At 38.5% G+C, this 72,089-nt stretch overlaps 3 protein-coding genes, 1 non-coding gene and 1 pseudogene across 7 annotated transcripts; 4 read left to right on the top strand and 1 right to left on the bottom strand.

Annotated features, from left to right (window-relative positions):
- Positions 1 to 3,500: 3,500 nt before the first annotated feature.
- On the top strand, positions 3,501 to 3,582 carry TRNAS-CGA (transfer RNA serine (anticodon CGA)). Its single transcript has one exon. It is a non-coding gene; the product is annotated as a tRNA-Ser (tRNA).
- A 1,967-nt stretch (positions 3,583 to 5,549) lies between these two features.
- On the top strand, positions 5,550 to 6,848 carry LOC104609348 (uncharacterized; annotated as a pseudogene).
- A 4,200-nt stretch (positions 6,849 to 11,048) lies between these two features.
- Positions 11,049 to 13,816, bottom strand: LOC104609356 (uncharacterized). The gene is made up of 3 exons (XM_010275655.2): positions 13,753 to 13,816; positions 13,376 to 13,665; positions 11,049 to 13,253 (listed from the first exon to the last, which is right to left on the bottom strand). The coding sequence occupies exon 3, from the start codon at positions 13,226 to 13,228 to the stop codon at positions 11,174 to 11,176; it is 2,055 nt and encodes a 684-aa protein (XP_010273957.1). The 5' UTR covers positions 13,229 to 13,253; positions 13,376 to 13,665; positions 13,753 to 13,816; the 3' UTR covers positions 11,049 to 11,173.
- A 9,786-nt stretch (positions 13,817 to 23,602) lies between these two features.
- GCL1 (GCR2-like 1) lies at positions 23,603 to 36,280 on the top strand. 4 transcript variants are annotated; one of them, XR_016076365.1, is made up of 8 exons: positions 23,650 to 24,054; positions 24,204 to 24,394; positions 24,505 to 24,616; positions 26,228 to 26,695; positions 26,812 to 27,169; positions 34,274 to 34,320; positions 34,411 to 34,457; positions 36,066 to 36,280. XR_016076365.1 is itself a non-coding variant. In XM_088888110.1 (6 exons), exons 2-6 carry the CDS (start codon positions 23,902 to 23,904, stop codon positions 27,151 to 27,153), a joined length of 1,266 nt encoding a protein of 421 aa, XP_088744236.1. In that variant the 5' UTR covers positions 23,603 to 23,751; positions 23,846 to 23,901; the 3' UTR covers positions 27,154 to 27,252. The 4 variants fall into 4 exon arrangements, 2 of the variants coding, with proteins under 2 accessions (XP_088744236.1, XP_088744235.1); XR_016076364.1 differs by lacking the exon at positions 34,411 to 34,457 and having other exon boundaries at positions 23,651 to 24,054; XM_088888110.1 differs by lacking the exons at positions 34,274 to 34,320; positions 34,411 to 34,457; positions 36,066 to 36,280 and having other exon boundaries at positions 23,603 to 23,751; positions 23,846 to 24,054; positions 26,812 to 27,252.
- Positions 36,281 to 60,065: 23,785 nt separating this feature from the next.
- On the top strand, positions 60,066 to 61,799 carry LOC104604471 (plant cysteine oxidase 1-like). The gene is made up of 5 exons (XM_010268812.3): positions 60,066 to 60,251; positions 60,340 to 60,506; positions 60,613 to 60,757; positions 60,923 to 61,126; positions 61,260 to 61,799. Exons 1-5 carry the CDS (start codon positions 60,146 to 60,148, stop codon positions 61,361 to 61,363), a joined length of 726 nt encoding a protein of 241 aa, XP_010267114.1. The 5' UTR covers positions 60,066 to 60,145; the 3' UTR covers positions 61,364 to 61,799.
- Positions 61,800 to 72,089: the final 10,290 nt, after the last annotated feature.

Here is a 72,089-nt window from a genome sequence, read left to right as displayed (position 1 = left end):
GCAAATTTTATAGCTGCTTCTCTCTTAGCTTCAAAACAGCAACTGCGAATGGTCCCAGAAACCCCTTTTATCAGAAAAAAGAAATCATGAGCATGGAGAATGAAATTGTGACCTTAGACGATAATAGAAATAGGAGGCCATGTTCCTACAGAAAACGGAATTGCGTTCCGGTCTCCCTGCTTCTATCCTCCCCTCTTTCAACGATGGTTTCATTTTGAAAATTTGAAGAAGAATAATGGGTAAAATAGTCTTTTTCATCTTCCTGATAATGAACAATAATGGTAAAGAGGTTTTAGACAATTGTCAGAAAACTTAAGGGTATTCTAAGACATTATGTAAATAATAAGGTTAAAGTTAGTGAGTTAGGTAAACCATAAGGGTAGTTTAAGAAATTTGCCCTTATTTTTAAAATTTTCCTATCACATCAATTTCTTAAAACTAATATTACAACTTTAAATTCTCTTTTTTTTTTGTGGCTCATAATGTTTACATTATTTTTTTAGAAACTTAGACTCAATAATAGCTACATGGGTATTTTGGACATTTTTATGCCTCTTGTTAGAGGATTCTAATAGAGGGGGTTTGTGTCAAAAAGTTTAGGCACAAATTGCAATTACCAAACTTCAGGGGATATTTCAGCAATTTACCTTTTTTTTGGTAAAGAATGAACATTAATTATTTAGGCCATGTTTGGTAAAGAATGAACATTAATTGTGACTCCTTTGTCCTTCATTTTCTTTCAATTTTTTAAAATATCCAATCCAAAGTGAATGAATAAAAGTACTTTGATAGAAGTGATTTTATAAAAGTACTTTTATAAAAGTGCTTTCATAGAAGTACTTTGATAAAAGTACTTCTATAAAAGTACTTTTATAAAAGTGCTTTCATAAAAGTACTTTGATAAAAGTACTTCTATAAAAATACTTTTATAAAAGTGCTTTTGTTAAATTTCTTTTACGAAAATACTTTTTATAAAAGCACTTTTGTAAAAGTACTTTCATAAAAATACTTTTATAAAAGTGCTTTCATAAAAGTACTTTCATAAAAGTGTTTTAATGTAAAAGTACTTTTATAAAAGTTCTTTCATAAAAGTATTTTTCATAAAAACTTTTATAAAAGTGCGTTTGTAAAATAAGCACTTAAAAAAACTAATAATTTAAACTTAATAAATAAATGCTTATTTTTAAAATAAGTAGTTAAACACTTATTTCGAGCTTATTTCTCAAACACCAATAAATGTTTAATGGTATTTGATTGTGCGCGATCTGATCACTCCTAGTTGGAAAGTGGTTGTGCTCCTATTTGGCGACAGACAAGAGGTACCTGTGAGGAAGAAGATGAAGGAACCCGGGGGGCTCACCCACGGGAACACTTCGGTTAAGTTAATAACCGGATTGAAAGCTGGGAGAGAGAGAGAGAGAGAGTTGCAGAGAAATTAAAGAGCTAGAGGGATGATCACGCAATACCTTTGCCCCTGGGGGTCGGGGTCCTTATATACTAGTATCCTGACATGGCAGGTGCAACCGCCTCTAAATCTCGGCTGCGGCGATCTGCTGTCAAATAACGGCTTGGAGTGGCTGGCTGTTATTTGTCAGAGCTGAGCTGGCGGGCAAAGGTGATCGCTGCAGAGTACGGTCCTGCCAGACAAGAGACAACCTCCAGGGTTGGTAGGCACAATGCCGCCAGGCGAGAGACGTGAGCGCAGTTTCCAGGTTTGGTAGGTACGGTTGTCAGGTAGAAAACCCTCTGCGATATGCCAAACTGCTCTGCAGCGAGCTACCTTACACCGAGCTGTTGGTGATGCGTCGAGGTGCTTCTACCCGAGGCAGGTCTTCCGATGTAGTCTGCTTAGGTTTGGACAGGAGCGAGCTTATTCTAGTTAGGGAGCTGACGAGCTTAACCCGAAGTGTCTTCAGTTCGGGATGCTCCCTACTTGGGAGGGTCTTAGCTCGGGGTGCTCCCTATTTAGGAGAGTCTTAGCTCGGGATAACGGAGTATTATCTTGTAGCGAGCTGCCATTTGCGACGAATTGTCAGGCTTGGTTATAACGAGCTCGTTACACTTAGTTGTAGCGAGCTCGTTATGCTGAGTTATCACTTATGTCGAGTCACGTCCACGTATCCCCTTATTATGAGGTTGGGTCAAATCACCCTCCATCAGTATTGTTCCCACCCAAATAAGCACTTATTTTTAATAAACACTCCCAAACATGACCTTAATTACGTTAATTTATAATGAACGTCATTTGACCCGGTGATTAAAGAACATTAATCAATCACCTTTTATTACTTAACATTGTTTTTGTTTTAAGAATATCACTCAACATTGTTAATTGATATAGTAATACATGTGTTGCATTATCAAAAATCGGTAACCTTCGATGTGAAGTAAAAGCGGGTCTTGGAAGAGCCAATTTTATCTCCTACACGGCCGGTAACTCCATAATAACAGTTCATTTTACAGACATGATTTTGAAAACCGGACACGATGGACCTGTTAATCGATTAGGTTTTTTCAAACCACATCAATGGGTTGGATCCGACCTGATGGATCAGATTCTGGTTCCAAAATTGAAATTGATGGATCTGTTTTGGGTCTTGGTATAGTGTTCCGATTATTATTGGTTTGGAACCGGTTTCATCCAGTCTTGAACTGATTCAGACCTAACATGAGGTAAATACATATAATATATAATATATTAAACAAATTATATATAATATACATATATATATATATATATATATATATATTATAATTGAGTCTGTCGGGCCAAACCCCATTGTTCCAAGAATCGATCGGTTTGGTTATGGGCCTAAAAATTACATATGCTATTGGGTCCGATTCAGTTTTGGGTCATCAATATTTCATGTCGGGCTGGTTTCAGTTCTAATTGGTCCCTGCCCAGACCCGTCTCGTTGATGGCCTTAATTGAGAAGAAATTCTTTTGGATGATTATTTACTAAATTGGGGTTAGTTTCGTAGTATATCATGATTTAGAATATTAATTGATTTTGACTCTAGTTAAGAAGGGGAGAGATACATGCTGAGTTGGCAACTTATGAGACATAGGTTGTGTTTGGTTGCAATACAAATTTATTTGGATTAGTACAAATTCTTGTTTTTGGATGTTATTTTATTTTGCTTCATATCTTAATTTGCTTCATTTATATTACAATCAAACAAAACAAACAAAAATTTGTCAAAATTTACATTTAAATCATTTGCACTGCTATAGTTTTACATCAGTGTAAATTTATTTATATTGCAAAAATGAATAATGGAGACACTCTTACAAACATAAGGTTGTGGAGGAGAATGGAGAATTCATTTGACATTGTTAGTTTTGTTTTAATATATATGTTAATAGATGCTTCGACTAAAACTTATTAGATAAATAATTGATTTTGGAAAAATAATTAATGTAAATGTTTCAATTAAAATTTATTGCACGAGTGATGGACAATTGCTAAAGGAGATTTTCTTCTCCGCTTCGTATTCAGGTCGATATGTCCGAGTGGTTAAGGAGACAGACTCGAAATCTGTTGGGCTCTGCCTGCGCAGGTTCGAATCCTGCTGTCGACGAAGGATTTTTATCTTTTCACCGACAGAAGAATCTATTCGACTATTCCAGAACCTGCTTTCCGTTTATAAAAGTGAAACGGAAAGTAAGAACTACGTCTCCGTATTTAAAATAAAGGGTAAAATACAAAAATTAGTTTTAAGCGGCCGCCCAGCATAAAGCAACAGAAATGAGTAGTGAAGGAGAAAAAAAAAACCAACAATTGACAGCAATGGCAACAAGTCCGTCACTACTTTGCCCAAGGCCCTCCCAACTTCTTAGCAATATAAGAGTCCTCTTTCCCAAGACTCTGTTGCACTATGTCTCTGTAACCCTGGCCAACTCCGATGCCGCCGTATCTTATCCCTGTGTCCTCCATAAGGCGTGCAAGCTCCTCTTGTCATGACTTCGATGCTGTAACTTCTAACATTTATACAACATACACCCACAAACACCTAATTACAGGATCACAACTTCAAGTTCTTAGAATCCGCTTTCATGAATTTAACATAGAGATGACGCAAAGATGCCAAGTCGATCACTAGAACTCATTTTAAAGCAGAAATTGTACATCAATTCCATTAGCGTGATCCAAAAATACATATAGTAGAAACCCTAGCCGACCAGTAATTAATTAACGGACTAGATCTCTCCAAGTAAAATACAAAATGGCTAAAAGGCAAAAGTATCATCGACACTCTTTTTCTTCCCTTTAGACAGATAGACAGAGACATGGATGTTGAAATCGTTGCTGGCTTGCTGCAGGTCTATTTGTATCGAATATGGATACGAATGGGCACTTTAACCTTTTGGTTGCTTCGACTCAATCTGCTCGATGTAAGAGAGTGGAGGCAGTGGGGATGGAAGAGAGTGAAGATGATGATGAAATCAACGAGAAAAACCAAAGAGGGGAGATCGGGGGAAGGATTTCACGTCATTCTCTTCTATTGGGAGAGGAAGGGGAAGCAGGGGCAATTTCTACATTTTTAAATATTTTATTTATTCCCTAACAATTAATCAGGGGTAATTTTGTAATTTTATTGATTTTTTTGGAAGTTTTTGTCAAAATCTTTAATTATTTAAGGGAGGTTTTTATTAAAATAAAACTATAAGGGAGGTTTTTATGATTGTCAGAAAATTCAGGGGAGATTTTTATATTTTACCCTAAAATAAATGTTTATTTGGGCCATTAAGCACTTATTGCTATTTGGGAAATAAGTCCAAAATAAGTGTTTATTTTAAATATAAGGGCTTATTTTTTAAGCACAGATTTTCGGCTTTTTTAAAGTGTTTAATTGTTTATATAATAAGCACTTATTAAATTTTTTTCTTCCAAAATTGTCCCTATTTGAACTTTATAAAAATATTTTTATGAAAGCATTTTTACAAAAGCACTTTTACAAAAGTACTTTTAAAAAATTATTTTTATGAAAACACTTTTATGAAAGTACTTTTACAGAAGCACTTTTATAGAAGTACTTTTATGAAAGCACTTTTAAGAAAGTACCCTTAGAATTCATATAAAAGTGCTTTTGTAAGGATACTTTCTTAAAAGTGCTTTCGTAAAAGTATTTCTATAAAAGTACTTTCATAAGAATACTTTTACAAAAGTGCTTTTAAAGGATATATTTTGAAAATTTGAAAGAAAATGAAGAACCAAATCATCACAAATGCTTATATGTAAGTGCTTATTAGAGAAAAAAGACTACCACACCCAATATAAAATAAGTGTTTATTTTAAAAGATAAGCACTTGAAAAAGTTAGGTGTCAAATGCAGATAAGTATTTATTCAAATAAGCATTTGTAAGTTGGACTCGACTTCATACATCAGAAAATCCATCATCAGAGCGAAGGTGGTTCCTATGAAAACACTTCTACAGAAAAAAATTGATCTTCTGTAAAACTTCTACATTTCAGCTATTATTTTCAAACAACTTTGTAGTAAAAATTTTGCCCTTGGAATTTTCCTCGGTGTAAATGATCAAGGGAAATACAATTTCTAATGCAAAAGGAGATAAAATATAACCCAAAATTAAAAGGCCTATCCCCAATAATGAAGTTTATCTAATTTCCGCCCATAAATAAGATGAGCTGAAGCGCAACTGGCAACTACAGGAAGTCAACTCAAAGGCTAATACAAATAAAACAATCCTTGTCCCTTCTGTCCAAGTTTAGCAATCTTAATTGCCAATAAGCCATACAAATCAGGAATTTTAACCTTTCTCTGCCTTGAAGGACTTAGCAGCAGTGAAGATACAGGTTCTGGATTATTTTCTTGTGCCACTCGGTCTGCTTATAATGGTGACTTACCACACATCTGGCTCCTCTATCGGATCATCTAGCATCCCACAAAGACGGTCCTGGGCATTAATGCCATCTGCAGGCGTATCTGGGTTCGAACCATGATGGATGTATGTTTTGTCTGTTCTACTCCGTTCCGTTTCTCTCCTCTATGGATGAAATTAATAAACTTAGAAGGAAACATAAGTCCTGGATTAATTGGATTCTTTTTCTTTTTAAAAAAAAATTGTTTTATTGCACTGTTGCTGTATATTTATCAGGACATGTCCAAGAATGGAGTTGTCGCAGTACAGACGCTGCGAAACAACATAATGGCGTCTACGTTGTTGGCATCGACGGCGATCATGCTGAGTTCTCTCATCGCTGTGTTAATGAGCAAAAACTATGCTCGACCATCGGCGTTTGTATACGGTGACAAAAGTGAGCTTGGGTTTTCGATCAAGATTTTCTTCATCTTGGTCTGCTTCTTGCTGGCTTTCCTCTTGAACGTTCAGTCAATTCGGTACTACAGCCATGCAAGCATCCTAATCAACGTGCCCCTCAAGAAGAAAATCTCGTCACCGTCCCTCCCATCTAACACCGGAATACATCGCGAGGGCTGTGAACAGGTGTCACGGGGTGTCAGACCGTGACACAGGGGCAGCTATTTCTGGTCTCTTGGCCTGAGGGCCTTCTATGTCTCCATCCCTCTGTTTTTATGGATCTTTGGGCCTATACCCACGTTTCTGTGTTGCGTTATCCTGGTTTTCATGCTTTACTTTCTCGACGTCAGTTTTGAATTCGGTGATACTGAAAACAAAGATGAGGAAGAAGGGAAGGTAGACAATCGTGATATGAAAAACTGTAATGCTTAATTAGTTTTAGAGTAGAATATTGCCTTAAATAGAATAAATAATCGGTTCAAAATCAATCCAAGTTGAATTTGTGTTATCCTGATAACTGTAATGCTAGTTATCAGAATTCTTTTTTCCATGCTTTTCAAAACCGGACTCCGATGTGGTTGGTCAATACCCCTCACTTGTACTTATCCAAATTGCTCTTATAACAAAAGTGTCACTTTTATAAAATTTCCACTCAAATTTGAAAGTTTGCAATCAGATAAAAAATTTGCATCTGTTTATTTATAATTATGATTTGCATCTTACCAAATGAAAAATTGTACGACGCGCCCAAAAGAGACAAAAGAGAAAAACAGGAACTTAGTGAAAATAGGGCGTAGGCGATGCAAATAATGCGTCCTGGCTGACATCAGATAAGAGATAACCGTTTGATAACTTGTTTTGGGAAGTAATGGGGCACGGCATAAAAATATCAGCAAAAATAATATATCTTATAAAGTTAATTAAATAATTTATTACCAATAATAATATATCTTAAATTATTCTACTGTTAGAAAATTGACTACTGTTTCAGAAAAATATCGTTGTCCTTAAACATCGACGAGAAGGACTGAAATATCCATCTTACCCTTAAATCTCATTCATTTAAAGGTAAATGTCAATGGATATATTTTTTTTATTGACTAACTCTCCTGTATTCATTTTGTATTAAGTAATGGATTCCTAAAGTTATCTTTACTTTTTTGGGTAGATAAAAATATCATTTTATTATTTGTAAATGTTTCTAGGTAACATTTACTGGGATATATAAACTTATTCCGGAAGCTGTATTGTTACAAATGAACGGGGCCTGAAAGATAAAACCGTTTGGGTCAAGACCAAAAAGGTATAACCCTTTCCTTTCCGTAAGATTAGGTGGTTAGACAATCGTCAATACCAGAAGGGTTAACCTTGTAAATCGACCAACGTAAATCCACAACATCAAAAACGTTAGGGACTACAGCTGCCATGGATGTCCTTCAATCATCCTTCCCACCTTCGAACGGAACGTCCGATCCAAAATGGGTGAAGCCTTTGTTGCAGTTCTTGAACCGGACCAAATCCTCTTGGTCATGGTGAACTGAACAGCAGATACCCAAAAGAGATTACCAATTCCAGCTCTTTTGGGCGTTCGCGCCGGTGACTATCCTTGCTTCAATACAAGAAAAAGAGGACCGGATTGAAAGAGAGGGGAAGGAGAAGAAGAAGAGAGAAAGAGGAGGAAGGAGAGAGAGAGAGAGAGAGAGAGAGAGAGAGAGAGGAGATCAGAGCAAGCTCGCCGTTGGCTGTGATCGGCGAGCTTGAAGATGACATGATATTTCCCCCTTTTCTGCTGGGAAGAGTTACAGCCTGGCACCGAGTGGGTACGCTAGATAGGCGCCAGACTTAAGATTGAGAGATGTGGCAAGAGGGATCTCATTCAATAACATTTCAATCTCCTCTTCGCCGAGTTCTCACTACCGCTGCTGTCGCAAGGATGAGCCCGAGCTACGTCGTCGAACGCCGCCGCAACCCTTCTATGCTTCTCTCCCTCCGATCTCTTCGATCTCTTACCTCCCAATTCACCCTTTTGGTTCTCGTTGTACAATGCTGGTTATATGTAGCTGCGTTGAAGACGCTTGCTCCGATATGGTCGATGTCTCCGACATTGGACCACCCTGTTTTGACAATTACCAGCCGAACAACCTTATGATTCTCGTTGTACAATGCCAGTTATATGTAGCTGCGTTGAAGATGCTCACTCTGATCTGGTCGACGTCTCCAGCATTGGACCACCTTGTTTTGGCGATTGCCAGCCGAACACCCTTCTGGTTCTCGTTGTACAACGCCGATTATAAGTAGCTGCGTTGAAGATGTTCGCTCCGATCTGGTCGATGTCTCCGACATTGGGCCACCTGTTTTGGCATTACCAGCCGAACGTTCGGGAACCCAAGCTTGGTCATGGCAAACTGTAATCGAGGATTTGGTCATGGCGAATGTTTGAGAACCCAAGCTTGGTCGTGGAAAACTGTTAAAAAGATTTGCAGGCTCCTTCCCCTTCCTCTCACCGGTGTTACAGGGGAGAGAGGAGAGAGAATGAAGGGGAAGAAGGAGAGAGAGGAGCCGGAGGTGGAGGTGGAGGGTACTAACGCTCGCTGATGATGTCAATCAATTTTGGAACAGGTACACTTTGTTAATTAACTAAATAACAAGGGTAATCTAATAAATTTACCCTTTAAAATAAAAATGACACCGATGGATGCTATCTACACACAGCTCCCAAGCTCGCCGGAGGTGGAGGGTACTAACGGTCGCTGATAATGCAAGCAATCAAGCCCATCGTTGAAGTTTCAGAATTCTAATGAGAAAACAAAGGGATTCTCAAAAAGAAGAGGTTTTCTTTTCAAATTTCAATGGCAAGGAAATCCTCGACTAAGAGTGGAACATCCGGAAGGAGTACATGTAGAGTGTAAAACCTTGTATTTTATATTATTTTGTATGTATTTATAATGCACATGTTTGTATTTATATTCTTTTCAAATAGAGCATTAAAGCTCAATTTAGAAGAAGTATAAATATAAATATATACAGTATAAATACATACAAAATAATAAAAAATACAAAGTTCTGCACTCTACATATTTGTATTTGTACTCTTTCCAAATTGAGCCTTATCAACAAATATAATTTATTTGCAATTGTTTCAAACTTTCAACAATAAATCTTTCCCTTCTTGGATTATTATTGAAAGAGCTTTTAACTATTTGAGGGATATTAAGACTTTTTTAGAGAATGAGTAAAATGATAATATGAAAATTTGAAAGTCTATTTAGTGGATAAATCTCAAATCCGGGTCAATAAAGATAAATTTTGATGCCTCTTTTAATGCAAATGGATGGTGTTCTATAACATGTATCGCCATCAACCATTTTGGCTCAATTCTTGATCTCACAGCCTATTGTGTTGGTTTCATGTCTATCAACTTAGCTAAAGCTTAGGCTGTTTGGGAAGCAACCAACATTGTTGTCAATTTTAAGGACCCCCTGATAATTATTGAAGGTGATTCAAAACTCGCTGTGAAGCCAACGTAGAGATTGGAGAATATCATTTTAGAGTATCTTAGTGCTTGCTCCCTGCTTAATTCCAGTATTAGATTTCAACATGTGTATCAAAAAGCAAATCAAGCAATAAACTGGTTAGTTCATAATGCTTTAGCTGGAGGTTCATTCATTTTAGTGAGTATCCCTTGGTTTCTTAATTTTATTTGTTTTTGTGATTCCTGGAGACGTGCTATCCTCGGCTTGTATAGCACCTTCAGTTTCTTAAAAAAGAAATGTGAATTATGTATGTATGTATGTATGTATGTATGTTCGAATGTATTTACTATACATTACTACTAATCAATAGCAATTTCAATAATTTTTTGGAAATTATCATAAAATATTGTAATTTATTGTTATTTAATTTACTATTAGTTAATTAGTTATAGAAAATTATTAGAATTGTAGGGATAACAATTTTTTCTATAAAACTGTGGCGCTACCCTTCCCCATCCCGAATGGGGAAATTTTTTTCATATCTTAATTCTTAAATGGGGGACAGGGTAGAGATGAGGTGGGGACAAGGAAAATATTTTTTGCCCGAAATTAGGGATGGGGTTTGCATATAATTCCCTAAATTGATGGTAAATTAGTAAAATATTCATAGATTTAATATTGATTTTTAAAATATCTCTATGTTTTCCTCAAATTTTTATAATCCTAAGATCCCATAATTTCATTTATAAAATAGATCCAAATTGTCAGAATTCAATTCCTAAAATACCCCCAAATTCCCATAATCCTATTTGTAAAATATTTATAAATTAGGATTTTTCAAGTGATTGTTTCAAGGTAAGGAAAATTTGGCCCTGAACCCGCCCCACCACTAGGGCCGGCCCCCGCTATATATATATATATATATAAAATCTTTTTGCCACCAGAAACTCAAATTTGTAAAATCATTAGTTAACGCCTAAACCGAAGAAACTTAGCAATTACTCAGCCAGAAGACCTTCCCCTAATTAATGCAGAGTCATTTTATAGTGTCTTTGGTAAAAGAATCATTTTCTAGTTGAAAGATATAATTAGAAACACCATAAGCAAGAAAACATGGTTTATGGCGTCAAAAGATAATGTACATGAGGCTAGACTTCAGCATCTGCTAAAAAATAATTCAAAAAAAAGTTATATATACCAATCTATCCTTGGCATTTTTTACACATAGTGGTTACCTCCTGCCTATCAGCCCAAGAATATTTTACTTTAATTAAGGAATGGCCCCTAGTATGTGCTCAAGAATAGAAATTTGCAATCTACAAGCTTCATTGTAAAGAACAGAAGTAAAACGAACAAAACTATATCATCAACATAGTTTGTGAGTCGATATATGTCTTAACCAATTAATAAATCATGCTTAGCTAATTGATGTATCCCTTCTGTGGAAGCTTGTTTTTCTCAGAATATCTCCAACTCTTCGCAGCAATGCTTTCTTCTTTCGGTGCGATCTATCATTATCATCATCGGCGTGAGCACATTCTAGATGATCGAAATCATCTGAGTTGATAGCTTCCCCAATATCTGCAAATACCGAAAAGGTTGCTCTCCGGTGATGATGATGATGATGATTGTTATTGACCGGCTCCGGGGAGTCCAACGTATCAAATATTGAACCCTTGAGTGTTTCAGCCATTTCGGGATCCTCCTCAATATTCTTGCATGGGGTTGGCAATCTCAAATCCTCAAGATCGAGATGGAGAACCTTGGCTAGTTTCTTACCATCTTTATTCTCCTTTCCATCTCTGTTCTCCTTAACGATTGAGTTCTGTTTCGTAATTGGTAACCCCGTTTCCTTATCATCTGCTTTCGATTCTGTGGGTTTTGTTGATAGCAACTGCTCCTTCAAATCATGGATAGTCTTGAGAGCTTCGGCTTCGCTGTTCCTAAGGTGTTCATTTTCTTGCATAAGACTTTGCAAAGCTTTTTCCTTCTCATCTATGCTGTCCTTGAGCTGGGAATTCTCAGCCCTAGCAATCTCTGCGGCTTCCTTTGCAACGTTAGACTCATTCAGAGCTTGCTTCAGTATATCCCTTAACTTGCTATTTTCTTCCTTCGACGTTTTCGTCATGTTCTCAGCCATTTGGAGTGATTCAGCCAATCTACTGTTCTCTTCTTTTATCGCATTAGACTCTTCATCAGCCCTTTTTATACAATTAACAAACTCAATTTCCTTTCCAGTCCAAGCCAAGGTTGCTTCCTCAGCTTCAATTTTCAGTCTCTCGGATGTTTCTTTAAGCCGAACAATTTCCTTATTCTTTTCATCCAGGAGCCTTTCATATTTCTCCTTGGCACTCTTCATTATCAGCTTCAATTTTTCAGACTCCTCTTTTAATTTTTCAGACTCCTCTTTTACAGCATCCAGTTCTGCTTGCGTTGCGCTGAGATTCCCCTTAACCACGTTGGCCTCCGTCGAGACTTCTTTAAGGGCTAATGCTAGGTCATCCATGGCTTCCTTGTTCTTCTCTTCTGCATCTGTAGCTAATTTCAGTTCAGTTCTAAGCCGGTTCATTTCCTCGGCTAAACCTCGGGCCTTTGATGAAGAAAGTTCTTCCTTTTCTTGGGCACGGGCCGCGCAATCTTTTGCAACTTGAACCTCGGACTTGAGATTATCCATTTTCTCTTTTATGGAATGCGTATCATCCTTTGCCCTCTCCAGGCATACTTGGGATAAATCAATATCTCTACCACTTTGTACTGTTGAATTTTCCAAGCTCTCAATCTTCTCACGAAGAGAAGTGACCTCAAGCTTGGCTTCTTCAAGCAAAATCTTAGTTTCTTCAAACTGCTTTGTTTGAGTGATGAGTGACTCCAGCATTTTGGCTTCCGATTCTTTTGCATTAGACAATTCTTCCTCCACTAGTTTTGCCTTGTTAAGTTGGAGAAGTAGATCTTCGACATTTTTTCCTTTGCCCAAACCACTCGACTTAGCAACTACGTCCTTCAAAGCATTAAGCTCTGCAGTGAGGCTGGCGACCTTCTTCGCATTAGACTCAGCGACGTTCTTGGCAACCTCGGCTTCTTTGCAAGCTGCATTCTTTGATTCCAAGGCCAAGACAAGGCTTTTCTGAACGTCACTGAGCTCTGCTCGAACAGATAAGAGAGACTCCACATCCTTGGCGTGTTGTTTCTGAACTGCCTCAAGCTCGAGCTGCCACGCTTGGTCTCTCTTCTTGGCAGACACAATGCTTGCCTGCTCCAATTCGTCAAACGCAGTTTTATCCATCTCTGACAATTTGTTTGCCCAATTTTGAGCCGACAAAGCCTCACAGAGCCTCAAATTGGCATCCTCGGCGACTTTCTTCATTTCTGCGAGCTCATCGAGAAGTCGATCTCTTTCCTCCTCTACGTCATCTAATCTTTCCCTTGTCTTCTTCAGTTCTTCCTCCAGGGATGGTCTCATTTTCTGTTGCATTTATGTTCCTCCAATGTGTTTCTACCTGAAATTACACCAGTCCACCATAAATAAATACGTATATAAAGTAGAAGGAACCGCAATCCACAAAGAGAAGAAACTGGGTTCTAATAGCAAATTAAAGCAGAGGTAGGAAACGTGGTATACCTGAGGTGAATCAAGGAACTTGGTGTGTTTCGCTTCAAGAAATTTATGAGACTCGGAAGCAATTTCGGATGAAGCAGGAATCCCTTCTCTTTGTTTCCAAGTTGGTGCAATCCTAGATTTAACGGAGGAGAATTTCTTCCGTGCAACTTCAGAAGTGCCAGGTCTAGAACCCAGAAAATCTTAAGGGATTTAATTCCAAACAACCGCAACCAGAGACATACAGGCAATGCATGGAAACCACTCGACCAGAACCCGTCAAAGCTACAACATCCAACTCAACAACCAACAATCTGAAGAGAAAAGAATATAATTCAGTTAACATATATTTCGATTCCCATCGAACACAGAAGAGAAACAGAAAAAAAAAAATCTGAAACCTGGGTTTAATTGGAGGTTTGGAATGAATCATGTAAAAAAGAATCCTCCTCCTTTGTCTTCTATATTGAGTTAACCGTAAAAGGAAGACAAACCCAGAAATTTAGTGGGAGACGGGGTTCGTTAGAGCCCTACCCGTCATAGATGACAGTCCGATAAACGCGGGTCTCCCTCGGTTTAAACCTCGCGACTCGGGTTGGTGGCATGGATACCACAGGTGAAAGAGGAAAGAGAAGGGTATTGGACGGCAGTGGTGATTTTGGACTTCGGGTCGTAGCCATTTCACGCGAATGAAACCAAACCAGTAAGTTGGCCAAACAATGCCTCCTTCTTTTAAATATTGACAACATTGCCCTCCTTTCTTTTCATACTTGCATGGTTCTGATTTTGTTTAGGATAAATTACAAAGAGACCCCGTAATATGGGGTCGGTGACAATTACTCCCCTAAACTTTTATTTGCGGCAAATACCTCTCTTAACTTTCACTTTTTCGATAGATACCACCTTAGATGGCAGAATGCATTAAATTATCAAAATACTCAAAAATATCTCCATGAAACCATTAAGTAACAAGAATCATTTCACTAATATAGAAACACAAGTTTCTTTAGAATTTTGATTGCTATTATTTGAGTTTTGTGAGAAGGGATGGGACATGTAAAACTGTAATACTATTTCCTCGAGATGGAATATTTATTTTTCAAAAAGAAAATTTCTTTTTTTAGATCTATGGAGAAAATTATTAGAAGAATCTCACATTATAGGGAGAACAATGCACTTTAAATATGTAATCCACTAAAACCCTTAGAACTTCAAGTTCATTTCATGAAATTGCAATAGGAATTCCGGTCTGAAGTTCATCATAATTAAAAAATCCAGCGAAAACAATTATCTCAAACCTCAAACGAATATCTCTCTTCATCTTAAAATAATGAAATTATCCACTCATTTCTCTAATAAATGATGAAAATCAACCAAAACTTTAAATTTCTATCTACCCAGAAAGAAATCTCTACCATTTCATTCGAATATTAAATCTAGCCAGAAATCGGCAAGGATCTGGTAGAGCAATTGAGAAAGCTTTAATGTTACATTTATAATTTTAATCAAATCATAAATCAATCAAATAAATAAGAAAATGGTAGTTTAGGGATTTAGAAAACTTTAACAGCTGAATGAGAATCTTTTTTAAATTTAACTGACATACTCAAATGAAGGAGGGGCATTTGTTGCAAAGTGATAATTTAGGGGGGTCTTTATCGATCTAACCTTTAATTTACTCATTTTTTTTTCTCATTTAAGCTCCATCTGATCTAACCTTTCTACGTTAAAATCAAGGAAAGAAAACAATATTTGCTATAGACAGCAGCTTGCCAAAAGCATTTAAATAAGGTTTTATTTTTATGTTTATAGGTATGGCGGAAAACACTTCCCATAGCCCATTTGGAAGCACAATGGGAAAAATAACACATTAGACCGAATTCATTCGAAAAAATTGAGGGTGAACATTCATAAGTAAAATAGAACAGGACATAAGATGGATTAAACCCCAAGAACAAATTGTTAGACACTCTAATTATAATGAACTTAGAAATATCCATAAGTAGGTGTTCAGTATTAAAATGGAGCACAAATTAGAATATTGAGCAGGGTAAATCATCTAGGCGTCCATCCAAATTTTGCAACGAAGGCTCTTCGCTTGAGTTAGCAATCCCATGTGTGATTGAATGCCGTGCTCTCAGAGTGTTAGACTGTTAGTACATTCTTTGCTTTTAGGAAATCCCATCTCTAAAGAAGGCAAATATTATATAGTAATTACCTTTTTTCTGTTTTGTTTTTTTCTTTTCATGAGTGTTGAGATACATTTTGGGGAGAAGTGGAATATCAGTTAATCCTCCAAACAAGGAACCCATAATAGATCTGTCTTGGAATCTCTCGAGAGCTTATGCTTAATGGTAACCCCTGCATTTCAGCACCTAATATCACTGTGTTGCCCCAACCCTAAGCCACCAAACCAATAATAAAATTAGTCAGAAAACACATCCAAAAGCTAAAACTAAGAAAATAAAAGAGAATATTGTTTCCATCAACTTTCTCTTTTGTTTTCTAACAAAACAAACATAGCCTTGGGCCTCCTGTACTGTCAATCCAGATTCAATTTGTATTGGACCAAATTAACATTTTACACTGCCTTGGGGTTTGGGTCTTCAGGCCGGGCCCATTCAAATTTAGACAAAAACCAATACTTTCTAATAAAAGCAAAAATGGACCGAAATGGGCCTAAACCCCCTTCAGAGGGTACAATCAAAGTCAACTTTGATGACTTGAGCCAAAACAATGGCAACGTAGCAGAGTTGTGGGCTTGTGGCCTTATGGGTAGCAAGGGAATCACACATCCTAATGGAGATGCGAGTGAAACACTAGCGTTAACGGTTAATAAATCAATCCAATTCAAATGCTAATTTTGTACTTGGGACAATAATGTACATCCATCTGCTAATTATACAAGGTAGTGTCCTGGATAGATGATGGACTGAGAAGAATTGCCATCCTTAAGATGCTCACTTCGTTCTACCAAAAAAAAAGAAAAAGGAAAGATGCTCAGTGTCCATTATTTAAAACCCAAGCAGGTCGTCCATTTGGAATGATTCTTATCAAATCCCAGCAGGAAGTGAATTATCGGTTGATATTGAGGAATGGGTTTTGACATCGGAATGGAAAGCAAATGATATGATTAGGTTTATCCAAGAGCGGATTATTGGATCTTCTGAATAATTTACTTGATTAACTCTATAAAAAGTATCTATCTAACTGCATGTAATCCACTTTGAGAAGATTGTGGGTTCCATGAATATAGCATAATCTCTTTGGACCAATTTCAAAGAGTAAATTGTGTTAAAAGGGATTTTCTTTTTTTCAGTCGGGTTGGATTGGACAAGATCCATTTTGCGTTTCATTGGATTCAGATGTGATTGAATCCAGATTGTTCATATTAAATTCTTATTGGTCGGATTGTACCAAAATCCGCTTCATTCACAACATTAGACACAAAAGAGAGATAAAAATAGAATTGAAATTATACGGGGTTTTGCCCACCCAAGGTCCAACCAAAATTTTGTTCAATGGCCCAAACTTCACCAGGACAAAGATTAAGATGAGACAAATGGGATTAAGGATGGCAATTTTCCCTATCCCTGTCAGGTATTCTGCCTCCCTGACCTGATGATGGGGACGAGGAATAAAATCTCTATCGTGTTCTGACTCTGATTATATATATTAAATATATTTAAAATATTATTTATATTTTAAAATATTTTTTACTTTAAGGAAATCTATTTTCTAAAACATATTATAATTAAAAAATTTTAGAGATTCAAGTTCTCAAGAAAAATCCGTCTCCATCAAAGTTTGGGGGTGGAGGGTAATTTGTATAGACAGTGGGGATTGAGGTCAGGGTCAGAGATGGAGAATTTCATCCCCACCCCTGAACTCACCCTGTTGTCATTCTTAAAAGAGTTATCTGTAACAATATTGCCTGTTGGCATTAACAATGAAAATTCTTTTAATTTTTTATTTTGCCAAAAAAATACCATACACATATAGCATTAACAATAAATTTACTAATACAACCTGTTTACATTTTAGGCTTAATTTGGAAGGAATATGAACACAAATTTGTAGAATACAAAACCTTATATTTTGTATTATTTTGTACATATTTACATTTGTACTCCTTCCAAACTGAGCCTTAACAAAAATTTGTAGGCTCTTTAAATGTTAATCTTGTTAGAAGCAATTTATAATATCTGCATATAATCCTATCCTAGCCAATATGAATCTAATTAGTCGAATATGCTAAATATATAAATGGAAGTGGATCACTTGTTGATCCAACTGTATATGATCCTTCCACAGTGGCAAGTGGCAACCTTATTTCTATACTTGAAATGCTATAAGGTGAAGTCTTATCACTCTAATAATGTAAAACGTGGGTGGAACTCTGACTTTTCATACTGTTTTCCTTTTATTTGTTGATCTTGTATTTCACTTCTGTTTTTGTTTTCTTCCCACCAAATGCTACGTAACACCTCCTTCTAGACCACAACACCATGGTCCAATGGTAGAATGTGTCGGTTCCAGGTGGTCCGTGGTGAATTACTTTCATGTTGACATGTAGGACCAAAAGCCCATGATATGCTTCACACAAAAGGATATATATGACTAGAATCTAGAGATGCTTCAAGGACCAATCAATAAAGAAAAACAAAGGCTGTGTGAGACTTTATACAAAACTGATAATGTTTAAGGACCAATCAATAATAAGGTCGTGAGACTTTATGGTGGTGTTTGGTAGTATGTATTTATTGTGAGACTTTTGGTTCTGTTCATGGTAAGATATGGTGTATTATTATGTGTGGACGGTCCCCGTCTACAAAATAGCATGGATAGAGGCGGACCGTACCCCAATTTATTGTTCATAATATTTTCTCGTGGAGGGTCCATACTATGGTGTAGACAGTTTATGCGAAGGTTTTAGTGTAACGCATCTGCGTTACATTGGTCAAATTATTCTCATTTTATTCAATACTTTAATAATTTTTAATATTTTATCAATAAAATAATATTAAAATAATATTTAATAATTATTCTCATTAATGTTAAATATTAATAATTATTCTCATTAATGTTAAATATTAATTTTTAATATTTAAAATAATATTTTTTAATTATTTAAAAAATGCAATTATTGTCTACATATTGATACCTTTTTTCAATTTATTTACTATATAAAATGCAAAAATTAGACATTTATGATTGACTGTGTAGACCTCTCATAAAATGTATATGAGATACATGGAATCAAAAACTATGGCCCACATTATACAGAACACTACCGTGGGTGTAGACTCGCACCCACTAATTTCTCATCCACACTACAAAACACCCCTTATATGAGATTATGCTAGTTGGATCCTTAATTTCTAGATTGGTTTTAAACTCAAAAACATCGCACTATTAGGTATAGCTTCCATTTATTAATTCAACGTTAGTACTTGATTTGTCTTCAAAACCGAGAAAAATAATAATGTCAATCGCTTATGACAAGTAAGCACCATTAGGTGCCCTTAGATGCCACATTAGCAAAACAGTGAATAAATACATAACCATTGGGAGAAATGTTAAAATAAAACTTCCCCCAACAGTAAGCACAAACATAAATCAAGCTTTTTATAAGTATCTATAAGTAAAGATCACAATGATGGATTAAATGCTAATTTGGGGGTGACATAACAACGCTTTAATAAATGTCTATTATAAAATGTCCACAAAACAAAATATACGTTTAACCAATTAACCTCATCTGTGGTATGGATAGTGCTGATTTCAGCCTCTTGAGAGGAGGACCCGTGCCTCTTCCAGCAGTGAAGATTGTTTCACTGCCAGGATCTCCCCAATAAATCGATTCTCTGATTCTATCCCAAAAAACATTGTCTTTGTAGTTCCCAATTTGATTTTTCTTTCTCTTTCAAATAACACTAAGAGGAAATATCCTAAGCTCTACAGGATATATCCTAAGAGGAAATATCCTAAGATGTCGGCCGTCTTTTAGGAAACAATTTTACAGCAAACCTCCGTCCAAGTATAGGAAATTATTTATCAGTGTCTATCCCCTTGTCATGGGGCCAATTGTTCTAACCTAAATGCCTTTAGACCTTAGAGAAAATTATTTATCAGTGTCTATCCCCTTGTCATGGGGCCAATTGAATGAACTTCAGTGATTTTTACACCTTAGGCTCAGTTTGAAAAGAATATAAATATAAATACAAATTTATAGAATACATATAAAATATAAAATTTTGCACTTTATACATTTATATTTGTATTCCTTTCGTACAAATACAAATTTATAGAATACAAAATCTTATATTTTGTATGCATTTATATAATATATATTTGTATTTGTACTCCTTCCAAACCGAACTAATGGTAATGGGATATCAGGGGAGCTCCCTTCATCCCTACAAAACTGCTCTAGCTTGGAGACACCAGATCTCAGAAACAACAAATTGCTGAGTAAGAAACTAAAAATTCCACATTGGATCGGAGAAAGTCTATTTGTTCTTAGAATAATTCGGCTAAAGTCAAATCCATTTTCTGGAAGAATTCCTTCTCAACTTTACTTTTCAATATAAGCTCCCTACAAGACTACAAGGGTTGTATCTCGCAGATAACAATTTGGTTGACACTTGACAGCATTCATTCTAGTTTAGAAGTCTTAAAGCAATGGAAATTAAAAAGAAAAATAAAATAAAATTCTTAAATAGAAGGCTGAGAAGTAAACATGTAAAATAGTGGCGTATTTTGAAAATTCCAAGAATAGTTAAGGGCAAAAGAGCTTCTCTGTCCTATTTAACGGCAAGTTTAACAAAACTCAAATTTCCGAAACTTCAAAAGCACTTTAAGTAGGTTTTTAAATTAAGGGTTTTAAATATTTTAGGGATATTTTTTTAACAATGGGAAAGTATGGAAAGGCCCAATGCAGATTTTTGAATTTCATTTTCAAAATGTTAAATACCCACACTCTATGCACCAACGCATACCCGTGAATTAGCATCAACTCAAAACTGGCACCTACCTCAACTGTATTTTGGGCCTAAAAATTGATCCTGGGCTGAACTGTCGTTCTCCCTTGGGTTAAAGGAAACTTAATAATAACAGGTGTTTTTCTGTTTTTTTTAAGTAGGTTTTTTTTTTCTGCTTTCAAAAAAAAAAAACAGGTGTTTTTCTGTCCTTTTTCACTTATCCTTATAAGTTGTGTTTGGTTTCGCGAGAAATAATGAAAAAAAAAAAGGAAACGTGATTCTTGTGTTCTTGAAGGTAGTATATATGTTATATCTCGTTTGCCTAGGCATCCTATGAGACAGATTGGATTCGGATCTTCACGTCTTTTAAATAAAGAAGAAACTAAAAAAATTAATACATTTTAACTTATATTTAATATTCTTATATAAATATGAAATATCGAATTTAATATATATAGCTATTTTTATATTATATATATATATATTAAAATCAAAATATTTTAATATAATCGGATTGGTGCATTTCCAAGCCAAAGGTAGGACAAACTCAGAAAAAAAAAGCTGAAAACGCGGTTCTGCTGCTGTAAAATAAAGTGTTGAAGTAGTTGTATAAATCATAAACATATAATAGAGCAACGAATCAAGAGAAAAGAAGAAAGATAAAATAAACAAAAAGGGTAAAAGACTTAAATATATCTTCAAATTTTAAGATGGATTCAACAAAACTGATTAATTTGGAAAATGTTTTTTCCCCTGATTTTAGCCTATAATATTGTTAGCATGTTACAATGTTTTTAAAAATCGGATCAAATTGGATGGTCGGACTGGAAAAAACCGGAAATTAATCATCTGGATGGTTAGACTTGGATGGTTCAGTTTAACCCTAAAACCATTTTTTGGTCAAAAAACGTTGATTTAATCAAGAAACTGCTGATCTAGGTGGTTGAACCATCAAACCATTTGACTCGAGAATAATTTATGACCTTTTTATTGTTTTTATTCTTTTCTTAAAGTAATCTATTTATTCAAACCAGACGATCAAACCATTCCACTCAAAAACTAGATTAGAGCAGTTCTTTATCTAGTCCGGTTTTAAAAACCTTGGCATGCCATTGCTTAAGAATGAAACTGATTTCCAGTCGTTGTAAATTAGCAGCACAAGATTTTCTGGCAGCCACAAAACCCAACATCAAGAATGGAGGGTATCTTATCGGGGCAAAATGAGATTTTAAAAATTTAAATGAATTTATATATGACGTTTCACACTTTCGCTGATTAGAGAGTATACGTCCAGTGGGATAAAATCTTCGTTATCTTTAATTCAAGGTAAATTGTCTAAAATTTATTATAACTTTTTCGGCATTTCTCTTATATTCATCACAACTATTCATAATGTCCAGAAAACCCCATATGAGTGATCTTTTGTTTTCCAAAACTCATCATCGTTAGAGTTCATTAACAGAAATTGTCCATGTCCATATATACAATTTTCATGACTAAACTGCCCCTGAATGGGCAAGTTGGCCTTATTAAACATGTTTTTAATAATAAGCCCTAAGATGAACCAGGTTGGGATGACGGAGATTCCCAATCAATTGTTTGAACTCTTTCCTCGCACATGGGTTCACATCCTTGAGCCACTTCATCGCCACCATCCCAAGGCTTTCTTTTCCAAGCATCTCCACCGATGCGCAGAGCAGGTCCTTGAGCTGAACGGGGAAAATGGGCAGAGTTCTGGAAATAATCTTCGATTCGTGAGAGCAGGGTTGGGCGTGATTTTCCTCCCAGGGGATTTGGAATCGTGATAAGGCGGCCTTTGGTCTTGCAGCTACACAAGACGAAGGAGGGGTAGGTGGAGTACACTGAATTTCTTCACTTGCCAAAAGAGGAGATTTACAAATTTTTCCAGTTCGCAAGGAAATTCAAGATGAAATGATCGAATAATTGGGAAGACAAAACAAATTTCTCCTCTGTCTTCGATAAGTGTCAATGGTTATTGTTAGGAATTCTTGTTTTGAATTTGAACATGGTTGAATTTGTGGCTGAAGTTTGTGATTTGGTGTTTTAGAGAGTATTCTTTGAGGATGAGAAGCATTGACGTGACAAAATGTTGGCCGGTCAGTGGAGATGGGAAGGAGAAGAAGAAGAAAGAAGAGATTGAGAAGTTTCTTTTGTTGTTAATGTGTTCGAAATATCGGTTGTCGAAGGACGAGCTCGAGATGGTGAAATCTAAGGCAGCATCAACGAGAGCTGCCGTTCCATCGTTGTCTCCCCCACCGTAGATCGTGGATGGAGAACCTGTAAATGAACAGACCGGTAACGGGCTCACACCACAGAGCCTAGTGTTTCCCGCAACACTTCTCAATCGAGTTCCTTAGCACCAAAATCCAAATGAGTAGCGGTGACATCGCTAAAACCAAACTTCAGTTACTAGGTTTCAATTGGAAAAACCAAAAGGGGTGGATTTTCTGGTGAGCATCCAGCAGTGGAAGCTTGAACAAAGTGGATTTTCCAGTGAGAATTTAGTGGCAGAGGCTTTTTGCAAAGTGAATTTTTTTGTGAGAATCTAGTGGCAGAAATCCAACAGCAGTGACAATGAGTTGTTCTTTCTTTAGTCTAAAGAAACGGGAGCAAACCCGATGACCGGCTTTACTCTCATTGACGACACCTGTGCTGATAAGAGAAGCAGTGATGGAGAGATGGAGGCCTTGAACCGGAGACAGAGAAGGGTGGAGACGCAGAGGTCGAGGGAAAAGGTTATGTTCGATTGTAATAAGGGTAAAATGGTAATCTAGGTTATGTTTGATTATAATAAGGGTAAAATGGTAATCTACTAACATCCGTTAACATGTTCAACGTGAACTTATTCACATAGTGAATTTTGAACGTTTTGAAAAGTTGTAGTGAATTTAAGAGAATTAAAAAAAAATGATGGTGGGTTTTAGATAATTTTTTTTAATTTAATTTATAAAAATTATTTAAGACAAAATAGAATTTAATTGAAGATATTTAAATCAATGCATATTTTTTTTTGTTAAAAAGTCAATACATGTTGATTACAGAAAAAAAAAAGTCAATTTACAGAGTTTATGATTTCTGAATTCACCCCCACGCAACGATCCAAATAGATACAACCTCGGGGGAACGGGTTCCTTCGGGTTTGAAATTTGATTTTCTTATATTCGTGAGTCGTGAAGCAAAAAAAAACATTAAAAAGCATCGAACACGTTGCAGGCAATTTGATTTCAGACCGCCCAAAAATTCCTGTAGTCCCGTATCTGAGCCCTTCAGTCGGTCTTGATTAGTCGGTTGGGATGGTAGTTGGCAGGCACACAGGCTCTGTTGGTGGAGTGATGGACAACGTGGGACACGTACAATCGATTCCCGCGTTTCAGACCCTCATTTGATGCAACTGCGGTTGGTTGTCCTTCTCTCTGTGCTAGTAGTATCTTGTCTACGCAAGAGGCAACCGTCTATACGTGTGTAATAAATATCTTATTGCCTGCGACAGAGGTCGGGCGTCGAGCAACTGAGAGAACGAGTGAGAAAAAGTGCGCAAGGGAGAAAATGTCTTCTTCGATGGTGGAGATGGCATCTCAGGGAGGTGACGAAGAGGGAAACGAACGGCTAGATAAATTACACATGACAGATCTTGCGACTACTACTCTCTATCTTACTAGAGAGACGTTTCTTCAAGCGGCCATCTCCCTGAAAGACCGGGTATGAAGCTTGAACTGAATCAACTTTATTTGCTTAAATTTGTTTTTTTTTTTCTGGGTAATTTGGGGTTGGGGGTGAGGGTGGGGATTGATTTGAGAGTCTCCTGTATGTGTAACGAAATATCAAAATTGGATTTTCAAATTTGATAGGTGATAGAAGCTACATGGAAGGAAAGAGGAGGTTTGCAGTTGCAGAGCATGGACCCAACCGTCTACACAGGCTTACTTGGGACAGCTTTCACTTGCTTGAGGTCATACCAGGCCACTGGCTGCCAAAGTGACCTGCAATTATGCGCTGAGATAGTCGATACCTGTGCAGCCGTGGCACGTTCCTCCAAAAGGTAACACCGGTCGCCTCCCTCCAGGCTCCACCAATATTTTATAAAAACAGATCTAGAACCAAGTCTTTAATTAATTAGTGTGTGTTGTCATCGAGGAATTAATATTGCAGGCACCTGACATTTTTATGTGGAAGCGGAGGGGTCTATGCACTGGGTGCTGTTGTTGCTAATTACAAGGATGACTGTCAAAGACGTGATCTTTACTTGGACCTCTTCCTTGAGGTACTCTGCTGTTTTCTTCCCGTTTCTTTGGAGAGTTCTTAATACTTGTTGAGTTAGGTCAGGTTTTGCTGGTTTATCTGTGTGTGTGTGCGTGCAAGTCACTGTTGGAAATTAAAGGAGAGGACTGGGGATATAGAGTAAGAGATCTGATGCTAATATAACATTTGTTGTTAGCACTGGCTATTAAGGATCGAAACAGGATTAGTTAGATCAAATTAAGCCTTTAGCGATTAAGATTTATTGGCCCAAATATCAGCTTAACTTCTTTCTAAAGACGGAGGCGGAAATTCTGAACATAAACTCCTTTGAAAGCTCTGAAACTGATGCATTGAACTCATTGAATGTTGATTTTGGAGCAATATATACTAATTAAACATGGGTTTAGAGTCTGTCATCGATCTTGTCTCGTGAAAAGTTAAAACTGAAAAATTGTTCTAGTTGTAAAGGAAGGAAGGTAGCAGCACACCAGCTATATGTTTATCTCGACTTTTCTTTTGTCTGTGTATCTCTTCTAAGTTGTAACCCTCCGACTCTGAGGTAGAAGTTGTATCACTATCGGTCACACTCGTAGAATGAATGCATGGGGTTACGGGTTTTGTTGAACTATCACTTACAGACTACAGTACGATATGTCTGATATTTTACCTACAGTGTTGACGGGAATAAGCTGGTTATCCAATCCCAAAAACACCGTCGTCGGCCGTCGGTGGAGATCTCTGTCAAATCCGCTATACTAGGGATAAAAACTTAAAGTCATGGCCTTGGATGTATTTTGTTTGAGTCCAACCTCAACGTGCAGATTTCGAGAGTGGGTAGGAAATGTCGTTTGCTTTTATCCAATTGAAGATGGGGCCACACCAATACATCGACGGCTGTGATTGATGGCTTTACGCCTACGGCAGCATATATTTCTCGTCTGCATAGATGGCCTTGGATACTTCTGCCTGGTCCATTCGGGATGGATTCTCTCCAATGTTCCACTACTGTTTATTTTTAATAAGCACGTGCATATTTACCTCTTGGAGATGGAACCATGGAATCTTATCTCTCTCAACATGAACAGTAAAGAACGGAAAAGCATGGACAGATTCGATGCAAATTTCTGAATCCCATTTCATATCTATAAACTTTCAAAATGTTAAAAACCTCTCTTTTATACATCAATCGCTCATGAATTTACATCAATTTGGAGTAGGCCTAAAAATTTACGCTGAACTGCTTTGATGATGTTATTTTAACACACTTTACTTTTAAAAGGTTAGAAATATTTTATATAGTGTAACATTATATGCATCTGTATAAATTATAAATTATTGAAAATATATCCGGCATAAGTGTAGGCCCAAGCTCGCGGGACAGAAACATCCTTGTTGGACAGGTTGTGTAATGCCAGATGTATTGTTAGCAGAAAATTAATGTTTAGTACTTTAATAATTAAATAGTCCGCCAGTAGCGAATTCACATCTGCGCCCTTCCCCATAGCACATCTCCATCTTGTATTTGGTAACCTCTTCCGATAACAAGTATTAGAGATGAGATCCAATACAAGGTCGGGATGTGATGTGAATTCTCCAGTAGCTAAACGAAACTAGGCTGATCACCAATGTTCAGGTGGCGCAAGACAGAGCTCTTCCTAGTGGACCGGAAGAAGGTGGTTTTGGTATGCCTTATGAGCTTCACTATGGTCGAGCCGGTTTTCTTTGGGCGGCCTTGTTCATAAACAGGCATCTTGGGGAAGTAGTTCCCAAAAACCTTCTCATGCCGGTGGTTGAGGCAGTGTTGGCCGGTGGACGAGCTGGGGCATCCGATAACACAGCTTGCCCATTGATGTATAGATGGCACGGCACTGGGTACTGGGGTGCAGCCCATGGCCTTGCTGGGATCCTTCACGTGGTGCTCCACTTTCCTCTCTCTAGGCAAGACGCTGAGGATGTTAAGGACACCTTCAGGTACATGATGAAGAACAGATTTCCCCGCAGCGGCAATTACCCGTCGAGTGAAGGCAACCCAAGGGACAACTTGGTGCAGTGGTCACATGGTGCCACCGGCATGGCCATCACCCTGTGCAATGCAGCCCAGGTATGTACTTCTAATTATAAAGGCAACGATTTTAAATTTTCAGCTTTTTTGTTTTTGTGGTTCAGAGTCTTGAGACCAGACTGAAGACTCGTTCATGTGTACTGTGTGGTTTGTAGGTGTTCTCGTGTGACAGGGAATTCCGTGATGCAGCAATAGAGGCAGGGGAAGTTGTATGGAAGAATGGGTTGGTGAGAAAAGTGGGGCTTTCCGACGGTGTTAGCGGCAATGCGTATGCCTTCCTTTCGCTCTATCGTTTGACTGGAAAGACCATCTACCAGAAGAGAGCTGAGGCATTTGCCAGTTTCTTGTATCACAATGCCGGGAGACTGGTGACGGCTGGTCATGTCCGTCGGAACGACCACGCCTACTCCCTTTTCCAAGGGCTTGCCGGAGTAGCTTGCCTCTGGTTTGACCTCGTCTCCCCTGAAAACTCCAGATTCCCAGGTTATGAGCTCTAGGGAGACGCCGGATCGAGTAAATACAACTATCTTCCCGGCCTAAAGCCTTGTAACGTCTTGATGCATATAAATCGGTAGTACACTCCAGTTTTATCTTAATTTTCTTGCCGGAGGCCCGGAGCGCACTACAAGAAAAACAAGCTAAGCTGGCGCGCTCACTAAACCGCCGGTTTAGCCATTTCAACCGACGGCATAGACATGAGCCAGCGGTTCAATGGCCGCCATCTATAGTTGTGTCGCCCTAGTGTCACGGGGATAATCGCTGGGGCCCCGTGCGGCACTCGAAATGGGCGAGTAAGCCTACGAAACAAAGCAAACACACACACAAAGGCAACAAGAAGGCACACGAATTAGCAAAAGGCTACTTGTATTGCATAAATCGGTGGTAAGCACAAGCACACAGTACAGTGTCGAGGGGATCTCGTGCTTAACCTTTACACGCTTATGAGCTCACTCGACTACCTACCTCCCCTCAAAGAGTACGTTAAGCTTTTGGGGGAGTGACAATAAGAAACGTCAAAAAGATGAAAAAGCATACTACAATATTACAATATTGCCATTGGCAGCCTCCCATACAAAAGTACATGTTTAGCCCACCCATGGCACACACTTGGACGTTGGAGTTGCGGCTGAAGGCACAGTGGATGGCACTTGATGGTGCGACGAAGAGAACCTTGTTACAGTCTCCCCCACTCAATTCAGTCTTCGTCCTCGAAGACTAGCTTCTGCTTGAGGCTTCAACTTGTTGTTGGTGAAAGAAGGTTCTTCGACTGCTCCCCGAACCGGGTTTCTTCCAAGGCCCAGATAGTAGGTTGGGTAGATTGCTAGTGGATGTTCTCGATGGTGGGGAAAACCTATGGCTAGCCCCTAAGTTAAGTCCCTGCTTGGCTGCTTCAAGGTAGGATTTTGACTTGTTCCTGATGGTGGTAGGAAGGTTGGTGGCCAAGGCTAGGTCAAAATGGTATTTTGGATTGTTTGGGTGTTGGTTCCCATGCATTCTTCCCCAAGGGTGACTCGCAAGGCTACTACGGGATTTATCTTGAGGGATAATGTGAATGTGGCCCCTAAATGGCTCAGGTGGCACTCGCTCTCCCCGATGGTTGTGGCAGTAGGTGTGGGCAAAGTTTGTCACGGCCTTGGGTCTTCTGCTTTGCTTGGTGGTTGTTGACACGCACGAGCCCTGTTGCTGGAGAGGTGTAGACGGCTGGATGGCCTGCTGCTTCCTGCTGCTGTTGTAGTTGTTGGCTTGAGGGGCGGCTTCTTCCGCCAGTGGAGTGGGGAACTTCTCTGCTTCCTTCAGGTTGGTGTTGAACAAGGCTTCTTCGTGAAAAAGTTGTAGTGCAGAAACTTGCTTCCCATGAACCTTAGTAGAAGTCGTAACTGGTACCATGCAAGGGGAGCGCTCGTCCAAGATGCATAAAGAGTTGATGTGAGGTAGGAGTGCTGCTTCTGCTTGTCTCATGAAGTCCATTCCCAAGACAACTCGGAAGTCATCCAGGGGTACCACTGAAAGATTAATCTTGCTTGTCCACGGCCCAACTTGGAGGTCAACCCCACGAGCCATGCCTTCAATCGCCTTTGCCCCGGAGTTCACGGCCTTGATCCACCCTGTCTCTTTCATAGTGTTCAGCTTGAGTCGCTTGGCCTCGGCAACTGAGATGAAGTTGTGGGAGGCCCCTGTATCAACAAGGGCTTGAGTCTGCTTCCCGCCGAGGAGGATGTCTACATACTTCAGCCCCCTTTGGGCTTTCTTCGGCCTTTCATGATTGGGCCCTTTCTTCACCATGGCGTTAAAGAGTTGAAGGGCGCCCACTCTAGGCGCCCGTACCGACTTTTCCTCATCACTTTGCTCGTCATCACTGAGCTTGGCGACAAGGGCATTGATCTTCTTCTTGGTTGGGCAGTTGCGAACCAAGTGATTTCCCCCACAAAGGAAGCAAGAAATTGGGGACCCAATGGTTCTGGGCTTGTAACGGTGCTGAGGGCCTTGCTCTCCTTGTGGCTTCTTCCCATAGTCTTGTCTCGCTGGCTTGTTGAAGCTGGAGTTGTCGTACGGAGGGCGTGAAGGACTTGCTCCCCCACTCGATTTAGGGGAACGCGGGTTTTCTGGCTTAGGGGTTTCTTCATCTGACAAGCTGGTCTCATTGAGTTGCTCCGCCACTGCCATTGCCGTGGCGAGGTCCTGTACGTTGCGGCGTTGGAGTTCTAGTTCGGCCCATGGCTTCAGTCCGTCCATGAAGTTGAACAGTAGATCCTTGTCGGACATGTCCGTGATCTCCAAGGAAAGGGCTGAAAACTCTTTAACATAATCGTGGAGTGAGTCCTCATGCTTGAGTGATTTCAACTTCTTCCGTGCCAGGTACTCTACGTTCTCTGGGTAGAATTGCCGCTTTAGTTCTCGTTTGAAATCAGCCCATGTCTCGATGGTGCACGTACCCCGTTCAATGTCTTGGCATCGCCTGCGCCACCATAGCATAGCAATGTCAGTCAAATACATAATCACCGTACGAATTTGCGTTAGGTCATCATCAATGCCAGCGGCATGGAAATATTGTTCCATTTGCCACAAGAAGTTGTCAAGTTCTCTAGCATCTCGGGAGCCGGCATAAGGTGTAGGCTCCCGAATCTTCACACGAGCAGGAGCCAGTGTTGTGGAGGGGCTTGGAGTGCTGGCCACTAGTCTCTTGAGGAGCGTCATGTCTCCTCTAAGATCATCCAATTGAGTCTGGAGGTCGGAGGGAGAGGCCATGGCCACTTTCATGGCCACCCATTCAGCTCTCATCTCATCCACCTGGTCTTGGATGTCGGATCGAGATGAGCTCCCTTCTTGTCGGGATTTTGTTCCAAGGACTTCCTTGAGGGTTCTATTCAGGACGTCTTGGACCTCGTTCATAATGCCATTTAAACGGGCTTCTAGCTCCACCACGGAGCTCTCAATTGTTTCCACATTCAAGTGGATTTCTTCTACTCGGTCACGCATCTCCCCAACAGTCACTTCACAGCGAAGGATGCGTGTGTCGAAGGCAGCAAGCGCGTCAACTGACTTGTCAAGCTTGCTTGTCTTGGATGTGCGACCCCCTGGGGTCTTCTCTGTAGTGGCTTCAACGCCTAGAGACTCATCAGTCTCCCTCGCATGGGCAAGGCCATGCCTAATCTCGTCGGTGAGTTCCTTGTTGTGCTTCATTGTGCCACCACTAGTGTTGCTATGCAAGGGTCACGAGCGTTGAGGAGCAACCCGCTCTGATACCAACTGTCACGGGGATAATCGCTGGGGCCCCGTGCGGCACTCGAAATGGGCGAGTAAGCCTACGAAACAAAGTAAACACACACACAAAGGCAACAAGAAGGCACACGAATTAGCAAAAGGCTACTTGTATTGCATAAATCGGTGGTAAGCACAAGCACACAGTACAGTGTCGAGGGGATCTCGTGCTTAACCTTTACACGCTTATGAGCTCACTCGACTACCTACCTCCCCTCAAAGAGTACGTTAAGCTTTTGGGGGAGTGACAATAAGAAACATCAAAAAGATGAAAAAGCATACTACAATATTACAATATTGCCATTGGCAGCCCCCCATACAAAAGTACATGTTTAGCCCACCCATGGCACACACTTGGACGTTGGAGTTGCGGCTGAAGGCACAGTGGATGGCACTTGATGGTGCGACGAAGAGAACCTTGTTACACTAGGTCATGGACGCCAGCTTAGAAGACAAAGACCGCCGTCTAGGGACCCGGTCCAACCATTCTTTTGTTGGCGGTGTTTAGAGAATTGCCGGATTATATAGTGCACTGCAGCAATTCAAACCGCCATTAATGGATGCCTTGACTGCCGGTTTAGTTATTTAGCCGGTGCCCTTGATCGCCGGTTTAGTTAATGAGCTGGCGTCTTTGACTGCCGGTTTAGTTATTGAGCCGGCACCCTTGACTGCCGGCCTATATTCATTTGTCATTTCCATAAACCGCCGCCTTAGTTAAAAATTGTAATCAAATCCGACTTTTTTAACCGTCGGCTTAGACTTAATTGTCATCTAAATAAACCGCCACCATAAATGTTATATTTCATCAAAGGTGGCGGTTCGGATCGCCGGCGTAGACATTGTATAAACTACCAGTTTAAGTATAGTGATTTGCCAAAGGTGGTGGTTTGCATGACAGCCGATGTAGGTTTAATTTTTTTTTTTTTTTAATTAAGAATGTCAGTTTAAACCTGCTGAAACCTAAAGCATAATTATGAAACTGAAATTTGAAACAAGAATTCAATACAATCCATTTTGATAATCTAATTTGCACTTATACTCAAGTTCTAGTTAGTTGATATACACTTAATCAAAACATAAATCTACTAAAATCAGTTCATGTAAAGTCAACAAAGCAGGGCAACAGAAAGAAACCCCCAAAGGCATAAACAAATTATAACCACGACCACATCCCCCAACCCTACTTAATATTGAAACTTAAAAAAAAAAAGGCGCTAAAAATAATAATTGTAAAAAAAAACAGAGAAAATAAACACCCCAAAACTTTCCTTCCCCACTCTCACTCGTTTAAACGACCCAAAGACAGTTTACATGTGCTCTTGTCTGCAATCAAACACCTATTGCTGTTTACACTCTGGAGGTCGTTCACCTTGCTGACCTTCTCCAATTATATTGTGATAGTTTTTTGTATATTACTGATTCACTGTAAATGATATAGTGATACATTTTGAGTAATTCTTGAAACATGTTCTTTTTGTACAGCAGAGGATGCCCTAGTTCTTGATACACGTTTCTTTTGTACAGCAAAGTGTGTCCCTCCCTTCTCATTCGCATACTATTAATACAATACTTTTTGCCAAATTATCAAAAAAAAATAAAAAACTGAATAAAACCTTCATATTACAAATGCCTAAGACAGGACCCTGATGAAAATCAGTTCTATTTGCTCTTCCCTAGAAAGTAAGTCAACCATGAATTTGCAGTCTTAGGGATCTATCTACATTAGATGTTCAATTTGTACTCCCAAGTACAGCCAAGTTCTGTCAGCTCCTCAAAACAAAATGTTTCATTGTACTCTCTGTCTAGACAAAGGATCAACTAGGAAAATTATTGATCTTGCTACTATTAGACGAAACTCTATTATATTAGACTTATGAAGTATACTCCTATGGATATTTGAGTGTGTTTCTTGTCCATAGTGGACTCTTTTAGATGAAACTCTATTATATTAGACTTCTGAAGTAGAACCCTACTCCTTTGGTTATTTGAGTGTGTTTCTTGTCAACAATATTTCTGTCAAGGCTTGTAAACATATTGGAAAAGATTAGGTACCTTTGGATGGTGGAGTCACTGCAGCACATAGATCAACCAAGATAAATGGCTTTGGTATGTCTTGTCAAAGATTTTTTTATCAGTGTCTTGTTCATGATTTTTGAGCTTTAGCAATATTTTATTAGATATGGATACATATACTTAGTTTTAACTATACCCAGCTAGGAGCAAGTCTGTCAACAGGTGAGATCTGGGTCAGGACAGGCTGACATGGTGGTCTCAGTCCCGAAACGATTATCAATCAAGACAAATTCACAGCCCAAGAACCATCATGGTTAATAATTGGGATAACCATGTCTGACCCTTATTTATTTAAATAATAACTTAAAACTTAAAATTTGATATGAGATGACTTAAAACTTAAAACATCATGGTTAATAATTGGGATAATCATAATGTCTGACTCGAAGACAGTTGGGTATCTTCCACGGTCAAATAAGACACTTGGGGGTATCTTCCACAGTCTAATTGTGTTATTTCCTTTATGCTTCCCCCTCCCATATTTGAATACCTTACACCTAATATGTAATTTAGAGCCAAAACTCCTTATGTCAATCTCCTGATTAGGTTTAATTGGGTGAACACACTTTAAATGCAAATATCTTTAATCTATTTATCATAAAAATGCAGATATCTTGAGGTAAAGAAGCTGATCACCCTTTATGGTATGATAATACTCTTTGAACTAAAAATTGGCCATGCATTCCAATGGAGACGGTATATATTGAACAATATCAAGGAAAACTACTTGACAGAATAGTCAAATAAAACTACAGAAGCTGATACAAAATCACTTAATTGATTAAATTGATTTTCCCTTACTTACCTTAATTGACTATCAACAAACTACTAAGTTGGTTGATGTTCTAGGCACAGAATCCTAGCCCAAATCACTGTTAAATCCTTGTCCTGATCCTAGTCTGATATCATGTCAGAACTAAACAAAATGCATGCTGAAACCCGAGAAGAGGCATGCCAGATATCAAGTTGATACTAAACTAAAGTAAACTAAACAAGAATGAACAGCACCATGATCATTAATTAATTTTCATTTGAAACTGTACATGCAGGTAAGAAATAAAACAGAAATCGATTAGGAAATATTAGGAAATTTATACATTTACCATTATGATAATATTGTTTATGCTGATGTGGCAGGTATTCCTGTTAAAGAAAACCTTACACATTGGCAAGCACCCCTCCCCCCTAAAGATTTCTGCATGTTGAAGAGTTTTAGCCTTAAAACCCCATTCTGGTCAAATCAAATCGCACTATAACCCTATGTGAACCCTCCTTTTCATAGACCTGTTCCTAGATCCACAAGCCCAAACCCTATATCTAAACTCTATAAACATCAATTCCTTTTCATTTTTCTTTCAAAATTATTACTACTGTAATATTGGTGATACTTGTCCTACATCAATTGGTACCAAAGCACCTGTTTGCTATCTGTCATCCTACATCAGGTGGCTTCCATGGATATGCACATGGGAATAGGCATCACATTTATAGTGCAATATTGAGCTCTATATGATCCAAATATGTGAAACCTAGTATCTACCCTTTCAAAGTTGTGATAGTAAGATTTATACAGTGTAACTTGTGTTTTCAACTTTACTTCTTCACTTCTTCTATAGGATATTGTCGTATATGTTAATCAATCAGTTCTTCTCCCTGCCCCCGAAAAAAGAAAAATAAACAAAAGAAAATTTGCATGTTGTTTACTTTCCTAGAGAATTTGTAATATAATAGCTTGGCCATCTTTTATAAACCGATGCCAACTAAAGAGATATATTTTGTTTGCAGAGTGGGAGAAGAGACTGCAACTTATTGGTGTTGTTGGCCTTGGTCAGGTACTTATTCTTTATTCTCAGCTAATCTTTTCCAATAATTCTCTAAAAGTACACTTTCCCTTCTTTCATGCCAAAGATGTTTCTTTGCAGAGTGGGAGAAGAGACTGCAACTTATTGGTGTTGTTGACCTTGGTCAGGTACTTATTCTTTATTCTCAGCTAATCTTTTCCAATAATTCTCTAAAAGTACACTTTCCCTTCTTTCATGCCAAAGATGTTTCTTTTATCAAAGGTTTGGCATATTGGATAAAACACATATTAATGGAGAAGAGTTTTTATACACATGAAAAGGACCCCTAGTCTAATGCTTTACAATATACCACCTTCCAAACCCAAAAGATAGTACTTTCTATCTTCAATTTAGAACCTTAAACACTTTAAGAGCAAGTGTCCAGACATTTAATAAAAAACCACAAAGATATGATAAATGTCTTTGAGATTTTTTGAGAACTCTTCTAATTTTCTCCTACCAAAACATATGCATAAGGAATCAAAGACTATAGAAAAGTACCCCTAGGTCCCACAGAGCCAGAAGGCCAAGAGTTAATTGCTTCCCACATTGTGAAGGATGAGATCACAATAGCTAAAGATAGAGCTAAAGAGCTTCTAAAGGATATGGATTCGTGATAAAGGGAGAGGAATTGTGACTAGGTGTGCACATGGTTTGAATTGAGGTAAGTTTAAGCTTGACTGGTTTATATTATTAGGCAGCAATGTTAGGCCATGGTCTAGGTCAAAACCAGGTAACTATGGTGGGATTTCCTTATTGGTAACTAACTATGTTGGGTTTATCTTCTTATCATTGACAACTGGAAGTCCAAATTCCATCCTCTTATATACAGGACCTAAGTCCTTGACTTAATCCTGTCTGGGCTTAGATCCAGTTAGTCCTATTCAGCATTTAAGGCTATTATCCAATGTCGGTCCCAACTATCGAGGGAATTTGGAGAGTGGGCTGGATATGGGCATAAAGTTTGGCATTTTCTTGCATGAATTGGCCATTCTCATACTTTGTTCTGTGTTCTCATGAAGTGGTGCTACCCATCATATGTGCATTTCAAAATGTGAGAACCAGTTAGGTTTGAGTCTACACGAGGTTTACCAATGTGATATTGGTTTGTAGAATTAGCATATCAGTGCATGTCAAAGTAGCATATCCTGCTACTGCACTGCCAAATTAGCATATCAGTGCATGTCTACCATGTGTATGTTTATACCATTGATTGTCAATTCTTGAGGTTCATTGCTTCCTTCATCCAATATCAGTGTCCTCTTCAAATTGGAAGGTGGAAATGGTCATTTCAAGTATCAAATTTATAATAATATAAATATGTAAATAAGATGTAAATTGTGTTCACAGATTAGCACCGATAATTAGGAAAAGATGAAAAAGGTATATATGAATGGATAAGATACATTTGGCATTGCTGTATTCTTTCTTAGTTGTTACTTAGTTCTAATTTGTTCTATTAAATGAAATGATTGCTTATCATGTGCACTAGCACGATCTCATTTTATTTTATTTTTGTTTTTTTGAATTCTTTTGCTTTTAATATCAAAGTTACACCTACTAATGTTTATGATCTATCTGTAGTCAGTAAATGTGCTAGGGTCTTTGATCACCCTCTTCAGCCCATTGATTGTTATTGGCAACATAAATCCTCCATTTTTAATAAAGAATAGGATTCTCTTTAATGTCAACAGATCTCCATCTTCTTTATACTTACTTTCTTTACTCTTTGTCAGACTATCTATCGACGGTTTTCATACGAGGACTTTGAAGATTTTAAGGAAGATGTGAGGTAATTTAGTATTTCATATGATGAAAATACTTGAGAAGTTTTTTTCTTATTTTTAGTTTCTATAGATTAGGCTGTCAATGGGTTGGATCATGATCTGAATCCAATGAAGTTAAATTCTAAATCTTATATATATATTATTATTATCAGAGCTTTGGAACCCCTGACCAGATGGGTTAAATAGGATCCGGTGATATCCATCCACACATATGTGTATATGCATAATGAACATATTGGCAAAATTAGTTTGGGTACTATTTTTTAAACTACATGGTTGTAGGTTCATAACCAAATGAAGACATCTAATCTCAATATCGTTTAGTTAATATCAGAGTCTGGTTGACATATGGTTGGAAAATTTGTCTCAAAAGTGGTATGTTTGGACTATTTTAAAAGGTAAGGAAAATAAAAGCAGGGTTAGGGAAGATGTAGGCAGCAGGTTCAGAGAAGGATTATAGACGAATATTGAATGCTGGGAAAACAGAGTTGGTTAAATTTCTTCTGGGGCTTGCAGCATTGCTAATTGTACAAAATCAAAATGGCAAAAAATACCTTTGTTGCTAATAAATTATAGAAACAAAAACTACATATTATCAGTAGAAACGTTGTTAGGAAGAAGAAAGAATTATATTCTTTTGATCCTCCATTCTTGTTCAATTCTGATTGCATGTCCATCAAGGTTCTTCTTTTTTTTTCTCCTAACCATCCCATGATTAAATATTTTTCAACATATATAAGTGTGCAAAAACTGAAGAGATTTAATATCAAAATTATTAACTAACCAATAAATTAAAGCAGAACCCTTCTCCGATCAAGCTTCTGAATCCACTGTTTCGACTTCGTTGTGTACCAGGAATATAGAGCAGTAGATGATTCTCACCCTAAGAGGAAAAAAAGTATGAATAGGGTTTTAGAATTTAATGGGAAAGATGAATGCGGTATAAACATTACACAATTGAAGAACTTGCCTTTTGTCGACTCCTCAAAATGACTCCTTGACTTCTCTACTCAATTACAGACCTCTCAATACTGTTTAAATACAACTTTGAGATCGACTGAATCTCTATTAATCACTGGCAATACTCAAGTTTGGTAATTTCAGTTGTTGTGTGGGAGACGAAGTTGAGAAGCGGAGTCGTTCCTCTCTCGAAGACGAAACAGAAAAAGTGGCGCCCACTTACCACGTTTTGGAGGAAACACCCGGTTCAAGAGTAATTCATGATCGGTCGATTCAATGCAAAACCACCCGCTTAATTAATTGAACCGCCGCCCTCTATCCACAGATGGCGGTTATGCTAAAATCGCCAGCATATATGGGTCTATGCCGGTGTTTTTTATAACCGCTTGTTTAACACCGCCGGCTTAGCCAATATTTCTTGTAGTGGCGCTACTATTGTGGTTTTGGCCTTTGGGGAACAATGCAGACGACTAGCGTAGTAGACGGTGGTGATATAGACTTCAGCAAAGAAAAATGAAGTGTGACAAAATTAAAGATAAATGAGACACCGAATTATGTTAAATGATACAGGATGATTAGCAACTCTTCGGAAATTTAAGTATATGTTATGTAGTGCTACTGTTGTGGGGTTGCAATCACGGTTTTCTTATAAAAGGGTATTTATATCTTTATTTTTGTTTGAAATTGTTGTCGTCAGGTAGGACGTTTCTTGGAGCAATAACAAATTTTTCTATTTGGTACCATTGCTCCAGGAAACGTTTTCAGCACTGGTACCTATAATCCAGGAAATGGCAATAACACCAAACAATTGTTAAATAGGCATTTAAGTTCCATTTTAGGGGATTTCTACAACATGAATTATTTTTCTTGTTGCCCTTTGGAAAATAAATAAAAAACAATTTAATTTGAAAATAGATTGTTTATCAATATAAAAAAACATAAAATAAAATCGTGTTCTAGATTTTCTGATTTTAGAAACATGTTTTTATATGTTGTAAGTGTTGTCCCCCAGACCAACGAGATCTGAATTTTTAAACATGCACTGCCTATAACCAACTATAAACAAGCAGCCCGCCCCTGAAATTCCTGGGCCTGATGCGAGCCCAATAACTTGATCATATAAAACATGTGTGTATAATTATCCATGTAAGTATATATATATATATATATAAGTAATTTATTGTGAGCTGGATAAGGCCTAAGCCAGGCTTGTGTTGGGTGCAAACCCAGCCCTAAATTTTTGGACCTGATGGGAACCGGGCTTTTTTAAGATTCTGGGTCAGGCTGTAAATGACCATCTTACGTGGGTTGGGTTGGCTTTCATTTAGATAATAATTTATGATTTTATTTGCACAAGTATGACTGTGTGAACCCTCAAATACATTAAATAAATATACTTTTTGCAGTATATAGAACAATACAAATATGTAATATCAACATAATACCATAAATACAGTACCCAGTATCCATCATCCATGTTTCAGCGTGAAGAAAAGTGTAAAATACAAAATGTACACATATGCATGAGTTTTCCAATTATACGAATGAAATGGGGGCGGGAGATCACATAGTCGTGGGAAATGTTTGGTTTAAACTTTAAAATACTAGCGTATTTATTTCATTGAGGCTTGCGGTTGCATGCAACCACTGCCACAGCAAATCTATTCTGTGAAATGGGAATTTTGACAAATGTGTGGATTTGGCATCTGGATCAGTAGTTTTAAAGCACTGGTTTCAGCCGTTTAGAGTTTTCAAGCTGCAATGCGTTTACTGGTTATTGGTTAAAGAACACAACTCATGAGTTAAAACGCCATTTTATTTATGGTGCAGTAATTAAGGAAAGAAATTAGTAGCAAAAAAAAAAAAATTAAGTAAAAGAAATGCTGCAATCTTATTGGTAAGCTTAGACGTTGAAAACGAATTCACTTATTCTGCGATTGCTCGGTCATTCGTTGTAAATTCATGTTACGGAAGGTGTGGAGTGCAGATGGCTGTATATAAACCTCATGGACCCATGTAGGCATAGAGAAAGGGATTATGCGTGTGTTTTATTTCGTGGATGTTTCGTGTTAGGTGTTAATAAAATGTTACTATACCATTGCTAAGTCAGTATTTTTTTATTATGTTCATCCGTATGTATTGATATTAATAAAAGTGAGTTTTGATTTATGTGTGTACTAACCAATGGAAAAGCATTAACATTTTAATGTTTCTTCTAATGATAGAGCGTTTATTCACTGTTTCGCTGATGTAGTGCCTAATGGCATCTAATTGTCAATAAATGATTTAAGTATTTTTCTCGATTTTGAAGATAAATCATATACAAATGTTTATTTAATAAATGAAAACTACACCAAACACATTATAAGAGCAAGTGATAAAGGAAGCTGGCAGTTAAGATTTCATGTGTGACATTTACTTGGAGCAGATCCATCAGATTAAGTTTTATCAAAAAAAAAAAGATTCAGAAGATTAAATTCTAAGAAAATCTGGAAGATTCTGCACCCTTCCTCACATTCATACTGTTTTTTTTTAACTAAAATAAAATTTATTGATAATTTGAAAGTACATGAAGTTCAGAAAAGACGTATATTATATTTACATCAAACTTAGTAGAGTAGTAAGCAAAAAGATGAGCTAGAGTATTCTGATCTCTAGGGATATGTTTTGCTTGAAAGCCCTCTAATTTTGTGATATTGAGCATTATAGTTCCAATATGCATTTGAGTTATCCAGTTGCCAATGTTGTTTCTTTCTTGAATGGATATGTGTTTATATCCTTCTTGATGTGCTTTTTCCGGTCCCTTAACAACTGCCTTGAATTCAGTATCTTGGCTTCCTTGAACTGCAATGACGTTTCCTTATGCAAATAGTAAGTGATTATCGTGAGTGACTATGACAAAAGCTGCACTTGAACGATTTGAGATTGGATTAAAAGAACCATCAGTAAAAATTTTGATATGCTCGAATCTATGGGAACCAATTCTCACTGCATGTTTCTTGGTCCCTTGGAGTCCCCTATCTCAAGAAGGAAAGATGGCATTTTTTGGAATAAATCCTAGATCTGGTGAAGATGCCCCACCTTGACATCCTATTCCGAGAAGAAAAAAATGGTAATGAGATGCACATAGAACAAACATGGAAACTGATCAAAGACATAGGCAGAAACAGATCTTAGATTTGTTGTGGCATAAAAGTCACAACTGGACATCTGTCCCAAAATTTATGCTTTGACGGGAAAACCTATACAAATCTTAAAACCAAACATAACTTAAGGTTCAGTTTGAAAAGAGTACAAATGCAAATATGTAGAATCCAAGACCTTATATTTTGTATTTATTTGCATTTGTACTCCTTTCAAACTTAGCCTAAAGAAATTTTGCGGCAACGAAACTTTGGCTTCATCTGATCGTAACCCTTCATATGGTATGACAGCTTGCAAACTTAAGGCTTAGTTTAGGAAGAATATAAATATAAATATATTTAATGTAGAACCTTATATAATTTGTATTGTACATATTTATATTCCTCCTTTTTTTTTTTTTAATTGAACTTAAAGTAACAGTTTTGGGCCTATGGCCCATTCTTTCGAAGGAAAACATTATTTTGATCAAATTATGCCTCGAAACGTTGCTTGAACCAAACCTACTACAAATATAACAAAAACTACTGTTTTTTCTTTATTGGATAGATAGCTTAATCAATCGTTTTATTGAGAGGTCCCCTCAACCCCATTTAATCGAACAACACGTGGAGGGCGGCTGACAAATAATACGCACACTATGCCACTCAAGCCCAATGAGAGCACATTCCAATTCCAAAGGTGTACATTGACAGCTTCCATTTATATCTCTTCAATTGCTGAACCCCTCCCACGATACGATAAATAATACTTGTAACTTAGGAAAACGAAATATATAGTCTATCTACTCTTACGTTGGCTGATGAAAAAGAAAAATCAACTCCTGTATTGATTAACATGACCAAAAAAGGAAGAATTTTATGGGTCATGCACTCATACTTGAGTCTTGACCTCTACACATCCTGTGTTCCTTCCTATACCATTTCCCGCCCATGGTAAACCAGGATTTAGTGGTATTACAAGGATTCCATTATGCATCCATCTAGCAGCAACTCTCTATTTAGGGTGTGACTTTAGTGGGCCCTACTCGCACGTGGCTCCCTCAAAACTTGAGATTTTTCATGGATTGGGTTGGGATTATTGGGCTATGTGGGCTGTAAAGCCTGAAGGAAACTTAGTCGTGTTGGGCTATAAGTGTTGTTAGAACCTCATCTTTCCTTCCGCAGCCTGTTGAACAGTCAAAACGTTCAGCTAATCAGAATTCTTTTTTAATACATTAATTATATTTATTTGAACACTACTCCATATTCCGTTTGGGAGAGTTTTGGAGCTAAAATTTTCCCATGCGTTGCGAGTCTTGCGACCTTGACTTGGGCTGGATCACAGATTCACAGGTCATAGCTTTTCATGATAAAAAGCCACAAATCTGGCAAGAGTCATATTGGTTGGGTTTTAGTCAATGGAGACATACTAAAACCCAACCAATATGGCTATTGCCAGATTTGTGGCTTTTTATTATGAAAAGCTATATGACCTGTGAATCTGTGATTCAGCCCCAGTCAAGGTCGCAAGACTCGCAACGCATGGGAAAATTTCAGCTACGCCTTTACCTGACGCCCAAACCTTTTCAATTCATCCATTCCGTATCTTATTAAGTATTACACAGATCTAGAAAGATAGATAGATAGATAATGGAATGGTTAAAATGACTACAAGGATATAATGACCTTTAGGCCATGTTTGGAAGTGCTTAAAAATAAGTGTTTATTTGAGTCATTAAGTATTTATTGGTATCTGGGGAATAAGTTCGAAATAAGTGTTTATTTTAAAAATAAGGATTTGTTTTTTAAGTCTAAATTTCCAACTTTTTTTAAGTGCTTAAATAATAAATATTTATTTAATTTTTTTCTTTCAAAAGCATCCCTAGATGAAATTTAAAATACCACTTAAAAAATTATTCCTAGTTGAATTTTATAAAAGTACTTTTATGAAAGAAATTTTTATAAAAGCACTTTTATGAAATTACTCTTAAGAAAGTATTTTTATAAAAGCACTTTTAAGAAAGTACTTTTGTAAAAGTTTTTATATAAGTGTTTTTGTAAAAGTGCTTTCATAAAAATGTTTTTACAAAAGTAATTTAATAAAAGTGCTTTCAAAGGGTATATTTTGAAATTTTGAAAGAAAATGAAGGACAGAATAGTCAAAATTGTTATTTAAGTGTTTATTAGAGAAAAAGACTACCAAACGCCCTACACAAAAAATAAGCACTTGAAAAAGTTGGGTGCCAAATGCAAATAAGTGCTTATTCGAATAAACAATTATTTTTAACTTAGCACTACGGCCCAAACATAGCCTTGGTCTAGTTTTTTTTTTTTTTTGTTAGAAAATATATTTAGGGTATTAAGGATTAAAAATATTTACATCCGAAAAGGCTATCATGTGGTAACTTTGAGTTTTTCGAGACCTTTGGTAAGTTGAGTCATCACAAACGAAGTAATTTTTTGAGGGGTAATAGGATTTATCCATTTTCATCATTTTGAAAATTTCATTTCACACCCTTAGGGCTTAAGCTACGTTTGGTTTGAAAGAAAAGGTAGGGAAAGGAAGGGAAAGACAGGGAAACCTATACAAGGTTTGTAAAGATTTTCTTACCTTTCCCTTCCTTTCCCCATAGCCTTCAATTAAATTATGAAGAGAGAATTTTGATAATTTAGGTTGCATTTGACATTATTTATTTTAAGGACAAAGGAGATAAGTTCTTAAAATAAAGAATACCAAATGCAGCCTTTGCGTCTTATGTCATATCACAACCCCATAAGAAAGTGTCCTCCAAATGTCTATGCAAGAAAGAATGATTATCAATCCTCTTGGCAAGCCAATCAATTGCTTTATTTGCCTCTCTAAAAGTATGAGCGTATGTAGGGGGTGTCAATGAACCGATTTTAGATTGGACCCCATCCAAACCAAAATCAATTTAAATGAATTGGATGGACCAACAATACGATCTATAATGAATTTCTATTGGATTAAGTTGAAATAATGTAAATTAAAACAAATTTAAACAAATAAGACGATCCAGACGTTAAATTGGACCGATCCAAAATATTCGTGTCAATTTAGACTGGATCGGAGTGGACCAAATCTAATGGGCCAATTGACACCCCTATACGCAATACGCAGCGTATGCCGTATGTCCTCCAACTCTCTATGCAAATCAAACACTGACAAACAGTCTATTGTCATTGGTCCTTGATCCTAACATGCAAACTAGGCTATAATCAGCAGATGCATGCACCCCCAATTGATTCAGTTCAATGCAACCCCCATCAATTAGACGCCCCACACCCACGACTGCATCAATGCCCACCTGTAACCCACATGTCATGTATCGTACCCCCATTACACTTGGCCCTACCTTCTTCCCCATTCCCAATCCATCATGTCATGACATTTGATTACATATCAATTAGCAGGTAAGAAAATACATATTGCTTAAATATGAAAGAATTAAGAGGATTTATTTCAGTTTTTTTCTATCTTCGAGTAAATTTGAACTTTTGAAAACATTCATATAAAATAATACAATGGCAAGTCCTAATAATGCCATGCCAGTCAATATAGTTAACGGAAATTTAAGAAATTTCCCCTAAAATAATACCTAGATATCTTTAAAGCAAAAAAAAAGGAAAGAAAAACTTTTAGATTGAATAACTTTGGCACGTGGAAAGTTGATGATCTGGTAAACACAGAGAAGGGGGGGGGGGGGGGGGGGGGGGGGGGGGGGGGGTTACACATGCTGCCACACGCCACATGCCAGTCAGTGTTTTAGGCTTAGAATGAGACGTACATGGACGCTTGCGAGTCCATATTCGATTGGAGACAAGGTAGCGGCCAACACAAATCTTAAGTCTTGTCTGAGCTGGCATCAGTCAAGGTCGCTCTTCGTGCGCTTTTGGCCTTTTGGGGCCTGGCAGCACTTCTATGTTTACCTTTAAGATATCTCGTATCCGGTTGTCGTCCTTAATCAGCCCAGTGTTTGGCGCTTTGCTTACCGCAAAAGTCTCTCAACCAACCAGAGCACAGCAGCCGCCCGCTGGTTCTTATCCTTCTCCAACCCTTTCTCTTTTCTTCCTCACGAGTCACGACCACCGTTTTCTCATTCTGTGCCTTCCCCAATCAATACCACCCCCGAGATGAGTGGTTCAGACTAAAGGAGGGGACTAGTCAGTAGTTTAATTCCTGGGGTCACCGCTCTGGCACTCACAAATTCTAGCCACACAACCCAACTAGAATGTCTTTTTCTTTTATTCTGTGGGCCAAGGTTATTATGTCCATAACGCTTTTTTGCCACGTGGAGACCCAACCACGGGACTCGGAATTTCGGACCAGTCAACAAAGCTCCGATCCTTCAAAAGTGCAAGCTAAGTTCCGACTACATAGCAACCTGTTTTAGAGGAACTTACGCAGTATGTCCAGTGTCCTATTATGAGATGAGGCCAATGACTTTTAAATCTTTTAGTCCAAGACCGTTGGATTGGTGGGAACATCCTGAAGAATCTACAGCCAGGATCGAATCTCATGTGGACGGTGACGCCACCCTCCCATGGGCCATGTCTCGTGGCACTCGTCCTGTATCGTATACCACGCTGTTCTCATACTCGGATCGGATCTGAACCGTCAACTGTTTGGATATGGGACAAGTAGGGAAAATGGTTCTTGGGATATCCGGTTCTTTCAAATATTATACCTATGTCAATAGGCACTGTAAAGTTGTAACATAGAGATACATTATACAATACACATACTGCTTCAAGCTTACCCTCGAGTAGTTCTCGTGTAAAATAAATTTGGATCGGGCAGTTGGACCGACCCACCCGATTGTCTGGACTCCAGAAAATACAGTCGGGTGCTAGAGAGATCCTAGGATTCTTCACTTCGAACTACCATATTGAACCTTTTTCCTCCTCTAAAGCGACATGGAAAAGAGACGTACTTTTTACCACGTGGTAGAAGGGCATTGCAAAGATATAAACATGCTGCCGCGTGGCAGATTATCATCATAAAACCAGCTACGTAAAGGCAACTTTCTTTTATCAGCGGTATAAAGGTCAAATGGAATGAAGCTCATGTTATCAGCGCCAGCGGTATAAAGTTCATGTTATCCTGCCAAATGTAGAAACACAGAGTGTCAGAACAAGATTTCGTCGTTAGGAGTAATTACATTACCTGCCTCATTTAAGTGGAATTATAGCCTTGTTAGGACAAAAGAATGTCAAAACAAAACAAAATGAAAGAAAATAGCCCCTTCTGACAAGTTTACCCCTTGCATTTATCCAATATGCACATCGATCCATTTTTTTTTCTCATATTTCTTCCATTGTTAGACTTGGACCGTTTCAAAATGTATCTTATCCATCATCTACAAAGAGATGCTGCGACGATTGCTACCTCCAAATTAAAACTAGGAAAGTAGGAAGTTTTCAGGGTTTTAAACAGGTTTAGAATTGAGCATAATTGTTGTTGAATAGGTCAAACTGCAAATTTCATATGGTACCGCCCATATGAAATATGCATGATAACCACTTTCAGCTTTTCTATTACTCTTATTGAAATGGTGCCTTAGGCTTCATTTGGAAGGAGTGCAAAACCTTTTATTTTATCTTACATTGTGCATATTTGTATTTTGTATTTGTAGTTTGTAATTCTTTCAAACTGAGCCTTAATTAAAATTTAACCCCAATATATGCATATTTGTGCTTGTATACATCGAACTACACCGGTTCATGGCCAGATAATCCGATAGGCCAATTCGTTCTAAGTCGGGCTTGGACATGTTGGGCCTATGGGCTCATGCTCGAGCCTAAAATACTAGGCCCGATTTTTCTTCACGCTAGGTTTGGGCTTTCTTAAAAAAGCCCGGCCTTAGTCCGAGCAAGACTTAATAATATATATTATATAATAAAAATATATTTTATTTAATATATATATATATATAATCTTTTTTTTCTTTTGCTTCACTTCTCTTTTTAGAAATAATAATGAGATATTTTATTATTTTTGGGTTTTGAGGGCTTTTAATATAAGAAAAACACTTTTTAAATGAATACAAAAAAAAATCTGTTTTCAAATTTCTGGCCAGGCTCAAGCTTGGGCCTAGGTTTTGGGATTTATATAAAGGTCATACTCAAGTTCAAGATGTAGGCCTAATGGTTGGGCGACTCAGGCCAGACTCGGGATCAGGCCCGAATATATTTTATTGATGCATAGACAAAGCATGAACCATGAACAGGTCTACATCAAACTTTGACCAAAGGGATTATATTTTTTTTTCATTTGAAGCTATGAATACATACACTTAGTCATAAGATAAATCGTTTACAATAAGATCTTATAAAAAAAATTGCTTCAGAAGCCAAAGTATAGATGCCTTGAATTGAGCAAACAAATTTCGCAACGCTATATATGGGCCACTTGGTTGAAGATTCTTCTTATGTGACGAAAGCTATACATAGCGAAGGAAGAGACTAAGGGGGTGTTCTTTTTCTGGATTTTGAGAGGGGGAAAAGTTGGTCAATGGGATTTTGATTCCCATTGACCAAGAGTCTCATGTTTTTTTTTTCAGATTTATGTGGGGACCAAAGAAAGTTTATTTTCCTATGTATACCCATCTCCTATGTGGGTAAATAACTTTCCCACCTTAGGGGAAAGTTTCCAACACTTGAATGAGACAAAAATACCCCATTGTAATAATGGATTTTTATGAATAAAATGGTCATTGCCTTATTTACATGGAAAATAAAAGAACATGGGTAAATGCACTTACTCGAGTAACTCTTTCCTAGAAAATACTTATATCGGTAAGTGCATTTACCCGGGTAATTAACTTACCGAAAAGTGAATGGGACCTAAATTTCTACATCGTTGATTAGTTGGGCAATGCACCAAGGCCGTGAAAAATTCATCAATACAAGTTTAAATATCTTTTAACACTATTTAAAGTACTTTCATAAAAGTGTTTTCTTAAAAGTGCTTTCATATAAGTGCTTTTGTATAAAAGTACTTTTGTAAAAGTGCTTTCATATAAGTGCTTTTGTATAAAAGTACTTTTGTAAAAGTGTTTTCATAAAAGTACTTTTGTAGAAGTGCTTTCGTAAAAGAAAATTTGTAAAAGTGTTTTCGCAAAAGTACTTTGTCATAAAATTACTTTTATAAAAGTGCTTTTGTGTAAAATTACTTCTATAAAAATGCTTTCGTAAAAGTACTCTTCATAAAATTACATTTATAAAAGTGTTTTCCTAAAAGTGCTTTCATAAAAGTGTTCTTATTCTAACTTCTGTTTTGATCAATTTCAAATTGGTTCAGACCGATAAGAATATGGACCAATATATTTTGGATTGGCTCAATCCAATAATAATATAGAGCTGTCCAAATCCCATTTAATAAGGTTTGGATCCAATCCATAACCGGTCCATTGACACTCTACTAGCTAGAGAAGTATTCCTACCCTGAATATATTTTTATCAAAATGGATTGACTAGAGTGGTACAGCCATAAATAGATTAGCGTCCTATAATTCCCTATCTAAGAGCCCGGTGCCCATACCGTCTAACCACCTTATGCAACTTGCATCGAGAATATCTCCCCATAAAATAAAGCACATAAACATGGAGATATTCTCATTGCTTGGCTGTAAAGGCTGTTCAAACGGGCTTTGCCATGATCCAAGCCGAATTCAGAGGTACATCTTTAACGATTTAAAGGAATGCTCACAAGTTTCTTGTCTCTAATTTCAATGATAGATAAAATGTGTACAAATTTTCAATTCTTTAAATTAAAAAAAAAATAGGATTTAAATATCTGATATTTGCTTTTCAAAAACAAAATCTCTATAATAAGAAAACTCAGCTTCTTTTGTTTGTAGAACCATTCTAAAACGTAAAGGAAATTCATCTTTGACGAATTTAGGAGATCCATTCAGCCAAATTACCCTATCCTTTTAGGTTCAATTTAAGTAGAAGATAAATGACTTTCAACCCTTAAAAAGATAAAGTAAGAACGTCAAGATGGATCAATTTAATGCATGATTTCTAGAAAAACTTACAGTCAATCAACTCGTATCATAAAATTGGTAATTAATTGGTCAAAACCTCTTTCAGTATCGTAGATTTATCCTCTATATTGATAATTCATTAAATACGAAATTTCTACTCTATTTGGGAAGAGGCAAAATATAAGAGTTCAGATCTGCGCCCCACAATGGGGTGCCCCACAATGTTCCACAGCACATTTCCACCTTGTATTGAGAATATCTCTTGATGATGACATCATCAGGTCTGGTATTATCATCGAAAGATATTTTCAATACAGGGCGGGGATGTACTGTGAGACATTATAGGGCGCAGATGTGAACTCAAAATATAAATACATTCAGATTTTAGAGTAAATTCAAATACACACAATTAATGAAAATAACAGTGTTTGTATTTGCATTTTTTAAACAGATTAGGGACCATGAAAATTTGATCCTTAATTTTGTAATCTTGGGTTTGACTTAAAGCCATTTAATTGTAAATACAAGTGATTAGGGCTGTAGTTGGATCTACTCAACAGATCCAAACTGATCAAACCATTTATCTCAGTTCTGGTTCTGACATTTTGTCCCGATTAATAATTGGGTCGAAATCAGTCTTTGCTATTCCAATCCTAGACATGATCCAATTAAATAATTAATAATATATAGAAATATAATGATTGTTTTATAATTTTTGTTTTATTTATATCTAAAAGAGAAATTTGCATAGACATTATATAAGATGATTATAATTAATAACACATATTTTATATTTTAGTTTCTGTTTTATTAAGTTTATATTATTAAACAAAGGAATACTTTGTTTTATTACTAATAATTATAAGAGCATAAGTATAAGCGTGTCTAATCAGGTCAGACCCAATTGACTGATTGATTTGCTTAGTAATTGGAAGTTGCAACGGATTGGGATACCCAATCCCAACCCAGATTCGACCCATTGAGAGCTCTATCCATGACGTTACAATAATAAAAAAGCTCAAAAGTAAATAAAGTTTTGAATCTTTAAACATATCAGTTAGTAATTAGTAGAACATCTGTTGAATTGGGCAGGTTTGAATGAACCAACCGGTTTTTAATGAATTGCCCAGACAAATTATATTCACTAGTGTCACAAAAAATGATATTAAAGGAATTTGAACATGCATCTCTATTTTGTTTGTTAAGGTAGAAATTAGTAAATCGCATGAAACATTATGCAACTTATTTTTATTATAGTATTTATATGGGTTCGATTAAGGTGGTGTTTGGTAATATTTTTTGGATCTCTAAACTAAAGTCTGAAGATGGTGTTTTTCAAACGTTAGAAGTGTTTAAAAGTGTATCTGAATTTGGTTTAAAATGAATTTTCAGGTTTGAACTAATAAGACTCAGGTCAGGCATTGGACACGGTCAGATGCATTTCAGACCTGACCGAAAATCCAAAATACCCTTAATGGTCTGAACTAAAGACATGCATTTTTCCCTTCCATTATTCATCTTCTCCATTTGACACAGCGGCAAACCAACGGCAGCAAGCGACTCCTCTGGACTTCTCTCTCCCTCCCTCCCTCCTTCTTCTTCTTTGATCTTGTGGCTTCCACCTTCCTTTGTTTTCTCTCTCCCCCTCCTTTTCTCTTCTTCCCCATTTTCTTTTTCTCCCTCATTCTCTCTCTTTCTCCCTCCCCTATTACAGTGATGGTTATCGGTGCTTCTTCAGGCCTTGGGCACGATTTCTGCTTGGATCTCACCAAGGCTGATCGCAAGGTCATGGTCACTGTGTGAAGATTGACTGAAAGGCCTATGTCAGAGTTGTTACCGAAAAGATCCTCATCAAAGAATGATTCAAATCCTCCCACTCCTAGTCTTAGAATTGTTGCCGTGAACTTAAGATTTGAACACTAAAGGGCATGTTATTGAGGATCATTTTGTCAGATTTATGTTTGAAAGTGGAGGACTAATTTCCTAGAATATATTGTTTGTATTAATTATTAAATATTTTAATTTTTATTAATTATTAACTATTTTATTACTTTTTCATTAGAATTTATTTGTATTTTCAATATTATTTTAATTTTAATAAATTATTTTTAATGTTTTTATAATTTTTACCAAATATTCTATTATAGAGGTAAAATAGTAAAATTAGAGAATTTCAGATGTTGAAGTTTTGATCCAACACTAAGGAATCTATTCATTTAGAGTCTTTAAAAAATAAAAAAGCATCTACACTTCTTTTCAGATTTCAGATATCTTTTTAACTTTTCAATTTTCATATTTATCAAACCCCACCTAAATACCAGACAAAAATACCAATCTAGTCCTCCTACCCACACCTACTTACAGGAGATCCGAACTGTAAATATGGAAGATGCTCTCGATATACAACTGTAGTGTCCTGTGAATAAGTATAGGTAGGATATCCGAGCTCAAGAAAGGCATGATGCGGTAGAACTTTAATAAGCAATCAACCAGAATCATAAACTTGGCAACCAATCAGGTGGTATTTTTAAAAATTCATGAGGCTTTTTGATTGGTAAAAGCCCTTCCGGTGTCATGTGTTTCCGGCAGCACAGGTTTCCCTTAATATGCACTATTCATCTCTTCTATTTTCTTTTCACAGCCATGAGCAGTTTCAAATTATCAGTAATAGTTCAATTTGAGTCAATGGATGGGCCTATTCTTGAAATTTTGATTCGAAAAATGTAGTTGAATTATAGGGTATCATTATAATTTTGCAATTATCAAAAACACCTTCAAATCTGTTCATTGAAGGTGATTCAAAGCTCATTGTTGATTGCCTAAAGGGTCGTCATATCCCTCAATGGAGTATTAAAAATAGTCATAGCAATTGATCAGATTTTCTCCTTTTTGCATACAAAACTGAGGAATTCATAACCCTGTTCCCCTATGTACCCACCAAGGCTGTTGGTCCGTTCATACCATACGATTAGCGTCAACATCCACTATCTGTGACTCTGTGTATAGAGAGATTCAGAACACAAAGAGTGGACGGTGAAGTGATTCAGAATACAATCAGTGTTTCCTATTTTTGTCAAAAAATAAAAAACGCTCTTTTTTTTCAGTTCAGTGGTTTTCTTTATAAATTTAAAGAATTTTAAAGGCCAAAATGGTCTTTTCGTTAATACAGTTAAATATAACGTCACCTTATTCTGACAAGGGAGGTTTAAGTCTTGTGAAAAATGAGAGAGGAGGCATAAGTATTTAGGTTAAACCTGTTCATTGAAGGTGTGGTAGATAGCTTATCTGAAGAAACCAAAAACAGCTAAATATATTATCTATCATGGTATTATCTGACGCAAAAGGTGTAATAGATAGCTTATCTCAAGGCCAGGAGGTGGAATGGTCCGTCAAACATCTACAGGAAGAGATAAATGAGCTGAAGTTGTTTTTTGAATCAACTACCTTCGTTTATATTCCTAGAGAGCAGAATTCTTATACTCATAAATTAATTAGCTTATGATGCATGTAAATATAATATAGTAATGGACCAGTACGTAAATGCAAACTCTTCTTGTAATCCTCCTGATGCTAAGTGAAGTTTTCTTGTTATTTGGCAAAATAAAAAAAAAATAAATAAATAAAACTCGAGTGTTTGAGAGAGGGTCTCTGCAGGAATAAAAAGTCAGCAAAGTTTTAAAGAGAAAATCAGAAAAATGGAAGTGTCTTTCAGATAATACTCCATCGGCCCTTCTGAAGTTAGATAGATCACTATACTCATGAAAAAATTTATTATTTAATTATTTATTGGCTAAAAGACAAAACAATAAATCTTTCAGTTTAGCAATTTCAGCCGGCCCCTAAAACCACCATGAAATTTTTTGTTTGAGCATGACACGGATCATTGGATCAATCAACTACCTTTTCTTTCAAACAAAACGCAGTTTTAGTGCTTTTTTTATCAAATTAGTAATTCGATTACCTAATAATAAAACCAGTTTGACGTCAAATCTAAGTCTGGCAACATTGATCCAAACTTCCAAATTCAATAAATAGCAACACTGAAAACCGTTCATTCAGCCTGAATTTTAAGTGTCCTTCTATAACATTCTATAACATGAATTGATTTTTTTGTTGCTGGTTCCAAAAATAAATCAAAACCATTTGATTTGAAAATAGACTGTTTCTTAAAACAAAAATGCAAAAAACATATTCTTGGTTGTGTGTGTTTTGTTTTCATAACTGAAACTAAAAATATATTCTTGAATCTGGTTTTAAAAGCATGTTTTTATTTGATTATTTAATATCATATTCCATAATAATTTTTATACTAGAAAATTACTTTTTTTGGTTCCAAAAACATATGTTGTTTTTTGAAACAAAACCAACTTGTTTTCCCCTTTGAAAATAAAAACAGAGTTCAAGAACATATTTTTGTTTTTTTCTTTTTTGGTGATGTCACAATTCCACAAATAAATGAAAAAAAAACATCCATGTTATAAAATGCCCCCTGGATCACAATTCACAAATTAAGACAACAAAGGGTCAAAACCATCAATTTCAGACATCTAATATGTAAACATATACATTAAGGGGGTCCTCAACAACATGATGGTTTTGTTTTTTTTTAAAAAATAAAATAAAAAAAAAAACAATTGTGGAAGTTGTTTTGTTCTTTCAAAAACAAAACCAACCAATGTTGTCTAACACCTGAAATTCAGTTTATACCTTGTATACCTTTATACCTTTATTTCCCTCCCTTATCTTTTTCCTTCAAACCAAATACAGGCTACACAGCCTTAATTAATTAATTGATAGGAATGCTCATCTTGACTCATTTATGCTTTGATTTAGTTGATATGTAGTCTACAGTACACAGCCCAGGAATTTTTCGTCCACGTTGCAAGTTTAAAAGCCCTTACGACACACTGACACCCACCTATTATTATTATTGCTGGCCTATTGGTGGAGGAGCAAATTCAAACCCACCCTACAAGGCTATAACCCTTTCCACATATCTAAAGTAACGCCATAATTTTAAACAATTAAATTATTAATTGAATCACTTTTGGGCAGATTCTAGGTCCCTATCTCCTCGACTAGTTTGATGAAAACAAGTTAAATGGCACAACGTGGGACCCCCAAGAGTTCCACGTCTTCTTTTCGTGCCAAAAGCCTATATTGTATATGTTTCGGGGATGAGCTGTCCAATGCTTCAATCAGCAATGGATAATCGGATTGAATAGATGAGGCTAATCAGCAAGGAAAGCAAGAAATCAAGAGAGGGCTGTATTTTGTATAACTTACCTTTTCTAAGGATTTCATACCTTTATCTTAATGGAGTGGTTCCGTGCTCACCAAACTCCTAGTAGGAAGATGGTCGTCAGGGCCGATCCAAGGTTCTCGATAGCTTGTCTTTGTTTGGCCGTGCTTCACGTGTGGTTCGAATTTGACAACTGGGCTGGTTCGATCACCGGGGAGTTATCTGTTCATTTCAGGACATGTGGCGGCATGGGATTGGGTTGCACATATAGACCTCATCAATATAATTTATGAAAACCTTCTGAGTCTATTTGAGATGACTTCAGAATTGATTGAGCCATTTTGGAAAAACTATCAAAAATAACTTCATTAGAAAGTTGATTTCACAACTCATATAAGCTTATTATATTATTAGCTTTTCAGGTGTAAGGTAGGTGGTGAAGTTACGTTCGTAGGTCTCTCCAGGAAGACCGAGTAATAGAGGTAGGTTTGGAAATTAGGGTAAATGGAGCAATAACGTAGCAGGGTAGGATGATCGAATAAATGAATTCGTTATGAGATGGCTTCTCATTTATAAGGAGGGATTCCGAGGTCCCAAAAGGAAGGTGTTGAAAGAATTTGATTCCCATTAGGAAGGGGAATATTAGATTTGTTTCAGTCATTAAGGAGCATTGCTAGGGTTTTGTCACGTGTCTTATGAGATCTCTTAAGGACTGACTTTCTTTTCGTCCGAAGATTCTCATAATCCACGTGTACTACTTCCTTTCGTAACCGACGTGGCACTGGTGATGTCATCATTTAGTGGGCGCGTTTTCATTAAACCTACGTGGCGCTTCATCACGCGTGTAACTTAAAGTTGCACATGAAATCGATATTTAAGTTTGATTCACAGTGATATGCGGTTTTGTAATGGTCTTGGGTTCATCGCAAAGCTACGAATAACCGAATTTCATCGCAAAATTACACACATCCGAGGTTTATCGCAGAACCGCACACGTCCAAGGCTCACATTAGGCAAAGTTTATCCCAGTTTGTATCAAGTACAAGTTTATCGCAGACATTAGATGAGTTATAAGCTCATCGCAAATGACTAATGAGTTATGAATTCATCGCGAGCGTCCACGTGGTATCAATCTGGTATCTCCTATACTTTGATGGTCTGAGCGAGCACTATATACCTACACCAAGCTTTTCAACAAACATGGGTTCATGATTTTCCATGCAAAGCCTACCTTGCAACACTAGAAGCCAAAACCCTCCCAATCAGGGAATCAATAAATATTAAGCTAATTTTTTTATGCAGAATTAATTTACCCCTTAGGCTTAATTTGGAAGGAATATTAATACAAATATGTACAATGCAAATACATACAAAATAATACAAAAATACAAGGCTTTGTACTCTACATATTTGTATTTGTACTCTTTCCAAACTAAGCCTTATGCTCTGTTTGGGAAGAGTGTAAATACTAATTTAGTGCATATATGCATTCTGCTTTAGTTTTGCTAGTATTTGGCAAGAATGCATTTGTGTCTTGATAATGACAATAAACACAAATTCCATGACATGTTTGTTCAAAATGATAGCAAAGTTTGCATCCCAAAAATGGATATAAACTTTGTACTCATAGTTGAACAATGTTAAAAAGGTGTATTCCAATCTTGGGACTCGTGTTTGCACCTATCGCAACAATTTAACATTGTTTGGAACGAAAATTTATTTATTAATGAAAAATTAAACCAACTTTGCATTTGCATGGACCATATTGCACTCTACATATATGTAATGGAGCCTTAGGCTTAATTTGGAAAGAGTACAAATATAAATGTGCAAAGCCTTATATTTTATATTATTTTGTATGCATTTATACTGTATAAATTTGTATGTATATTCCTTCCAATTTTTGAAGATTAAAAAAAAGTACCATATTCAAGATTTTGCATTGAACATGTTTGTACTTACACTCCTTCCAAACTGAGCTTTTTAATAACACATTGGGATCGATTTCCACCTGTTGGATTTTAATCTCTTTACAAATTAAATCCAATGTGGTTTGATTGATTAATTACATGGAAAAAACACAGTTGCACATATATTTTGAAAAATAGTCTTCTTATACTAGAACTAGCTTTCAACTTGTTCCATGTTGGAAAATTAGTAAACAAGTTTTGAATTTTTAAATAGGAGCTTGTTTATACTTAGAATTATAAGAAGAGAGTATGGGGGCTTGCTATCGTGCAATGTGTGTGCACGCATGTATGTGGCGCAATGAGGTGCACTTTTGGTGTGAAGTTGACCATCGGTGTTTCAATGGTCACGATTCGATCGGATGTGATCAAACAGCACTATTCAAAGTTAATAGTCATTAACTGTTAAATACCTTTTAACAGTCACAATGTTTGAAATTGTGGTCGTTCAAAGGGCCACTTCTAAACCAACACCTTCCTCTTCTGCATACTCTTAAGAAATTATATAAAAAATGTGAATCAAGAAAATGAATGCAAGTTTTGGAAAACCCCACTTGTTTCTTTAAGTTCAATATGATACCATCTCACAGAACGTTTCTTTGAAGACTCTTTAATTTTGTTAATTACATATTCTTATCCAATGCACTATTGTATTCTTGAAATGAATTCATCTACAAGTCAATAGCAAATTCTGAAAAAAAATAGCATTTTAAAGACAATTAAAGACAATATCTTTAAACACAATTCAAAGCTTTTTCTCCAAATTTTTATGACCCCAATTCTCAACACCACCTTCACTCGGGCATGGATCGGGGGATGGTCTACCCAAAGTTATGTAGCCCCACTAATAAAAAAAGTAAATCATACTACATAGATATAATACAATACAATACTCGGCCTGCTATTTACAAGCTAAAAGCAGCTTTTGTATCCAAGAATTGATCTGACTAGTGAATAGCAAACCCGTACCCCCTGAAAACTGAAATACCTCCCATAGCCATCGGAAATTTCAATCCAATGGTCTTATCCATTTGTTATTTTTGTTAAGCAAACACCTTGTGAGGAGACGAAAGAGCCGTAAGTTATACGAAACATCCAAGCCAATGCATCAATTAAATTCATCATCCGTGAACTCTGCGGCCAAATATTGGCAATCTATCTTTCGAAAATGCCAACCCGGTACTCATTCAATAACATAAAATTATAAATAAATAAAATCAATAAAATTGAGTGTGTTTTCGCACATGATGCTTTGTAATGGATATACGTGTGAATAATTTAATCATGTTTTTTTTGTAATTATAATGTTTATATGATGAATTTTTTATATCTTTAATCAAGTTTTCTCTTAAATAAATTCATAAAACTCAATAAAAATTTTTTTGTATTCATATATTCTTTTAAACTTGACTAATCCATTCAAAACCAACCTACCTTAATCCAAACTTAAGTGTGTTAGCTTAAACTCAATTTGGGCCTAGAATAGACTACTTAACCCCAAATTTGCACTTTAAAGTTGGGCCTTCATTGGAATTGGGATCTACTCCTCACACGGGTGCCTCACTGATTTACAGGCATATCTCACCATGTATTGAAATGTACGTATGGGATCAGTGTGAGGAATAGATCCGGTCTCCCAAAGTTGACATTCAACCCAACCCAACCCGTCGGAATTGCACCCGTACTGGGGACCAATCCAACCGGTTAAATCAGTGGGTGAAGTGAAAACATGTTTATGACATAGTTGCAGTAATTACTCTTGTTGTCTCCCATACAATAGAGACAACCAGGGCATATTATGACTTATGACAACGAAGATATTCTGGTATTGTAAAAAGAATGATATGCATATACTACTGCATTTGTGCTCACCGATTTATGAGGAGCCGCTTGGATTTTGCACGTATCATTTTTTGGCTAAATACTTCATCACCTTTGCTCCTAAGTGACTGATGACTCGGAGACTGAAGTGGATCTTTCTAGCATAGCGCAATCCGGCTACTTCCGAGCTGAAAGTGATATGCTCATATTTGTAGGCGGCGGGAGCTGAGGGACCTGCAAGAACTGAATCAGAGAGCCCGGGGGTGTTTACCCGGCGAGGTCACTTCGATGGCTAAGTCAGCACTTAGTAGCGAGCTGATAATGATATTAGAGAATGAGAGAGTTAAAGAGCAAGGGTTACCACCTCATTCCTCGCCTCCTTTGCCCCTGGGGGGTAAGGTCTTTATATACTGGAGTCCTCGTGGGTTTGGTGGAGCAGTTCCTGGATTCCCGCTGTGATGAGACCTGCTTTCGTGCTAGGTGGGCATAAAGCCACCAACCGGTAGGATTGCCCAGTTCCGCCTAAATCGAGGAATGGGTGAGCTAATATAGCCGTTACAAGTCACAATCCCGTAAAATGCGAGGTACGATGGTGAGCTCCCTGAGATTGTCCTACGGTGGTCGGTTTGACTAGGAGGCAAGCTGTCCGTAAGTGACGAGCTGCCTAATGACGAACTGCCTAGTGGGAAGCTGCCTGTGCAATACCAAGTTGTCTAAATTGTCAGGATACATGATGGTGAACTGCCTGTGGCGGATTGCCTATAAGTGTTGTATGGTGGCAAGTTACCTGTAAGTGCCAGAATATCTGTAAGTGCCAAATTGCCTATAAGTGACAAGCGTCATAATGTCATTATAGGGTCAAATCCGCCCTCATCACAATCCTTTCTCAAACCGAATGGCATCTGACTTGAAAAAAGGGGGCTTTTTTTTTAACTGTCCATTGTTATCTTATATTCCCCGTCTAAATTTTCTATAATATAAATTATATAATTATGGTTTCAGATATGGACCCTCACCGGCAATGGCAAAGAACATGTAGGCTAGGGTACCCCAAAAGGAATGATTTGTATTATGACATTTTTGGAAGGTATCTACTCTGTTACTCTCAACCACCCTCAACTTATGGGCGTCTTCCACGTGTTAATATAATATCAAGATTCAGTTTGGAAAGAGTATAAATATAAAAATGTAAAATGTAAAACCTTATGTTTTATATGTATTTATATTGTATATATTGTATATGTAAAATGCAAAATGTAAAATCTTTCCAAACTAAAACCTACATGGTCCCACTTGATACCTCGTGGCAAATGCTTGCCGCTGACCGCGTCTGTTGGTACCAGAAATCTGGGTTCCGAATCCCCCACTTACCCTTTTCCCTCAAACAATGGGAATGGGAAAGCCCCCCTTTTCAAGATTACCACCCCGGCCCGCCCAACCTGATTGTATTTTGATGGTTTTGATGTGACAACGAATCAAGTATGATTCAGACTCACACTACTACTGCATACTGTACAAACTGTTCATCCGTAGCTGGTTTTAACAACATATCAGGGGTAAGTGGTAACTTTATCAGAACATGCATTGTAATTTCTCTTTATGTTCTTTTTTATCTTAACCGGGTCAAATTGGGGTAGGAGGTTATAAATGAGAATGTCGTTTTGTACATAGAATCATAAATAGAAGGAAGGAAGAACAAGTTGGGTCGGATCACTGCTGGCCGGAGTTTCAACAGTGAAATTAGCAGTTGAGGCCTATCCAGAATTACATATATAGGTCGCTAATTGTATTGTGCAGCAAAAGCCCAAAGCTAGGGACTGGCTTGCAGAATTTAAAAGATTTAAATCTGAATAAAGAAACGTATAAAAGAAGAAAAGGTGCCGCTGCCCCGGTCTTTACTCTTGAGTTTTGCAGAGCACTGTGTGCCCCATTTAGGAGGGCTGAGAGAGCTGATGGTGAACATTATTGATTCAGCTAGCTAATTAGCTGTCTCGTGTGCCTCACAAAAAGCAAAAAGCGAAGAAAGTCATCGTCACCAACAACAATGATATACCTCCCTCCCCTTCACATCTAGGTCAAGTCTAGTTTTAGTCTTCTACTAGAGGAATGAAATGAAAGTTGTGATTTGTAAAGAAAATATGGTTAACCGTTTGATGTCTGCAAAATTAATAAAGATATGATCCCTTCATCCCAGCCGCCTAATTTAACGGGCGGAACGCTTTTCGAAGCCTTCACCATGCCGTGACCTTAACAACCATGCATCCAAGAGGTGCCCACAGACAGACACTTGGGATCAGATGGAGCGACATCTGTCGATTGTGAGATCGAGATGGCTGGCTTAGGCTTACATAAGTCCTGATCGATGACGCCACATCAATGTGGCCAAGAAAGCTGTAACGGTCCCACAGATTTATCCTATCTTGTAGTAAAATAATCAAATAATCAGTACTGGATAAAACTGTCCTCCCATTAATACACTTTTCTCTCTCTCTCTATATATATATTGATATTGAGTCCTGTTGAAGGGTTGAAACAGGAATAAAGAGCCGTGGTTTGGTTGTTTCAAGCAGAGATATGAGGTCATTGTGGTCATTCCAAGTCCCCCAAAACATAGGGAGTACGTACTTTTGTTGTATAAGCTACTTGTTTAATTCAGTAATTTTTAATAAATAAAGCTCGTGGTGTCCATTGCATTGAGAAAAACAACTCATAAGTAAACAAGGACAGGCCCATAGAATGGTAAAGTCAATCCCCCTCCCTCCATACAGGATACAGCCGGCCCCCTGGTTTTTTTGACGTAGTTAAACCCAAAACTCCTCTTCTCTCTTTCTATCTCCCTTACTTATATATATTTTTTCGGTAGCTACAAGGGATATCATATTCTAGTCCGTGAACTCATTTTACAACAATGGAGAGAAGCAAAATACAAGGGCTTTATGATATCTGCACTGAAGTCTTCTCGGACAAAGAACCCCCGACCTTCCAAAAGATTCAATGGTTGAGAAGTTTCTTAGGTATTTGCTTATTTTTCTCCATAGTCCATTCATCTCTCTTGCTTTCTTTTCTTCTTCTTTTGTTGACGTTTCTCCCTACAAAATTCAGATACAATAGAAGCCATAGACGTAGGGATCGACGAATTCGACTCAGAAGGATCTCCGCGTTCATGGGTTAGTTGTCCTTCAAGTCCAGAGGGTTCCAGGGGATTGATTTCTGGGTTAGCAGTCACCGAGATTACCTACATTCACATCTACGAATCTGACGATTTTTCGGTATGTATCCAATATTCAATTAATTATTATCTTGGGAAAATACTTTAATTAATGGAAATGGATTTGTAAGACGTTTATGTAATATGTGTATGCCTTGCACGAGCAGATTGGCATCTTTTGCTTCCCGGCGGGAAGCTCGCTTCCCTTGCACGACCATCCCGGAATGACGGTGCTAAGCAAGGTTTTGTACGGCTCCGTCTATTGCAAAGCTTACGATTGGCTGAAAGTAGACACGGCTAATTGCAGAATGAGTAAGTGTTGTTTATTATTCAACTTACATGTTAATTGGCTACATCTTGATACCTAGCTCTATTTACACAGAAGAAATAAATAAATAAGATCTGAGTCTCTCTCAGGTTACAAACTAAAACAATCTCAGGTTAATTATAATCGTTCCTTTTAAATTGTGGGTGTAGTTGGATTAGCGAGTACGGTGATGGAAGGCATCATCAAAGCTCCAAAACAAGCTTCCGTTCTATTTCCCAGGAGTGGTGGAAACATACATTCCTTCACTGCATTGACTCCTTGCGCCATCTTGGATGTCTTGTCTCCGCCTTACTCCGACGAGTTCGGGAGGCCGTCGACTTACTTCTCAGATATCCCTATTCCTTCTCTTCCCGGTAAGTTTTACACTTACAAGTTGTCGCTATGGTCCAATTGTCTGTTAATAAGAATCGAAAGTTTGTTTGATCATATCTGCACATTTCTTAATTCTTATGGTGGTTAATTTGTTGTTAAATTTTATTGGCTTAGGTTATGTAATATTGGAGGAGAGAGATTTGCCTGAGGATCTAGTTGTCACTGGGGCACCCTATCTCGGCCCCCAACTCGTCACTGACGACGTGGATGTGTGCTGACGACCAGCGCCTAGGATCTTCAAATAACGATCTCATCATGTACATGTTTGCTGTATAGACATAACTTCCTTTAGAGGGAGTGAGAGAGACAGAGAGACGGACAAAGACCAGAGTCCATCAGGACAGGGAGTAGGGGTCGGCTTATCTGTGTAAGAGTAAGATCAGATGATAGTTCATGGTGCAAACAAGGAGACAATTAATATAGGAATTGATCCACTATTAGCTCTTTTGTTTGTAATAAATTAAGCTGGTCTCGGGCGTTGTATTGAACTTTGGAGATGGAAACGTTTTGGGACTGGGCTGGGGCTGAGGCTGCATCCACAGAATAGATTCCAAAACAAATTTTGGCAAAAATCTGCTTCAGTCATGTGCTTAGGCTCACAGGAGAAACGCAAAAGGGTTGTAACCACTTGCCAGGTCACCGATTCAATTTCAATCTGTATTCACTTTGTACACCTACCCATCCATTATCAACTCTCCAAATTAAGGATCGTTTAGCCCAGGACACCATTTTCTGGTTTAAATGCGCAGATTTTAAAAATTAGAAATAAATTCAAACAACCAATTTGAAGCAGAGTTTGCAGCCGCGCGTGCTCATACGGTCATACCAGGATGTAGGCGTAGACAGAACAACTATTTGTTCCAAAGCGCACTGCTCTATATTATAATATACTTTATACTGTTAGGAAATTCTCACTTTTCTTCATTTTTCCCTATATCTTATGCCATCGACAAAACAAACCCTCAAGAAGGAGCACCTTATAAACGTTCCACGTATTTATTTGTATATCATACGTGCCAATTATACACCCAATAGTAACTTAACACGTGGCCTGGAGGAAAGAAAAACCTGAACAAAAAATAAAACCAACGGCGCGCGGGGACACTGTTTTTGAGTCCTTTTTTTTTTCTCTTCCTAATCCGACGTGGATCCACCTTGTTAAAACCAGTTCAGACTTCAGATAAACCAAACCTATCTACAAAAACATACGCGGAAGTGGTTTTAGTTTTAGTTTTTTTTTTTTTTTGGTAAATCCAGAGGGCTGAGAAAATGCCCATTTGAATCTCTTCTTCGTCACTTGTTCTGTCAAATGAATCGAAATCATCAATAGCAACTCTCGTATTCAATTTTATTGCATCACGGGCACTTTAATTTGTTACGGAAGGAGGTCTGAAGTAGTCTGAACCTTGAGGAAGCAGAGCATCTCGGCGTTGCTCTTCTCGGTTTTGTAACCCTTACAAAACATGCACCTTTGTAAGCAGCCAAAGAAAAGGGTTACAGACTAGCACATGCTTTGGGAGTAGTGAGGTTTGGTCTACAGAATAAAGCCTCACCCTAAATTTTCACATTCCAATACTTTGCACCTGAGGTAAAATTATTAAAATATGTCAATAGTCTGAGAGAAGAAAATATTGAAATAACAAAAATAGGCATATTAAGCCATAGCATCTCTTTTTAGTGTTTTCTGTTTATTTATATTTTTCTCATTTATTGTGTTTTATATAATTTTTTATTTTGTTACTTTCCCTTTATATTATCTGCAATTTACTTTTCCTTTATTTTTTTTGCTATATTTTATCATCAATTTATACAAAATAGTCTCATAAAATGACACAAAGACAGTTTGGAACTTAAGAAACCTTCTTTTATTACACATAAAAATATTTTCTTCTGAAGCTAACTTATAAAATGCTAATGTCGGGACAAAGTGTTGAAATCTAAAATTCCAGGGAGAGCATTTATCACAAACGAAAGCTCGGGGGGCTAAGAATCAATACCCCCAAATTACAGGTGGCAGTCTATAAAAGGATTTGCGTTTTGTATTGTACTTTGTACTTTGAGTTTGGATCTGGTCCCAAACCAAAACACGGTCCCAACAGTCATGGCAGCCATGTGCGGCCCTTGTCGGCTGCAATGGCTGTTGGGAGCAGATCCGAACTGTTCTTATTCATTAACGTTCTGGTAAGATTCAACCAATCCGTACTACTAATTAAACAGTTTAAATAACAAGAAAGTGCCGTTGTTATTGCTGAAATCCATGTGCATGAACGCAGCATGCATGGTAGGAGTTTGTCAAGCTTATCCACAAGGAAGAACAAAACTTGTTCTCTGTTCATTCGATACACGAAATTAATCATTTTAACCGCTAACAAGCTTATTGTACGTGAATTGTATAACCCACCTTCCAAGCCATATGTATGGAGGAGGTTAGGGATTTAATTCCTAGTAGAACGCATACATACGCTTCGGGTTATTCATCGATCAGATAGCTTCTTCGGTGGTCGTATTTGCAAAGAGAATCAATGGATCCAAGCATCTCTAATATTGCAGCTAGCTTCACGGGCCATGAACCTCACGAAACCTCAATGTGTTGTTAACACTACAGAAGAAGAAGAAACCCGAATAATATGTCCCAATGCATGTCCGTGGTTGCTGCAGTTCGTAATACCTACAAAATGAAGCGTAGCAGGGCAGCCCCAGGGTTACCTGTTTGTCCTAGGAATAAGTTCGGTATGGTTGCATTGGGATAAATGGTCATTTGAATTCCTGGGTTTGTTGCTGGTATTTCTTGTTCAAGCCACTAAATTACATATTCGCTCGCGCACCCACGTACACGTCCATGGGCTTGGGTAAGCTTTTTTTTTTTTTTTTTAAGCTCTTTAACCCATGCCAACTTTTTTTAGTTCCAAGCCCAATACCCAAGTCATAAAATTAATTAAACCAGCCCTCCCTCAAATGTTCGAAATCATATATAGTTAAACAGTGGGAGAAGCCCAATTAGATGCAACCATATTTGTGATATTCAGATCAAAATGGCAATTTTACTTGGGAATTTTGTCGATCCAAAGCCAAAGGCATAAAGATAGAATGGATCATAAAATAGCAAACCACAGAAGCGCATTTGCCACTGCAATTGGCCGCAACTCCGTTGCCCAATCTGCGTCAGCACCTTGTTCAACAACATATATTTTATGGTTTACAATCTTTTAGGACATTGGATTGGCCAAACCAAATCACTCTAAAAACTTTGAATCCAAGTAAAGAGGGTTTTCTTGTCATTTAGACATTGACATGGTAGCGTGTTGTTGGATAGAATGATCAGTGTCATTAAGGAAAGAGGATGATATCATAGTGGATCTTTCAAGCCCATTAGTTTATCTGTCTCTTCTGGGTCCCCTAAATCTCTTTGTCTGGGTAAGTCATCTGGCAAGCCCATGCTATTAACATTATGAAGAAAAGCTTTGTTTACAATTTGTCTACCAAAGATATATTTATGGCATTTTCAAGCCCACAGGTTTTCAACTACATCTGCATGGGAAAAACTTAACAATTTCAGCAACCATTAGTTTATCAGATTTATTGCTCTTAAGGAAAATTGGTTTTCCCAACAATCTGATGATTGTTACTTAAATTAATAACTTTCCTAACGATGTCTATTTGGCATTTCCCAAACGGAGCATTTTGGTTCAGATATTAGACTGGGTCGTTGAACCACGTTGTATATTTATCCTTTCACACAAAATACTCACAAATTTGAATAAATCACCAAAAGAAAGAATAACCATATATTGCCAATGAATTATCAGTTACTAGAATAGACTTGTCCTTATGGGTGCTTATTGATGTAACCGTTTCTGGTTACGTACCATTTTTTGTGATGTATAAATTTTTTGGCTAATTACCTCATTATTTGACCCGGTGGTGACGTGCCTTGGTGATGAGCTACTTGGTGGCGAACTGCCCGGTGGCGAGCTCCCTGGTGGAGAGCTACTTGGTGACGAACCGCCTGGTGGCGAATTGCCTGGTGGCGAGCTGCCTGGTGGCGAACTGCCTGGTGGATTCATCATTTGACCTGCTCCAAGGCGGTCTGCAACTCAGAGGATGGTGGAGCTCCCTGGTTCAGCGCAACCCGACTACCCTCTGCATGAGGTGATTTCCTCTCCTTTGTAGGCGGCGGGAGCTGAGGGACCTGCGAGAACTAAATCAGAGGACCCGGGGGTATTTTCCCAGCGGGGACTCTCTGATGCCTAAGTTAGCATTCTGATTACAGAGAGCTTGGAGTGAAATGAGAGCTTGGAGAGAAATGAGAGAGCTAGAGGGCAGGGGTTACCATCCCTTTTTTCCTTCCTCTCCCCCCTTTGGGGGGTGAGGTCTTTATATACCGGAGTCCTCGCGGGTTAGGTGGGTGAAAAGCCTCCAAACGGTAAGACTCGTCACATCCCGTCAAAACTGGGGTACGGTGGTGAACTCCTTGAGGTCGTCAGGCTGGCGCTTGTGTCAGGCGGCCAGGTCGGCGCCTGGGCCAGGTTGTTAGGGCGGCGCCTGCGTCAGTCGGCGGGTCGGTGTCTGGGCCAGGTTGTCAGGTCGGCGCCTGTGTCAGTCGGCAGGTCGGTGTCTAGGCCAGGTTGTCAGGTCGGCGCCTGTGTCAGTCGGCGGGACGGTGTCTAGGCCAGGTTATCAGGTCGGCGCTTGTGTCAGTCGGCGGGTCGGTGTCTACGCCAGGTTGTCAGGTAGGAGATCTTCCTGCGACACATCAAACTACTCCTGTACCGAGCTACCCTACAAGGGGCGAGCTGCCCAAGGGAGCTATGCCGAGCTGCTTGTGGCGAGCTCTGCCGAGCTGCCTGGCTCCTTGGTGGCGAGCTCCTTGGAGAGCAGCCTAGCTCCTTAGCGAGCTTTGGTGAGCTACCGAGCTCGCGGGGTACGCCACTATGGTTCATCGGTGGGCGTCTTATGGGCGGCTAGGTCGGCCAGGTCAGATCATGTGCCAGGCCGATCTAGGTTGGCCAGGTCGCGCGCAGGCCGCCTGTAGCCCGCGTGCAGGTCGCGCCAGACCGGCCAGACCGGTGCCCGGGTGGGATACCAACTTGGTAAGTTGTTGCCTGGGTGTTTACCTAGTTGTCTCGAGGTGCCACGTGTCGCAATTTCACTGGAGGGCCAAATCTGCCCTCATCACTTATAAAAACTGAAAAAAAAAAACGAATTGAATAAAAAACTTGAACTGATTGAAATATATAGGTATGCATATATTATATATATTTTTAATATATCATATATTATATACAAATATATGCACGGAAAAACATGCATCTGCCAAACGTGCTTTAGACACCTCAGATCTTCATGCAAAAGCTCAATGTGTCTTTTACATGTTGGAGCAGAAGATTTTCCCAAAAAGATGTACCAAATGAGCCCCAAATATACAAATGAGAAAGAAGAAGAGCCTACTTAGCCAAATCGTGAGCGGCAGTATTACCTACTCTGGACACCCATCGAACTGATCAGTGAGGAATTTGTGAAATCAAATGTTTGCAATTGGCATTTGTGTATCTGATGTGCCAAGGAGGCTCTGAATCACCCTCCAACAAACATAAAACTATTGTCAAACAATCACCCTCTAGAATAATATAATAATAGAATAATAGAAGAAGCGTCAACTTCTAAAGCCAATTGTGGAGACCCGCCAAAGCTACAAAAGCTTCTATTTCCTCTACATATATGTATTTGTACTCCTTCCAAACTGAGTAATAATTGCAAAAATGAAATAATTGTAAAGCTATTTATAGGGAGTGCAGCTCGGTTTGGCCGAGTTAACATTTTGACAAAAACCCAACCCAACCCAACCCCGCCCAAATTGCATCCCTAACTGCTCAAACCAAAATCAAAGCTTTCAGTTTGAAATAATTTGACTTGATTCGGGAGTCCATTTGGTTGCAAACATTTACTTACAACTCCATTTACAAATGAAGCCAACGTATTAATAATAAAACTATGGATGGGCTTCAACTGATTATGTTATTTTATTATCCTTTGATTTAGGAAGGAACTATGGTCTATGGATGGGCTTCAATAGCATGGGCCCATGCGTTGCACAGAAAAGTCCAATATCCAATATGATGATAAAGGGATTGAATGAAAGTGTTTGAACATAATTTTTTTTCATCTCTATTAGCTTAATTCGATTCCTGTTCCTGATTAGTCTGTCATTTGGATGAAGGCAGGCTTAGCGGGTAGAGTGTAAGGTAGAGAATAGGGGGTAGGAAATCGGATTTGGACCTCTCTCAAATTTTTACCATCACTATCCAACAGACTAACAGTCCTAGCGGTGGAAAATAACATAAAAGGCTCGTCATTAAGTACTAATATCTCAACATACGCCTGTAGTCATTTTCCAGAGGTCTATAACCATATATTACCGATTTATCTTTCTTCTGTAGAGGATGTCTTGTCATTGTTCAAAACCTGGTAGTAGAAGGTCGTCAGTTGTGATTGATTGGCAAAACTTTTCCGGTTATAGTGGATGATGGAGACACATCAACGTGGAATTCCACAATAATAAGCTATTCCAAGTGGCAAATATAACATCAGTTCAAATCATCAAATGGGTTAGAACTCGGTGATATTTGAAACTGATTGCCTTTTGTTTGTCAGTTGTCACCAACCTTAACTGCCAATCCTTTGGCTCTGTTTTTGGATCTTTGATTTCATCAAATCGGCATGTGATTGATTCTATTTCAATGTTTGTTTTGTTTTGTTTTTTTTTCCATTGGAACTAGGGGAAACAAAGCAGTAGTAAATTAAGCAGAAGACAACCCCTGGATCATTTACTAATCAAATGGAATTGGAGGTATGTAAGTATATACAGGTGCCAACAGATGGAGTTGCAGGTAATTAGGGGTGGGCATTCAGTTTATTCTGTTAAAAATCGAATTGTATAAATCGAAATTTTGAAAATCAATAAGCTTGTAACTGAGACTGAAACGTTTTTATTTCAATTTTTTTAAAAACTAATACTTATTATATTCTATGTATGAAATTTGGTTAATTCAAAATTTTCAGTTAACCGAAGTTTTAAATATAAAAATCAAGGGAAAATCTATGATGGGGAAAAGATATATGGTATGGGAAGAGTTTTGACCAATCAAAACCCACCCATGAATTTTGATAAATAACACTTGATTGGTTATCATGTTTATGATTTCAATTGAGTTTTTCAGATATTATATCTTTTTCATATTGATGAAGGAAGATTTGGCCCGGCCTTACAAATCACGGCACGTGGCAAAAAAGGGAAGCAACTCGGCACTCAAGACAGCATACCGAGGGTACAAACGCCAAAGGGAAGGGACCAGCAGGCCCGAGCTCCCTACTTAGAGCTCGAACTCCCTAAAAAGAGGCCCGAGCTCCCTACTTAGAGCTCGAACTCCCTAACAAGAGGCCCGAGCTCCCTACTTAGAGCTCGAACTCCCTAGCAAGAGGCCTGAGCTCCCTACTTAGAGCCCGAGCTCCCTACTTAGTGGTCGAACTCTCTGCAAGGTGCCCGAGCTCCCTACTTAGTGATCGGACTCCCTGCGAGGAGCCCGAACTCTCCCTTTGACCCCGAGTCACACAAAGTAGAAACCCAAACTGGCCCGTCTTATGACAGCTCAGGGCCTCCCCTTATCCGAACTCGAGACTTCGCCTCACGCACCACTCCAGGCACTTCGCTTCCGGAGCAGTGAACTGGACGAACCACGCCGTACCTGACACCGAAGGAGTCCGTGTCCAGGGGCAGCGCACCTGACTGACTTGGGATCTGACGCTTGACGGCCGCATTCCCAACGGCCACCTGCCACCGTCACCTATCACCACTGCCTCTAGTTACAGAGACGGCTCCGACAAAAGGAGCAGTGACGGTTCTGCCCCAGTAGAGGCGATGACGCCCGAACTGGCAGAAGCACGGAAATACTCATTCCCGACCTGACAGGAGTCTAGGAGTGAGTGCGCGAGGAGGTTATAAAAGGCTCTCCACCCCCAAAGAGGAGGTATGCAAACTTTGCGCTATCTGGTTTATCTTGCCTTTGAAAAATTCTAACTTAAGCTTCGGAGCCTTTACACCGGGTTCTCCTCGGAGCTTCTTCATCTCTCCGGTTTCAGGTCCCTCGCTACTTGATTCAGAGGCAAGGTCGTTGACAGCTAAGATCGGCCGGATTGCGCATCATCAATTGGCGTCGTCTGTGGGAAATGCTTCAAAAAGCCCCCCTCCAAACTCTCATACCCCCTTTTCTTCTTCAAAAAACCCAACACTCATGGCCTCTTCCAGCAACGCCTGACGCGGCACAGAGACAAACACCACCGGGGAACAGCTTCAAGTTCCCATGGTGTGCGTTGGACAGTTCACCATCCCCCTTTCGGTGGATGGAATCCCCAGTTTGAGTGCGCCACAAACAGTGGCGCCCGTAAACCTTCCTGCCACAAGCGTCCCCTTTCCTCCCCCTATTGAGACAACCTTTACTAAACCGACTGTCGTTCCCCTGGCAGCCAGCCAAAACCGGTTGGACGACCTGATGCAGTGCATGCGGACAATGCAAGCCCAAATGCAACAGTTCCAGCAACACCAGCTTCACCAGCACCAAGTGCTGCACAACATCTCCCAGTATCACTATCAACAGCAGTTCCCCCAACTGCCACTGAACCAACCACTACTTCCACCTCGCCACCCTGCTCCGGGGCCGGCCAAGGCCTCCCCGCAGGATGGACGCCCCCACCAAGGCAAGGCCTCCAGGCCCTAGAACCCCCCTAATAGCCAGGCCTCGTCCCCAGGCCGAAGAGAGAAAAAAGTCATCCCCGCCTCGCAGCTCGCAGGCGGGTCGGGCACCTCACCCGCGAGATCGGCACCTCGGCGCTCCAAGCCCGAGTTCCCACTCACGGGAAACCGATTCGGCGCACTGGCAGCAACGGACTACTAGCATTCCGGGCCCATCGAGCTCGGCAACACGGAGGCCAGCAGTGCAAGTACAAGGCCCACTCAACAGCGAAGGCACCGGCGAAGTCGCCAAACCGCCACCCGTGTCCTGTTAGAGCTCAGAGGCAAAGAAGAGACGAGCTCGGACGAGGTAGGAGTCACCCCGATTCTCTCAGTTCCCTCCCCCCTCGCCTCAAAACTCCTGGCGGTCCCCTTGCCCAGAGATTTCAAGCTCCCACCTCTGGACAAGTATGACGGGTCCTTCGACCCCAACGACCACGTTGACACTTTCCAGTCCCAAATGCACCTCGCCAGGGTCAGCGAATCATGCATGTGTGTGGCCTTCACCACCACCCTCCGGGGGGTAGCCCGCACTTAGTACAGGAACCTGGCCCCCGGGTCGATAAAGTGCTGGGCTCAGTTCGTGCAGGTCTTCACCGCACACTTTGTCACCAGCAAACGGTGCCCCAGAGCAGAGGAAACCATCTTCGGAGTAGTCCAAAGGGAAGGAGAATCCATACGGGGCTACATCAAGCGATTCAACGAAGCATGCTAGCAGATACCGCGGTTAGACCCCGCGGCAGCAAAAAGAGGGGTAACGCACAAAGAATTCAAATGGCACATGGTAGCTAACCAGCCCGCAACCGTGGCCGAATTCCTCAAGCTCGCGGACAAGTTCATGAGGACAGAGGAAGAAATCAACCAACAAACCGAGGGCGGAAACGAGAAAAGAAAGAGGGAAGGCGAGCCCTCTAACCCAGTCAACCAAAAAAACCCGGCCCGAGAGCCGAAGTCGAACTAGTCATTCTGAGCTCCCCTAGCAGTTCGGACGGATTACACGCCACTGAACACAAGGCGGACCAAGATCTTAATGACGATCAAGGACGCCCCATACGTGAAGTGGCCACCTCGCCTAAAGGGAAATCCGAACGAAAGAAATAAGAATTTGTATTGTAGTTTCCATAGAGACCATGGTCACAGTACCAAGCAGTGTAATAATCTCCGAGACGAGATAGAGGGGCTCATCCGTTGCGGATACTTGAGAAACTTTGTACAGCACAACAATAATAACAATAAGGCAGATCGACCACGGGAGCACGAAAAGGATGCCCCCGAATCTAGCAGCAGGCCTGCCGAACCATTGCAGCGACAGCCTCCGGTGGAAAGGCCAGTTCGGGGAACCATCCATGTAATTGTGGGAGGTTCGGTGGTAGCAGGGTGTACCTCGGCAGCAGCCCGGACTTCAGTTCGCGAAGCGGCCCTCGAGGAGCGGAACCCTCCAAAGAGACCAAAGACCGAAGAACCAATCTTCTTCACGGAGGACGACGCGCGAGGAGTCCGCTACCCCCACGATGATGCGCTTGTCATTAAACTAAGGATCAGCGACTTCGAGGTCAGACGCGTACTCGTAGATTCGGACAGTTCGGCGGACATCCTCTTTAAATCAGCGTTTGACCAACTACAGCTACGGAAGAGCGAACTGAAAACCACAACAATTACGACAATAGTCTCCACCGTAGGTATAAAAATAAAATCCTTTGAGTCTGTGAATTTTCAAGAAGAGAGTAAGAGACCCTTGTCTCTTTCCTTGATCTGGATTCTCAATTCTTGGTGAATGATAAATCTCAACCACTCCACCTCGATCCTTCCTCCTCTTCTAATTCCAAAATCCAAATGGTGAACACTCAACATGTAGAGAACAGAGCTCTGGAGTCGAGACTCTCTCTCTCTCTCTCGAAGTCAACCTTACACGCCATATTATATTCATGCGTCTTTAGTCTTTATATGCTGTATTTCACCACAATTTCCTCGTTGCACACTGGAAAATGGAAATACATGCCATCAAATTGAAATCCTCCAACTTAAATCTTATCATCAGATCCCATCAAAACCCTCATACGGGATTTTTTTTTTTGGGGGGGGGGGGGATAAACAATTCAGAAAACAATGAGATCATCAACGGCTTGGATGAGAATTTGAGAATTCTTAACCCCGTAAGA

Source organism: Nelumbo nucifera, chromosome 5, assembly GCF_055504915.1.
Source record: "Nelumbo nucifera cultivar China Antique chromosome 5, China Antique-T2T, whole genome shotgun sequence".
Lineage (NCBI taxonomy): Eukaryota > Viridiplantae > Streptophyta > Magnoliopsida > Proteales > Nelumbonaceae > Nelumbo > Nelumbo nucifera.
This window is presented reverse-complemented; position numbering and strand designations above follow the sequence as displayed.

Coding starts and splice junctions, on each gene's coding strand:
- LOC104609356 (XM_010275655.2), bottom strand. CDS start 13,228: ATGCAACAGAAAATGAGACCATCCCTGGAGGAAGAACTGAAGAAGACA.
- LOC104604471 (XM_010268812.3), top strand. CDS start 60,146: ATGGAGAGAAGCAAAATACAAGGGCTTTATGATATCTGCACTGAAGTC. Junction 60,758..60,922: donor CACGGCTAATTGCAGAATGA/GTAAGTGTTGTT, acceptor TTGTGGGTGTAG/TTGGATTAGCGAGTACGGTG. Junction 61,127..61,259: donor CCCTATTCCTTCTCTTCCCG/GTAAGTTTTACA, acceptor TTATTGGCTTAG/GTTATGTAATATTGGAGGAG.
- GCL1 (XM_088888110.1), top strand. CDS start 23,902: ATGTCTTCTTCGATGGTGGAGATGGCATCTCAGGGAGGTGACGAAGAG. Junction 24,055..24,203: donor CCATCTCCCTGAAAGACCGG/GTATGAAGCTTG, acceptor CAAATTTGATAG/GTGATAGAAGCTACATGGAA. Junction 24,395..24,504: donor GTGGCACGTTCCTCCAAAAG/GTAACACCGGTC, acceptor TTAATATTGCAG/GCACCTGACATTTTTATGTG.